The sequence below is a fragment of the Podarcis pityusensis genome, assembly GCF_964106645.2.
Source record: "Podarcis pityusensis genome assembly, chromosome: 1".
Taxonomy (NCBI): Eukaryota; Metazoa; Chordata; class Lepidosauria; order Squamata; family Lacertidae; genus Podarcis; species Podarcis pityusensis.
Genome location: NC_138028.1, coordinates 57,527,227 through 57,588,174, shown reverse-complemented (window position 1 = coordinate 57,588,174; position 60,948 = coordinate 57,527,227). Strand labels below are relative to the sequence as shown.

The 60,948-nt window shown below is 40.7% G+C and overlaps 1 protein-coding gene across 1 annotated transcript; it reads left to right on the top strand.

Annotated features, from left to right (window-relative positions):
- Positions 1–387: 387 nt before the first annotated feature.
- EHF (ETS homologous factor) lies at positions 388–51,580 on the top strand. The gene is made up of 9 exons (XM_080984103.1): positions 388–543; positions 26,188–26,287; positions 31,550–31,795; positions 33,511–33,570; positions 36,044–36,112; positions 36,213–36,281; positions 44,417–44,479; positions 45,715–45,910; positions 46,705–51,580. Exons 2-9 carry the CDS (start codon positions 26,191–26,193, stop codon positions 46,802–46,804), a joined length of 900 nt encoding a protein of 299 aa, XP_080840229.1. The 5' UTR covers positions 388–543; positions 26,188–26,190; the 3' UTR covers positions 46,805–51,580.
- The last annotated feature ends 9,368 nt before the right edge of the window (positions 51,581–60,948 follow it).

The following is a 60,948-nucleotide window of genomic DNA, read 5'->3' as shown; positions in this document are numbered from 1 at the left end:
GAAATGATGGCCACATTTCTGGAGTTTGCTTTTCTTTCTTCAGGTTATATTAACTGCCTGAAATAACTTGTCCTTAGCAAAAATAAAATAAAATAAATGGGATCGTCTTAAAACACACACACACACACACACACACACACACACACACACGAAACCAATGCCTCATCCATTAACAGGGCTCTTTCTCTTTTGTTCTTGGGACAGAAGTGTAACCTGGTTAGACTTGTTTTGTTTGTGCGGGAAGGTGTGAGTTGGCTGGCTGTATGCAAATGTTTGCAATCCCTGTGGGGTTTTTTAAAGTTTTATTTTAGACGATCCAATCAGAATAACAGGAAGTGACCTAAGGAATTCCACAATTGGCCAGCTAAACATTCTAAAATATGTTTTAAAATTCATATCACAAGCATCTGCCTTCACTGCTGCGAGGTTTTTTGAAGTGATAGCCTGCCACCTATGTGTACCTAACATCTGGCATAACATCTGATCAGTCTTTTTGCTGCTGCAGCTAAAGGATTTCCCCAACAGAACCAGCAGCTAAATGAGGTAAGGGCTTTGAACGGCGTGCTGCTCAGCTCCTTTTAAACAAAAACTCTGCCACTAGGGATAAAATCTAGAGGTGCAAAAGTATGAACTAATCTCTGGCATAACGATGATGTTCCAACCCTTGCCTTGAAAAATGCAACTAAAATGTTTTGATCAAAGGATGTTGAAAAGCTCTCATTAAGAGATTTTGGCTACGCACAGGCAGCACAAATCCCATTAAAATAAATGGGTTTAAAATATCCTAATGATGTGCAGGATTCTTTGGCTCAACCAGCAGGACAGTGGGCATTTTGTTTTTGTTTAAAGTTGTTCTACTAGTGCTGCTGCTGCTACTACTACTAATATCTTTAGTTACAATGATTATTGTGCTATTAGCCCTGATTTAGTAAGGTAAAGTAGGCTAATGTTCAGAGAGATAAAATGTAAACAATTCTATTTGTTTTCAAGTATATACCCGGCGCCCCAATTGTGGGCATGCCAGCTTCTGTATACTGAGTTGCTCCTAATTTCTCAAGTGTCTCAAATTATATTTGTGGATTAGCATTGAAGTATGGGCATTGTAATCAGGTCTGCTGAATATAATATTGTTGCTGATCATCCGCAAATATATTAATTGATGTCTGGTGAAGGAGATGTTGTAAGGTTCTCACAAAACCACTGGTCTGCTTCAACTGGGCTTCTGGGTCTAATTTTCAGATTGTTCCCTATCACCCAATTGCCATTATAACCAGGGCTACTAATAATTTCATATCATGAAATTGTCTCACTCCTGTGCTGTGTTGATCGACAACAAATTTACACAAGGTTTCACAATGATCTTGGTCAGTTATTATTCATTTCTTAAGCCTAATTCCACTTCTTCAGTGGAAGGTCACCATGTTGAATCCATGTTCTTATAGTAATAATAGGTTAACATTCTTTGAGTTTCTGAATATAAGAATAGCGTATAAACAAAGTTATGACCTTCAGAATTTTCATCTGGTTGTATTGGTGTGTTCCTTTCCATTGGCTTTCATTGACATTTAGTTTGAATAACCATGAATCAACGACAGTAGTGCTATTTAAAATATTCTTTTCTACTTGCAATTCTGTAATGGCAAACTGCACAAATTGAGGTACATATTATATATGCTGAATAGGCACTTTAACTTGTTCAACAACTCCTCAGTCATATACGTGCAGGTTTTTTTAATGCTTGATTAATCTAGAATACACTGTTTGGTGTACCAAAGAGAAAACCTGAGTACATAAAATTAAGATATAACTAACTGGCCAATATTTTAACCTAACCCCTTCTTTTTATTAACCACAGTTGTATTCTTATCAATTGTGCTGGTGGTTAAGAAGTGTTTTATGTCAAGTGGTATAATGAAAGGCATGCAGGCTTCTTGATATAGAAAATAAATGCAAAAGAGTAAAATAGCTTCAGCTGTGATATGCATTTTTTTTTTTTTTTTTTTGGAATAGCAAAAAAACACAATGTGTGCAGATACAAAGAGGAAAACAAAGATTAAAACTGAAGCAGTTAGTCACTCTTTTTTATCCGGTAGAAGATGTTCTGTTTCCCATTCTCTTTTTGTTCTTCTTTTGACCAGCAGCAAATGCAAATTTGGCTGTGATTGTGTGAACACTTATCTAGAAGTAAGTCTTATCTAATATAGTGAAGTTAATTACTGAGTTAATTAATAGGATGGTGGAGTAAACATAAATAAGGTTGTAATCCTAAACATGCTTACAAAGGCTTAAGCTTCACTGAACACAGTTTTACTTCCAAATAAACATGCATGGATTTGCACTGTAAGGCACTGTTTACAAGCTAAACCACAGGCTTCTTTCTTTCTTTCTTTCTTTCTTTCTTTCTTTCTTTCTTTCTTTCTTTCTTTTCCTATCCTTCTTCCAATCTCAGGGTAGCGTAACTGGTTCCCCCATTTTATTTTCACTTGGATAAACAGTCATTTAAAAAAAAAGAAGAAAAAAACTGTTTTCACTGAAAATGGTCAATTAGTTTAGAATTTCAACATAACTGCCCCAAACCAATAACCTTCTTTATGATAAAGTTGACACATTTGTTAAGTAGTATTGCACAGACACACGGTTACTCCCCGCAAAGTCTTAAATTGATCACAAAGGAAGACTGATAGAGTACTGTGAAGAAAAAGCAAAGAAAGGGATTACAAGGAAATAGGAGATCACATTGTGTATGAAAAATTGCTGTGACATATGGTCTATTAATCCTGGAAAACACAATTCCCCAATATGCCCAATGATCATGCACAATCAGAGGAAATAAGCATAACATATCCTCCAATGTTCCTCAGAAAATAGGGACATTCTACTACAAAATATAATCATCAGAACACTGTGGACTTTTCTAATAGTATTTGTTTAAAAGTCAGATTTTGAACGACTAGAGACAGGAGTCTAGGGAGACATCTATGAAATCTAACTAGTCTCCAGCAAGGAGAAATACATTTCAATCAGATGGTTGTTATGGTATCCACCCCACTCACTCCCAGCAACCGGAATTGCTGGGAAAAGGGGCTTATGGGGCAGTAAAGGCCCACATGATTTGCCCTGCCTGCATAATTGCAATTTTCGCTCAAGCACTGCGAATTTACACCATGGAAAAGCCATTCCCAAGCCACTGGGGGTGTGTTTGTGTGTGCAGAGGTTGTCAAATGAGGGTATGCAGAGAGGTCTTCTTGGCAACTGCTCCCCAGCTTTGGAATTTACTTTTTCCTCAGGTTCATCAAAACCAGGAACGAAGGCCACAAATTAGCAAGCTTTTAGTCGCCTCTGATATGTTTGGCACTATGTTATTGCAATTCTCCTCCATTTCCCAAGTATTACAGGTAGGGAGGCTAAGTTATGTTGAGATAGAGACACTTGAGACCACTCAGTCATCTTCATAGCTGAGCAAGAACGTCAGTTTGGCTTTTCCATATCTAGATGCAACACTAGGCCTTGCGAACTCAACTTGTCTGTTTTTGAGGAGAGGGTGAATTAAAAGGGCTTTAGGCTGCAACCTATAAAGTAAATCCAAGTGATCTCAGGGGGATTTTTTGGTATGCACTCTTACGATTGCTCTTGCGTACAGCCAGGATTTTAAGACCTTTGGAAACAAATGTGACATAATTGCAGAAAGCTAGGTTCTAATGCAGCATGGGTAGAAGCCATTGAGGACTAAGCTGCCTAAGGCACAAAGCATGGAACATTTTTAAAGGATCAATTTTCATGAGGGAAAGGAGGTGAATTCGAAAGGGCACTATTATGTCTTGCAAAGAGGCACTTTTAGCATACATTTTAAAAACACACACATATTTCAATAATGAAATGTTGTAATGCATGTATTATAATACCCAATGATCAGAACTGGGGTTTTTTCTAGAAAAAGAGGTGCTGGAACTCACCCCTTGTTCTCTTATAATGGCAATGGCATCCACCTGAGAGGTGCCGGAACTGAGTTCCAGTGAGTTTCAGCTGGGAAAAAAGCCCTGCAAATGATGATACTGGAGGAAACTTAGCACTACTCTAAAATGTGTACAATTCTGAAATAATTTTTATCACAAAAAAGAATACTGGCATAAATCTTGAATAGACTTACACACTTGTAAATTAAATATAGCTTATTTTCTGACCTATTTTCTGGGGTCTGTAAATTTATCAGCAGAAATGGCTCCCACTCTTTCTGGGGGCCATATATCTGCTTGCTTCTGCTTGTTTTCTCTCCTGCATTCAGCTGACTACTCTGTTGACCTCTGCAAACATGTGTGTGTGTGTGTGTGTGTGTGTGTGCGCGCGCACCAGCGGACAGGAGACAGAATTTGTAAAGTAGTCATAGCAATGAATTTGAAACATAACTATTTTAAGACTTCACCCGTGGTGCCTGATTACCTATAAGCCGAAACACGTATATAAGCTGTCCCATTACTATTTTTGGAGATGTGGTGCAGATTACTTGTACAGGATATAGAGGATATAGAAAAAAATCAAGGTTGTTGGAGGCAAATTTTGGGCTACATTACTGGATATGAAATACTGATAGAACCAATAAATATTATTTTGAATTGTTTTGAAGGATATGTGGATGTTGTGTGAATGGCCACCAACCCCCTGACTGTGGAGGGGTGGTGAAACTATCTGCTCCTCAACATTATAAAGTTTTGTTGGATGCAGCAATAACACAGTATGTCTGAGCAAAAGATAATGTGATTGAGAACAAATGGGTTGAGAAATGAGCATTTTTCATCTCTTTTTGGTGGTGATGTTAAACCATATTCTTTGCTTCCCTTGGTTTGAAGGTGAATTGTATTAATTAACTGGAAAATGATTTATTGTAATGGTTAAAAAAAAAACCTTTTTCTTTTTTAAAAAGAAAATGTCATGAACTAAGGAACTCTGAGATGTGTTGTGCTTAAGATATCATATCGGGAAGGAACACTACTTTTTGTCTTTCAAGCAATAATGCCTAGAGTTTCAATAAAGAAATATTGCCATTTGATAGAAAGTCCCTGAAGTACTAAAGAGCAGCTGTGTCAGGGAAAACTCTTGGAAAGCTGGATTTCATTTCTTTTCATTTTTTAAAAAAGGCTTTTAACTTATATTCTCAGAAAGCATATATAACTCCAAGTAGTTGTGTTATTTGGTCAGCTTTTAAAGGCACAAAGTAAACATCATTAAGCAAATTAGATACATAGAAGTTGACATCATACAGTAAATGTCAACAGTGATAATAACAGCTTCATTGCTGAAGATAATACTTTTAAAACTATAGTTCATTCCCTGCATATATGGATATAACCTAATTTAGATCTCTGTTGTACGGACTTCAATCATGTCTGGATATATTTGCTTGATTGTATCAAGATTTCAAAAAATGTCAGTTGTACCCTCATTTTAGTTTGTGAAATCCCAAATACCCCATTCCAAATTAAGGGCCACACATTTCATTCCCTATGCAAATCTGTCTCATTTGACTGCAGCTATGAAATGGGCTCAGTCCGCATCCTCAAAGCATTAGTACAAATACTTATTTGTGTCTGGGTGGGGTTAGAATTTTTCCTCTTTGATATCCTGCAGGCAAGAGGGTGGCATCTGAAGGACCACAATAACGTTCTCAAGTGGAAGAGTACCATCTGTTAATGTTTCAGCCATGGGAAACATATAATTGCAAGGTGCCTTCAAAGATGGGCAAAGGAAAAATAATGTGACGGCCTCTTCTAGACTGGATAGTTGTGAGCTGATGTGTCTTCTAGGGCATGTTGTGTGAGTAGAAGAAATGCAATTAAAGCTGCAATCCTATGCAAAGTTGGTAACCTATTGATTTCAGTGAACTCAAGTACAAACAGACTAGGGCCCACCCAAGGCATTTTGGCACCTCAAGTGGACTCCAAAATGGCCGGTGAAGAAGGGGTCAAGGAATATCTACAACAGGAACAAGTAGGGAAGAAAGATTGACAACTGGATCTGCTGCCCTAGTGGACCCTGCTGCCTGAGGCGGTTGCCTTGCTTTTGCCTCATGGGTGGGCTGCTCCTGAATAAAGATCTACATCAGAATCTGCTCATCTGTGGACTCTGTCTCCTGAAGCATTTGCTTCAACTTCAGTATCAAGACGCTGGATATTTTATATATAGTGGGTAATGTTGCTCTGAAATGAAACTCAGGCGCTCTAATTTAAAAGCCAAGGTATACAACTATCTGAACCGGAGTAAGAAAACAATTTACCCAGAGCTCCTAATAAATTAATTTATATAGGGGATGGGTCACAACTCAGTACAGTGGTAGAGCTCATGCAAAAAGTCTTAGATTCTGTCTAGGAGAGCTGGAAAAGACTCCTGTCTGAATCTCCAAGAGATTCTGCTGGTTGGTGTAGACAATATTGAGCTAGATTGACCAACTTAGTCTGACTTGGACTATGTTCATGAAAGACAATCTTACTCGGCTATGAGTGATCGCCAAAGAAGAAAGAAGGACCTTCCTAGCTTCTTTATCTTTACCTTCTTTATCTAACTTTATCATGTCACTACAGTCCTATGCAGATAGCTACCTATTTTCCAGAACTTCTGATTGCCCAAATGTTTTGGAATGAGACACAAATGATTTGGATGTAGTCCTGCAAAGACATAGTTAAATAAAAATGAACAGCTATAAACAGAATCTAGGTAAAGGTGATGTAACTTGGACAAATGTAATTCAGACTTCTTTAGTATTATAATATATTACTACTGTATTGTTGTGACATTCTTTCATAATTAAACCCCAAACTATATGTAGAATGCAGCATGCTTAGGTTACAGGTGTATTAAACAGGAAGTGTAGTTGAAAACATGGCTTGTCAACTAATGGAGTAATTAACTATCCTGTTTTATATAAAAAGAGCCATTTTCTATTGGACGCAACTACTGGATTCCTAATTTAAAATAAATATGCATTTATTTCCTCATTTGGAACAGATGATGAGTGATAATTATCTACTTTAATGTGATGGCAGGAGTGCAATTCTAAATTCAAAGATCAAGAAGCTTTCAAAGTCTATCAACTATACGTTTATAAAACTATCAGATATAGTCTCAAAAGGGACTATAAGGGATAAGGAGAAAATGCTGTGTGGTTTCTTCCAAGCTTCTTGGAGGAAAAGGAATTAAGGAGTAAAATGAGTGATACCAACTTCACATATACACAGTTATGGTGATGGCTGCTGCTGAAACACCTCCGATCTCCTCTTTTGGGGGTAGGATCTAGCAAAGCTTCTCTTTTCTTCTGGAGTGTTGGAAGACTATCTGCAGCTGACCGTGAAGGCATGCAGGGGGGATAAGGGTAACCAGGAATCCCTTTGCACATATTGATTTCCATTGTGTAAGCAGGTGGACATCATTGGATTTCATCCATATAGTCTCCATCCAAAGCGCTACATGGAGCTGTCTAGGGCTTCACTTGAATCTTTGTCTTGACTTTTCTGCATACTGCTGAGGCCATTGCTCAAAACAAATGCCTCATTCTGAAATCCTGAGCAAAGTGGTGGTGTGGTGATGCTCCATATAGCATTATTATTATTATTATTATTATTATTAGTCACCCATCTGACTAGGTTGCCCTAGCCACTATGGGTGGCTTTCAACAAATTAAAATAGAAAGAAGTTATTAAGAATTAAGGAAATCCTAATGAAAATATTCAACTTTTGTTACTTGAGCAAGGTTCTAGCTAGTACTTTATCTGTACTGTAGTAATAAATAAGATTAGAGCAAAGGAGTTTTATTAGCAAAAATCAATGTTAACATCATGATCCCTGAATCATGAAGCCAGAAGGCACCTCCAGATTCTACTACAGCTGCAGCACATGGAAATTCAAAAGAACACAGGACAGGAAAGATGATGCACTCTCCAGAGGCTTTCTTCCTACAGACCAGCGTGAACACTAGCAACTAACATTTTGGTCCTGTTCTGAATAGGAAAAGATTGAATAAAATGCATACCTTTCATTTCCTGAGATGTGGGGCAGTAGAAGCTATCTGAGTCACAATGACTTGGGGAAATAAAGGAGAAAGGCCACAATACTTGCTGGTAACTGAATTAACCTGGTTTCTCAGCAGGTAGAGGAAAAGATGGGGGTGGGGAATGAAAATCTGGTAGTCTCTGCTTGGGAAAATTTCTTCTCCAGAAGAGAACAAATCTTTTCACAACAGTCCTACATGCTCAGGTTCCTAGTTTTGTGTCCTTTGCTTTCTTATGTTCTTAGCCAAAGATCCAGCCAGGAAATATTAATATGATGATTCTTAAAGTGATTCAGCTATATGTAAAACCTTTTTGTTGTAAGATGCAACCCTGAATTTGCATGAGTCCTAAATCAGCTTTGATATAAAACTGAATTTGGGCGAGTGACTAATTTATAATACAGTATAATTGCTCTCTCTTGTCATCTAAAGACCGTGTAAAAATCAGCCAAGATGTTGTGGTTAGAAAATCCTATGTACCCAACATAATTGTCTCTTTTTTTATAATGTAATGGGTTTGACCAAAACATACAATTATTACACAACTGTATATAAATGATTCAGCATTCTGTTGGTTCATCTTTGTTGTGTAACTTCAGAAAACTTTGTGAAATACAAGCATCTGACTGTATGGAGACAGGAAACATTAGGACAATCTCCCTGGCATTTGAATGCAAAGTTCAGATATTTGAACCTTTCTTCACAGGAATGAACCTTTGTAATATTTATAATATTTAGTGTTATTTGGCATAGCTATAGTGAAAACATCCCTCAAAGTATTTATGAAGGGGCAGGGTCTTTCTAAGTGTGGCAATAGTGTTCTGAAGCTCTCTCCCCCAATAATCTAGGCTGACAGTTTTTCAATTAATTTGAAACACATCCTTTTGGTGAATTGTAAATATATTTTCATTTTGCTACAAGCATATACTCTACTGACACATACACACTCTCAATTATTTTATATGTATCTATGTATCTTTTATTACTTGTAAGTCAGCTTGAGGGCCAGTTTGACCCAAATCAAATTGATGAGGCATAATTTCTGAGATAAACCAATAAATAATTTGAGTATTTAAAAGTAAGCATAGTAGTTGGAGAGTGCAATTGCACTGTGGATTTTAGAGTTGTCTGATGTTCTTTGATGATATCCTCAGCATCTATTAGCAATCCCTAGTTTTCAGAACTAGGTTTCCTAAAATTCTGTACACCAGGTAAAATAGATACACCAGCTTATTAGATTGTGTAGTGGGGAATGCAGGGGGCTTTCAGTCCAGTGGCCTCATCTTGATGCAATGGTGCAAGATGGAATTTGTTTTATGCAAAACCACTTCTGTTCACCAGTAACCTGAAACAGCATAGTAACACGGAAAACTCTGTTCAGCTATGAAGTCCTCTGGGTGGCCTCAGATAAATCACTAAGGCTACAATCCAGTACATATTCAGTGGGGCTTAAGCAATCCAACACTGAAAGAGGACGACCACTGTCTTTCTACTTAATTTATCTTACAGGGTTACTGTTAAATACTGCTCTGAACTCTATTTGGGAAGCACAAAATATAAATATAACAAATATATATATCCCAGTAGTTGGGAGACATTGTTCCATTAACCACTCACTGGAATGCAAAAATTCACCACCAGTCTTAAGTAGTTTCCTGCCAACAGTATAACCATCTTTTAATTATTTTTGGCTGGATTTTGTTATAATTTACTATCCCGCTTGGCCAAGAGAATCTTGCCAATACAGTGTTACCTCTGGTTATGTACTTAATTCGTTCCGGAGGTCTGTTCTTAACCTGAAACTGTTCTTAACCTGAAGCACCACTTTAGCTAATGGGGCCTCCCGCTGCTGCCACACAATTTCTGTTCTCATCCTGAAGCAAAGTTCTTAACCCGAGGTACTATTTCTGGGTTAGCGGAGTCTGTAACCTGAAGTGTCTGTAACATGAAGTGTCTGTAACTCGAGGTACCACTGTAGTGCAAAGATGTGGCTCATGCCTTTGGGGCATTTAACACATGCAGTATGAATGCACATCAGAGGTGGGTTTATGGCAGGCGGCTCAAACCCTACGTCTACAGAAGCATATGCTAGAGACAGAGCTTGCCACCCTAGAAGAATTTGTTCTATGTACTGAAAAGCTCCAGTCTCATGTGCATAGAGTACATTTTGACAATCAGGCACCTGCTGAAGCCCAGACAGGAGCCCAGACAGAAGCGCTGCTTTCTTCACTTCCACTTTGTACATGCGGTCGGTTATCTCCGACATAAACACACTTACAGTAAGAATCTGGGATATGATGTCTAGATCAGCTGCTGGCGTTTCCTGGCCTGTTTTTTTCTTTCTTTTTTGCTGCTTTGCCAGCTTGGGATTTGAATGTACGTAGAGTTGCCAGTAGCACTAGTACCTTAGTATTTGGAAAGACAGGTGTTGGTGCTCAAAGGGAGGAGGAAAGAATGACTGACTCCATGCTTGCCATCTGGCGGTGGCAGTTTCCTCCTGGCTTGCCCCACCCTTTGGCCCTAGGAGCGTTCCTGAGAGAGCTGGTGTTTTTCTCTGGCCTGTTGTGTCTAGGTATAAATATTCTTTTTTTTGCTGGAGTTGGCGGGGCTTGCTTTGGATCTACTTAGGACATGAAGCTCACTGTTGTCACTTGTCCTGTTGGTAAGCTTTAGGCTCACTTTTGTTGCATTTTAAATGAACTGCTAATTACTGAGTTGTTTTGTGTTATGCTGCAGTGATAATACAACTTCTGCCGTGCGTTATGATCATGTGCAATTATTGTAGACTGCTTATTTCCAGTAAATCGTTTCCCCCAGTAAATCACTTTGAGCACAAATGTATTTGTGGAAAATGCAGGTATGTAGCTATGAATAATTGGCTACAGACTTTGCCCTGGAAGCCAATTGTCCCGGCTGTGGTTACGTAATGTCAAGAGAAAACACGGGGTGGAATTTAACATAGAACCAAGGAGATCATTCTATCAGTGCAAGCATTTCTGCTTGCTCTATGGAACAAACTCTCCTCTAACCCTCCAAGGCACTTTTCTAGGGGGGTCCTCCCAACCCTCCAAAATGGGTTTGGAGGGGCACACAGGGGCAGAAGACAGGAAGAATCACCACTGCATTAGCAAGAGTTCTTGTGCTGGCTTCTGCTAAAAGCTGAATCCTGTCCTCTCTCCATTTTCTTCTTTATTCATATGTTCTAGGGAGCCTTCTCAGCCCAGCAGACCAAATCCAGAGCTCCCTAGCAGGCGATTTTTACAGGTGGATGGCGCTTCCCACCTGTCAATTACCTGACAGCAGATGGTGGGTGGGCATGGCTTGGGGGAAATGGCCCCCTACTGCTGTTCTAGGTGTGTGTGGAAAATGGAGCTTGAGGGGGCTCTTTGACAATCTGTTGCCTCATCACCTGGAGCTTGTTCTGATTCTAGCTTCCTGACCACATGATTACAAACACAGATGAGTAAATGTAGGATTTACCTTCCGATTTGGGGATGCATTTGGTTGTGGAGAATATAAAGTTTGTGTGTGTGTGTGTGTGCGCGCGTGCGCAGTTTTTGAGTATATTTAATTTAGCATTTTTTCAATGCAGTCTGCTCCTCTAAATGGTTTATTCTAACTTCAGACTTGTTCATCAGACTTGGCCCCTTTCCACCAACAACTCTCTGTTGAATGACTGGGAATATTGACTGAAATATCAACAGCAAGGAATGCTTATATACAGAATAAACAAACTGAAGCCATGTCACCCTGGCATCTGTGTCAATGGGTGGAAAAGACCTGCAGATGGGCAGCTAGCAGCCAATCTGTGCTTCAACTCATGTTCCTGTGACTTTTTAAAATCTGTGGTATGTAATTGCAAATCTATGCTCTTTGGGGTTTCATTTGGCAATTTAGTTACATATCCTTTACCACGCTACAATGGGTCTCACCTTTCTCCTCTTCTCTGATGGATTAATTCAGCCTTACCTACCTCACAGGGTTATTGTGAAGATAAAATGGGGTGGAGAGGAAATGTGTGCACGACCTTGAACTCCTTGAAGGGAAGGTGGGGTATAAATGCAAAAATAATACTAATAAATGCAAAGATAACTAGAGCAATCGTATCTTTGCATTTATTATTAGTATTATTTTTGCATTACCCACAATTTTGGGTAAGGCATAAGTGATAGTTCCAACCATTGACCTCAACATGAAACAATTTTAGTTCCATGTTTTACATTGCTTTGTTTTTCAGTACCTGCTGTTAGCTACATAGAGATCCATAGAAAAACCTTTTGATGGCTGGCTAGTTGGACTGTTTTCTTTTCCTTAGCCATGATTTGCATATACCTATTGTACCATGATCCTGAATTACAGAGAGCTTGAGAAGTCATTTGTTCCACAATGACTTCCCCTTTCATCACTTCCCTTTAATGCATTTGCTCATGGTATTGTCATTTAAGTCTAGTAGAGCAAAGGATATGGAGCGAATGAGGGGAAAGCTTGCTCACACTTCCTTCACAATTTGCACACTTGCTTATAGCTGGGCATTTGCTGTGTGCTGCTTGGGTTCTGGTTAATGGAAAAGAAGAATGTCACATCTCATCTTGGGAGACTGCTCCTCCTCCAATTGTACTCTGCATCTTGGAAACCATGGGATATTCACACCTGAAAGTAGAAAGCCATATACTTAGGAAAACTCTGTGGAAAAGTGCTCTCATCAAACCAGCTCAGGTTGCTGAGGCCTTTTTTTGCTTTTGTTTTTCAAATAGCCCAGCAAATCAAAGCGTGGTGTGAGCTGTTATCAGGGCTAGGCAGCAGGTGCAAAAAATAATATAGTATAATAAATAACCATGCTGCCAAAAGGTAGGGTTAATACCCTTTGGAAGGCACTGAGAAGATAACAGAGAGCCATGCCAACAACTGAATTAACGTCTCTGTTTACGGTGAATTTTACCTTGACAACCCGTTTCCAGTCTTTTGACATATAAATGCTCCATTGTATTGAATCTAGTCTAATTTAAAGCAAGAACTGTGAGAGCTATTTTCTGCAGCAGCGTTGGAGGAGAAGCATTGGGAGGGGGTGGGGAGAGGCTTCTTCCTTGAGCTGATGAGCATAAATACCTTTTCCTTTCGCTGTTGTTGTGAGCACCACTGGTTTGACACATGTGCGGTTGGAGCCTGAGGAACTTTATTTGTGTGCCTGCTCCATGAGAGGTCAGGAGGGTGGCAACACGAGAATGGACCTTTTCTGCGGTGGCTCCCCGTTTGTGAAATGCTCTCCCCAGGGAGATTTCCCTCAAGCCAGGCAAAAACATTTCCTTTTAACCAGGTCTTTGGCTTCAGCTGATTAACTTTCTATGCCCTTTAAATGTGTTTTTGGGACACATTATTGGTTTTGGGACACAGGTGGCACTGTGGTCTAAACCACTGAGCCTCTTGGGCTTGCCGATCAGAAGGTTGGCGGTTCAAATCCCCACGATGGGGTGAGCTCCCATTGCTCTGTCCCAGCTCCTGCCAACCTAGCAGTTCGAAAGCACACCAAAAAGTGTGAGTAGATAAATAGGTACTGCTCTGGTGGGAAGGTAAACGGTGTTTCCGTGAGCTGCTCTAGTTTCAGTGTCCTGTTGTGCCAGAAGCGGCTTAGTCATGCTGGCCACATGACCCGGAAAAACTGCGGACAAATGCCGGCTCCCTCGGCCTGTAAAGCGAGATGAGCGCCACAACCCCAGAGTCGTCTGCAACTGGATTTAACTGTCAGGGGTCCTTTACCTTTATTACTGGTTTTGTTTTGTTTTTATTATGTATTTTGTATTCTCACTTTGTGTTTTTATGTTGTTGTGAAGCACGCTGTAATCTTTGGATGAAGGACAGTATACAAATTTAATAAATAACAAAAAAACTTTATTCACACTTTAATCCCATTGAAATCAGTGGGACAAGCTGGCCGTAACTAACTTAAGTCCCATTGTTTTCAATAGAACTCAATGTCTTTTGGGTCACCCAATCTATCATTTTAAGGTTTTGTTTCTTCAGGGTGGCATTCTGCTCACCACTCGGACAAGTGCATGTGCAAAGGGGCTAACTGCAGTCATTTTTAACAGCACATTTCTTGAAGCTGCTGGTTTGATTTCTACTTACCGTATATGGGATCTGGAGATGTATTAAGAAAGATAGCGATGGCTGACGCCTTTATGCATGCACTGACTTGACACTGCCCAAAACTGCACATGTCAAGCTGCCCTCAATTTCTTTTTATATGTTGTGTTGGAACCGCAGCAGCAAAATCTTATATTGCTTTCTTGATCTTAAATAACATTTATAGAAAATGAGCAAACATCTAGCCAGCGCACTCTTTAAGTCAACACCCCCTAGAATAAGGCATTGTATTGAAGTCTGCTTCTGGAATGCCAGACTATTTGCTTAATAAAAGGAGCATGCTGCATTTGCAAGCACAAGAACATAACAAAAGCCCTGCTGCATCAAACGGGACTTCTGTGCCCAAATGTAGGGAACGAGTGCACCAGCACTCTCCCACAATCGCTTCCCTGCCTCTGATCCTGCAGGTGACATATAGCCATCACAATTAGTACACTTCGGGTCGTATCTGGTGTAGAGGTGGGGGAGAAACTGGATTCAGTTCCCATCTAAATGCGAACTTGCCAAATTTGCACTTTGGGAAACCACATGCAAACTGAAACACAATCCTTCAAACTTTGCCATTGTCCCCATTTTTCACTGCAATTCAAGAAATGCATATGCTAGTTTAAAGTGTGCATATAAATGTATACAGCAGTGAAAATAAAATTCGAAAATTGCATTTAAAATTGTGTATGGGAGAAATTTGCACTAAAATGCTGATTTTCCAAAAAATATTGCAAACCGATGTGTTGAATACCGAACTTAAGACTGGGAAACAGAAAGAAACCAAAACGGACATCTTCACCCATCCCATATCTCGTGGTGAATTTGTGCTTGTGGAAATGCTTAAGGCAAGGCACCCTATATTTGCCAAATGCACTGTTCTGTGCCATATTCCTTGCTGTTCCAGTGGGTTCTCCAACTCACAGGAGAAGCTCTTGGGGGCAGGACACACAGAAGCTGCCATTAGGTAGGGGAGATCAATCAAAACCTTTCTTTGCTCAGGAAAACCACCACTGAATACAATCTATCATAAGGTTGTATGGTTTTATCTAATCTCCTTTTAAAGTTAACCAAGCTGGTGGCCATTACTACAATTTGTGGCAGCAAATTTCATAATTCAACTAGGCATTGCATGAAGTAATTCCTTTTGTCGGTCCTTAAGTTTTTCTCATTAAGTTTTGTTGGTTAATGCTGGGTGCTAATAATATGAAAGAAGAAGCGTGCATAATGTTATGCACCTTTATCATGTCCCGTCTTGCCCCCCGCCCCATGAGCCGAAAAGCCTCAAATGTTGTAACCTTTCCTCCAGTCCTTGATCATTTGGGTTGCCCTTTTAAGCTATTAAGCTAGACAGTGCTCTCCTTCATCATGAGAATGCTTTCCAGAATATATAAAACTAGCATGAACATTCGTAACAAAGACAAAGAAGATAGTCATTCTACCCAAATGCCAATATGTATAAATATTTACATGACTAGCAGCCGCTATTTGAACTGGAATGAAACCTTCCACTCCCACTACTGGGATTTCCCCCCCAATGTGAGAGGGAAATCTGGATTTGGACCAAAACTGTGACAAAGGATGGAAGCCCCCCACTAATGGTTTTTCAGCACACATGCACCTTTTTTACTTTTAAAAATCATTCATGCAATTGCACAGTGTCTAATTTGGCCCCAAGATTTTTCTGAGTATTGTTATCTGATCTTACCATGCTCATTTGAGTAAGTGACTTGCACAAGCAGGAATCTGTGTTTTTGAGCTGGCACTTATAACAGCTAAGTGCTAAGCACATCTAAACTGAAGATAGCTATGGACAGCTTAAGACTTCCCCTCAGACTTACCCTACCACGGAATGAGCCCATTGGATTAATGGGAAACCACATGGGGAAACAATAGATACTTTTGACGTTTTCCTACGCCACAAGAATTTTAATCAAAATGAACAACTATGTACAATCCAGAACATGTACAATCCAGTGTACTGAATATGATGTCATCCAGATGTTGTTGGATGACAGCTCCCATCACCCCTGACCATTGGTCAGGTTGGAACACTTACAGGAAATAGTAAAAGGTAAAGGTAAAGGTACCCCTGCCCGTTCGGGCCAGTCTTGACAGACTCTAGGGTTGTGTGCTCATCTCACTCTAGAGGCCGGGAGCCAGCGCTGTCCGCAGACACTTCCGGGTCACGTGGCCAGCGTGACAAGCTGCATCTGGCGAGCCAGCGCAGCACATGGAACGCCATTTACCTTCCCGCTAGTAAGCGGTCCCTATTTATCTACTTGCACCCGAGGGTGCTTTCGAACTGCTAGGTTGGCAGGCGCTGGGACCGAGCAACGGGAGCGCACCCCGCCGCGGGGATTCGAACCCCGACCATGTGATCGGCAAGTCCTAGGCGCTGAGGTTTTACCCACAGTGCCACCCGCGTCCCTACAGGAAATAGTAGCATTCTATATATATTTTAGGCTAACCAACCAGTCTAGAGGAATGTTTGCTCACCTGCGTTATGAGGTAGCGACAGCTTTGGGGTAGATTCATATAAATGTAAGACTGATAGGAAGAGAAGCTTGCTTATTCAGGAAATAGCTACCTACAGCATCATTATCAATGAAGGTATTTACTTAGCAGGCCAAACTTAACACAATTCATGATCAGTCTCGCATCAATACATGCGTCATCCTTTTCAAAGGTAATCTAAGCTACTGGCCACCAGCTACTAGCCATTGGACTGAATGCCAGCCTCATCTGTGCTTTACCTGAAGGAATGCTTCTGATTGTTTGTCTTTTTCCTTATATAGTGGTACCTCGGGTTAAGTACTTAATTTGTTCTGGAGGTCCATTCTTAACCTGAAACTGTTCTTAACCTGAAGCACCACTTTAGCTAATGGGGCCTCCTGCTGCCGCCGCGCCGCTGGAGCACGATTTCTGTTCTCATCCTGAAGCAAAGTTCTTAACCCATGGTACTATTTCTGGGTTAGCGGAGTCTGTAACCTGAAGTGTATGTAACCTGAAGCATATGTAACCCGAGGTACCACTGTAATTATAAACTAAGGTGGCAGTGCATTAGTAGGTTAGGGTTACCCTGATTTTTTGCTGATTCCCTCTTTCCTCTACAGCCCACTACACCATATCCCAGGCCATTATGGAGGGTACAGTAGCTACCAGGAATGGCTTTTGGGAAGGCATGGGTGACTAGAGTGGGGAGAGAGAGGCGGGAAGTCCGCTGACTGAAATCAGGATCCAAGTCATTGGATTTTATATCCATTCCATTTAACTTTAAGGGCTTTTAAAAGGTTCTCGCAATAATAACAGCAGGTTAGTTACTGCTGCCGTCAAAGATGCTAATCTTTTCATATGGAACAAAGTGTTATATTTTAGAACAGTAATGTGGATTGATAGGGACCTGCTCATATTCTGTACCCCTTCTCTGGATTGCTACTGAAACTCATTCTCGGAGCACTCTGTCCTTCAAGCTCCCTCTTTTGTCCTACTGTTCTACAGTCAGCGTTCATTTATTTCTCCACGCATTCCTTCTCTGACCATCGCTAACCCTATTTGCTTTTTATTAATTCATAACCTTCCAATCTTTTGCCAACTACAATCCATCTTCACCATGGGCCATAGAGCTGGGTGCCAATGACTTGCGCCCTCCTTGCAGTGAGTTTTTGTTTTTTGTAGTTGTGTCTTGTGCCATCACCCCAATGCCTCACAGGATGGGAGAAGAGAGGCTGCATGGGAAGGCAAAGCACACACAGAGCTCCTACCTGCCACAATGGTCTCATGCATCATTGCTTGCTCAAATGTGCCAAGAGTTGGTGGGTGGGGTTGCAGGACTCTGTGGTGCCCTATGACTAAGCCACGTGCAGGTGCTGTGCCTCAGGGGAAGGATCAAGACCTTTGTGTTTTATATCTTGGTCCCATGTGAGTCCGGGAGCGATCTAGTTACATTCTGTTCTGGAATCCATTGTTGATGAATAAATATTCTAATATGATTATATTTATTAGGGTTGGATTACATATGAAGTTTGGAGTGTATTTACTTTCTTTATTGTAATCCCAACAGCATGTGGCTGAATAGGTTGGAAAGTGGCCTCTTTGAACCCTCTAGTTTGATGGGAAAAGTCGCTTGATTTATTTCTCTGGAAAAGTGGGAAATTAGAGTTGAGTAAGCCGAGTTGAGTGGCATCCAGCGAACCCCAGTAATTGTAGTTGTAAGCCTAACGCAATCGTCGTATTGCAGAACATATACAGCACTTTCTCCAAGCACAATTTATCATTTTATTTACTTGCTCAAATGTTTAAGGCATTAAGGCACCACCACTCCAATAGCATAAGAAAACATCTTCCTCAAGATCTTGCTCCTGGTAGCCAGTTCAAATCTCACAGGCATATATGTGAAATTAAGAGTTTTTGCTCCAACATGCATCACTTTACACTTGTTTGCATTATTAACAATAGAAAAAAGTGCAAGTCCAAATACTCATCCTTGGGGGACTTCACTTTCTACATCTCCCCATCAGGAGAACTTTCCGTTACTGATCCACAAGAGGATCTCTTTTCCTAGTCCATGATTGTTAAATTTACTCAGGAGTATCTGGTGAGGTACCTTATTAGAAGCTTTTTGAAAGTCCAAGTGCACTATTTAAACTGATCACCTCTATCTATATGCTTGTTGGCACTCTCAGAGAACTCAAATAGGCAGAAGACATGTTCGCTCTGCTTCAGCAAAGCTTATCCTTCTATGTGCTTCGTTATTTTATCGTTAGCAATAATTGCCAAATGTTCTAGGGCAGTCATTCAGAGAATCTAGAAATTTTACCTCATTGTCATGACCAGTCGATGTGAGGATAATTGAGGTTACCCAACATTGCAACATTCCCTCTTTTGGATACTTCATTCTTCAGTCTAATACAAAACAGTCTTGTAATTGCCTCAAACTCCTGTCAGATAGAATGCATACAATACAACCTGTAATCTCCTCCAAAAGGATTGCCAACCCTTCCTCAGCTCTCAGCAAAATATTAAAATTTAGGATCTGAATTCAGTGAGCTTCCTCATTAGCAATTGTTCATTTATGATGAAAAACATACATAAATAATTAAAATTACAGATCACCTTATGATGCATATATGTTGATCAGTCAACATAATGCCACATATATGCATATCTTAATTAAGAAATACATATTCAATCCTACAAAAACAAATTAGAGTTCACAAGCCATTCCAGATTTTCAGGCTGTGACATAAAATAAAATACTACAAGGGTGTCAAAAATATATTTACATAATTTAAACATACAGTTTATTAAAAGAAAACATTGCAGACCACTTATTCCTTAGCATTTTCTAAAACTAAAAGACTCAGGGCTGGGTTCAATTAAGAAGAACTGAGCTCTGGGGCCAGGGCAGCCTGTCATGAATGCTCTGGGAGTGAACCTGAGGGAAGGCCAGTTCCCAAGGGAAGCCCTGCATACAAGTCTGCCTGCCATTGGCCAGTCTGAAGGCAGGCTTGGGTCCAATTCTTGGCCAGCGAGGTGAATATTCAGCTGGCTGGGCAGCTCCAGCGACCAAAGGCCAGGCCAGACCATGGTGGGGGTTGCCAGGCCTGCAATGCTGCCAAACCGTGTAAGGCTAAGACATTTTCGTTCACCCAGGCCCTTATTAATTCAACTAAGCCAACGTGCTTGTGGAAGCCAGTGCAAGGACTCCCACTAGTGCAACAGGGCTTCTGGGAGAACCCCAGAACAGCATGGAGGAAGGAGAGGGGAGATTGCTCTGTCTGGCAAGCAGAAATGCTTGTGGTGATGGAACATTGAATTTCTCCCTCTTTTGTATCTTCATCTGCTGGGGTTATTTTGGTAGAGTGATCTGTTGTTCAACATTGGGTAGGAGGGAGATTAAAAATTACTGCTGGGCGTGCCCAAGTCCCTAAAAGATATTCTGACCACAGTTTTCAAAGTTTGGCGTGTAAACCAGCAAATGGCTAAAATTCCTGCACAAGGGTGATATAATCCACTTGGCCCACACCTTTCAAAGTTGGAACATAAAGTAGAGTATTGGTAGCCCACAAGCTTCTCTATTCTAAAACCAGGAATTGGTGGTGCAAGCACCCAAATCAGAACAGTTTGGTCATCACAGCTAAACTACTGTTGTTGAACGAGTCAACCTTGTACACTCCCCACACTGTGATAGTATTGTTCCCTACATAACATTCCCAGTGTTTTGGTATTACACATGTCCTGATATAGCAAGACGATCCGAATTGCCGCTAATCAAAACAAGAGTAATTGATTTCAAATGTACCATCCGTCATCATCATTGTCATCATTTGTTAACAGGGTAAATTAAACATATATAAACAATGAAACAGAAAATGGAAAACAATCTATAATGCAAAGGGTGGAACTCAACATGGTTGTAATTGGACTGTTCAGTCAGTGCCAAACAGAATGAATTCCCCTCTCTTCCCCTGCATGCTGTTCTGGTGGTTGTCCTGTGGGAGTAATAGATAGCACACAGGGTGGAAGGAGAGGAGGAAAACCCCGTTGCACTAGTAGGAAGTCTTTGCACTGATTTGCACTAGTGCACCGGGTTAGTTGAATCCAGCCCAGACTATCTAAAATGCTCCTCCAATAACATAATAATCACAGGTCTTACCCACTCTAATAAAAGATGAGAACCACCATCTTCATTACCTGAGGAAAGAAAAGGTCTTAGCCTTTTGCCTAGAATGATGGTGGTAGTGCCAGGTGTGTTTCCGTGAGGAGAACATTTAGCAGATCAGCATTTCTGGGTAAATGTAAATAGTCTTAAGCCTATGAATTCTGAAATTTCTGTTCGACTGATGTGTGTGTGTATTGCCTGAGAAATATATTTGTGTTTCTTACGGATTACTTATTTATTTCAATGCATTTCTAAACTGCTTCATAATCTTAAAATCTCTAAGTGTGTACACTATGTACAATACAAAAACAATGTCCATGAAAAATAAAGATACTGCCTACAGTCAATAAATCAGTATAAAAACATAAATGCAAATAAGGCAGATTAAGGGGATTAATAGACAAAAATCAGGGTCCAATCTTATGGGTCAGGGAAAGCCAGGACGAAAAGATAAGTCTTTGCAAGACATCTAAGGCAACTGATTTTTGCTGCTTTGAGTATGCCAGAGGGAAGGCTATTCCACAAAACAAGGGCAACAGCAGGAAATGCCTGTTTTCAGGTCCCCATCCTATAATATTCTGTAGGGTGCGCTACCACAAATAGATTTTCACCAGATGATCTAAGTGATCTTACAGGTCTGTACAGAGGAAAGTGGTATTTTGGGTAACCTGGTTCTGAGTTGTTGATGTCTTCATATGTTAACAACAAGGTATCGAATGTTGCCTGGTAATTGATTATTCATAGGAATATAGGTTAGCACAATGCTAAGGGGCATTGCTGTAGTCTAAGACGCTGAATGAAATATTGTGGCTACTGGAAATGCTTCTTAAAAAGTAGAAAATTTTATGACAGGTCTTCATGGGATATGGGCATCCATCTATCTCGGGACACAGTGAGGGAGTGTGCCTTGGGGGGGGGGTGAGGTTAATCTGTTAGAGAGTTAAAGTGCCTGCTGTGGTTGTAGAGACCAATTCAGGAGAGACATGTTTGGTTGCAGCTGGGTCAGATGAAGGTGTCCAGTTGTCCCGCTGCAGATACACCATGGCGTTTCTTCCTCTGAGCTCCACCCAGCAGCCATTCCTCCTCTGGTCACTGCTATGGACGCACAACCTGTATGTCTCCAGGCACTGTGGTCGTCTGCAAGGGATTCCCACACAGAGTGCCTGGTGCCCAAAGCCAGCTCCTCATAGAGCACACATCCTTGGGGATCCTGCCATTTTCCATTCGGTGGACATGACCAAGCCAGCTAGAAGTTGCCAAGACAGGAGTGCGAACGTGTTGGGAATGTGTCCTTGGGGGAGCACATCTTTGTTTGAGACTCTGTTCTGCCATGCAATGCCCGGAATCTTCCTGATCCATGTGAAGATATTAATAATCAACAATTCTTATGCAACTTCTTGCTGGGCTTTGCCTTCTCTTCTGTGGATATAGCTATTTCCAAGAACTTTCAAATGCAATGCAGCTAGCTGCCCCGCCTGGCAGGATCAGGAGGGCTGCTAAGCCAGGGTTTGGACTGAAGTGCTACTCACCATATACTGTAGTCCCATTGCTCTTCATGACTATCATTGGTTGGATTGGGGCCATTAGGTGTGAAACAAGTTAGTTGGTTATATTTCTAATCCCGTTTTCAGGCAACTATTATTTCCCAGGAGTTCACATTAATCAAAAATAATGAGAGACAGGCCCTGGCTTCAGGCTTATGAGCTAAAAGACAAGAAAGTAGGGAGGGAAAGATATAAAGAAGGAAGGTCAGTATGACAATGTCAAAACAATGTTGTTGGGTTCAAACCGGAATTTTGCTTTCAGTTTGGCCCTGGTCTGGTTTTGGAAGTAGTAAAACACAGCCTAGGGAGGGGGCTTTACAGAGAGTTGGGACTACCATCACATCTGCATCCCTGCCATGCATGGTGGCCAGGGCAGAAGGCGGGGAAAACACACATTGCTACACCAACCTGGAACTGGTGTAGTGTTTGGGACTGGATCAGGACCAGTATTGTCATGTGACAACAGCCTGCCTGGTTCAGGATCCAATGGACCCTGAGTTGGTTCTGGCCCACCATTTCCCTGCCCCTCAAAAGCACTGTTTGGGGGCTTTATACAGCGTATCAACAGTGGCACACCCACCCACCGGTTTGGGCAGAAGGAGAAGCTCTATGCCAGGTTGGTGGCTGGTAGGTCATGAGTGGAAGCTACCAGGGCTCCAAATTACCCTTCCCCTGTCCAACGCAAAGGATGTTTGTTAGTACAGTGGTGCCCCGCAAGACGAATGCCTCGCAAGACAAAAAACTCGCTAGACGAAAGGGTTTTCCGTTTTTTGAGCTGCTTCGCAAGACGAATTTCCCTATGGGCTTGCTTCGCAAGACGAAAAACGAAAACGTCTTGAAAGTTTGTTTCCTTTTTCTTAACACCGTTAATACAGTTGCGACTTGACTTCGAGGAGCAACTCATAGAACGCAGTGTACATAGTAGCCTTTTTTGAGGTTTTTAAAGACTTTGGTGATTTTTGAAGCTTTTCCAAAACTTCTTTTGCAGCCATTTGGTAAGTTAAGCTTTTAAAACTTTTTTGGGGGGTTTTGGATTTTGGGTTGGGGTGTTTGGAATTCAAGGACTTGGTGTTGGAGAGGGGTTTGCAAGAATCTGGAAGCTTGTGTGTTTTTTTTCTGCATTTTTATGATTTTCTGTGACCATTGGGGCACTCTGCTGTTTTTTTTAAAAAATTCTGGATTTGAATTTATGTGTGCTGGGTGGCTGGGGGAACAGTTGGGGAGGGGTTTGCAAGAATCTGGAAGCTTGTGTGTTTTTTTCTGCATTTTTATGATTTTCTGTGACCATTGGGCCACTCTGCTGTTTTTTTAAAAAAATTCTGGATTTGAATTTCTGTGTGCTGGGTGGCTGGGGGAACAGTTGGGGAGGGGTTTGCAAGAATCTGGAAGCTTGTGTGTTTTTTCCTGCATTTTTATGATTTTCTGTGACCATTGGGCAACTCTGCTGTTTTTTTAAAAAAATTCTGGGTTTGAATTTTGAAATGCTCTTTATAGTATGTGTGACTTTAAAGAGCACTTAATAAACTCTTGTTGTACCAAATTTGGCTTTGTTTGGACTTTTTTTGACCATAGGAACACATTAATTGATTTTCAATGCATTCCTATGGGATTTCGTGCTTCGCAAGACGAAAAATTCGCTAGACGAAAAAATTCGCGGAACGAATTAATTTCGTCTTGCGAGGCACCACTGTAAAACTCCACAATACTTTTGACCAGTCGTTTTTATTATTATTAAAGATTTTCTTGATTTACAAAAGTGTTTGCAATGTGTCTCGTATTTTTTTCCATGTAACATTTTTACAAATCAGTTTCATTTGTTGAGACATTAGGTTGAAAAGGGGGAAAGAGGTGGAGGAGGGGCAAGATGGGTGGGGGTGGGGTGGGGTGGCAATGTTTCTATTTTACTTACTATATGTAGGGTTTGGTGTCAGCGTTGCTTGTGCAGGTTCTTTGCTGTTCGATTGTGTTCCTTTGGTGGTGAGAGATGTTGGGGTTGGCCTAGGGTGTGGTTATTCATTTGTGGTTGGCTGTGGTGGTCTTTGTTTTCATGTGTGAGTGGGGGGGGGTGGGTGTTTTGGATCAGGTTAGCCATATTGATTTGTATGCTGTTGGTGGATTATTGTCATTGTCCTGTTGGGCTGTGTATGTGATAAAGGGGAGCCATACCGGGGTGAAGGCGTCTTCTTCTATTTGTCCTCATGTCAGTTTCAGTTTATTGGTTAATTTTTCTAGTAGGGCTGTTTCCCATACTATTTGATACCATTGGTCCATGCTGACTCCTGACAGGTCTCTCCAGTGTCTGGCTATGATGCTTCTGGCTGCTGAAAGTAGGTGGGTTATGAGTTCTTTGTGGTGTAAGTGAGCATTATTGTCTTGGAAGACGTTTAGTAAGGTCAGTTCTGGGGTAGTTTCTAATACTTGCTTGGTTATTTTACTTATTTCTTGTATGTACAAATTTTAAGAAAGAGACCAGTAATTCTATAAAGCATTGAAAGCTTATTTAGAACCATCTCTAGATTCCCTGACGGAAACTTGGGAAACAGATGCTGGTTTAACAGTTCATATGAATCAATGGTGAAAGCCTTAAGATCTATTTCAATGTCATTTTGAAATACTGTATTGTTAGACTGATCCAGTGAATGATTGCATTTAGTATTCCCATGAGACTCTGGCAGAAGAATTTGGCAGTGGGTAGTACATGTTGGTTGGTGCTGTGTGGCTCCCAGTGCTTTTCTAATTCATATGTTATGGAGCTGTTGTTAAGCCTGGAGGTTTTTCATAGATTATAGTATAATTCACAGAGCTGTATCCATGGAAAGCATGCCTTTTATGCAAAAAATCTTTGAAGTATTTCCTAGAGCCTGGGATTGAGAAGATGCACACACATTATTGTTAAATCAGGCTTTTCCGTTTTTAAAAAGTCTCGTAATACTTGACATCAAATGTCTCTCTAAATATACAACATTACATTTCTGTTTTGTGTGTGTTAGCAGTCTGAGAGCAAATAGTGTTTATTAAGCATAGCAAGGTAAAACATTTTGATAACATTTAGAACACTTTCTTACATTGCCTTTCTGCTTATCTTTGGTCCAACTTTCTGTCTAGTTGTCTATTTGTTAATCAAGGTTAATCTTTAGCCTGCATTTTATGTTGACATAATATAAATGTTGTTTATTCCAGATGTCTGCATATATGACTGAAAATAAGTTTTAAAACACTTTTTTAAAAGAGTGCACAGCTGTTCAGAACTTAATGTTTTTTTGGCCCTTTATTCCAATGTTTTAATGTTTAATGTGATCAAGAAATTATTGCACAAATTGAGGGAGCAATCCAAATTTAGGGAGCATGTGCTTTATTTGAGGAAAAATATGGTTTTAGTATATAAAGCTTTTAAACTCAGGTTTTGGAGCGTCAAATAGCACTAAGTACATTTTACTACTCAAAGAAAGATCGGGGGAGGAAATTCAGCTTTCTTTCTTTCTTTCTTCCCCTTAATGTCTTTCAAATGGCAGTACCGTAAGTAAAGGTAGGTTGCTGTCTTTTTTGTGTGTTTTTTTGTTTTGTTTAATTCTGCTTCCTTCCTTATTACAGCTTACTCTTTTATGGATGGGTGGCTGTAGTAACTTGATTCATGCATATGAAAATCAGGCACAGCAATGTTTTGCCAGTAGGAAGTTTTATTTCAGCCAGAAAGGGGTTGTGGCAACTTGTTCCTAACCTGGGCTGTGGCATTTACCATTGTTTGCTTTTGATGGGATATTCTTGGTATTTGTGGAGCAAGAGGTTTGAGCTAAGTCAGCTGTTTGGTTCATTTGCAGATCATGATTTTAGAAGGAACTGGCAGAATGAGTCTTAATTCAGTCACAAGTCTTCTCCACGAGCAGCCATCCTGGACAGATGGATACCCCACATGTCATGGTAGGAAGAATTCACCCGTGGTGATCTGTGAATCGACTTGGGAGTTGTAAACCTTTATCTTGCCCTTATTCCATTTGGGGGAAAACTATCCAGTCTACTTTACTGCAGTATTAATGTTTGCATTACAGTTTTACTGTATTCCTTTAAAAAAAAAAAACTTAAAAATTCCACGCTACCAAAATGGAATGCAGTGTAACCAATGCAATTTATATTCCATGGTAATTTATTATACCCTATTTATTCCTGCTATTTATTTGGAAGATGATGATTATACTCTATATATCACAACATTTTTTTGGGGGGGGGACGGTAAGTAAATGATAAAAGTAAAAGTAAACAGTAAGTAAATGATAAAAATCCATCAATTAAAAACAACAGAGTAAATGAACAGAATAACTATAATATAATATAATATAATACAATACAATACAATACAATACAATACAACACAATACAATACAATACAATACAATACAATACAATACAATACAATACAATACAATACAATATAATATAATATAATAATATAAATTTCCTGCAAAGGAGTGTACTGTCAACAGCAGCCATGATGCATACTGCTCCCCAATAAACACCGCATTCTAATCTAGCCATGACATCAGGAGAGATCATTTGTACAACTTGAAATTCTCCATTCCAATTCTGACTGTTTTAGTTAACACTGAGTGGTGGTTGTCGGCACTGAAACTCAGGATGCCACCTATGGCCAGAAGTTATTTGGGGTGAGATAAACCTCTTCATTTGGCACAGGACTGAAATCTACACTAGACTTGCTCTCAAATAGGTCACGTATGTAGGACAGACTCATTAAAGCCTTTCTGTCATTAAATGCTAAGCAATTAGACTAAAAGCCCCTAATTTCTGTATGTAGAATATATTCAGGTGTTTATTGGAGACAGCAGTTTCCATTGAGTCTGCTGTTGACGGTATACACTTTTTCATGAAGTTGATTTGAGATATCTATCTATCATCTATCTATCTATCTATCTATCTATCTATCTATCTAATCTATCTATCATCTATCTATCTATCTATCTATCTATCATCTATCTATCTATCTATCTATCTATCTATCTATCTATCTATCTATCTCTATCATCTATCTATCTATCTATCTATCTATCTATCTATCTATCTATCATCTATCTATCTATCTATCCCCCTAATTTCTGTATATAGAAATATATTCAGGCTGTGAATCCATGTAGATCTAACTTTTAAAACGTTTTCCTTAACTCTAAATAATCCATTTATTTATTGCATTTATGTCCCACCTTTTTCTCCAAGGAACTCAAGGTAACATACATGGTTCTCCCTCTTTTTATTTAATCCCCACAACAACCCTGTCAAGTAGGTTAGGATAAGAGGCAGTGACTGGCCCAAGCTCATACCCAGTGAGTTTCATGGCAAAGTGGGCATTTGAACCATGGCCAACAGGACCTAGTCTGACACTCTAACCACTAGCTCACAACACTACCCTTAAACCTGGTCACATAACGTAACTATTAGTCAGTTTTCTTCTGACAATTCACCATACAATTATATTTCTCCAATTATTTTTTTAAAAACTATCTCTAAAAGAATTTCTGGTTATTTTATTTTAAAATCCTCATAACAAACTCTTATTGCCAACTTTCCTTTTATCAGCCATGTTTCCTCTTGAAATTGATGCTTCACAGTTGATCCAGTTTTTGAGTTGTCTGACAAAAACAGAATTTCTCAGTAAGGATATCAGATTCTGAAACTTCTTAAGATTCACTTGTAGTTTTGAATACAAACACACCTAGGTTCCCAAGTCAGATCTTCCTCCAAAAATCACATGAAGTGTAGAAAAAAAGAGTAATTTGCTTGTCCATTTTTTTTACCAATTTGGTTATGCACATGGGTGTTGCCAGATGGGGCAAATGGGACACGTTTTGCCTACCTAGAAATATACTTTGCCCCTCTTCTGTCCTCCCACCCTGATCCCACCTCCCCTGGTTCTGCCACTACATATGCATTATTTAGATTTAGAGAAGCTAGACTACTCCTTATATAAAATGAGGTATAGGATAAAGCCCTTGCAAATGTGATCCTCCAGACACAATGTAAGTAAGTCAAGAGAGAATACATATATTCTGAGTGTATACATCTCCGTGCTCCTGTGTTGAGTTCCTTTCAATTTTTCCAACAACTGGGAACATATTGACTATCTTATTTTATTGCATAATAAAGAACTGAGGCCACCATCACAGTTTTTAAATAATTCAATCCTCTGGTAATCTGTCCACTTTAAGTTGCAGGCTTTAAGTGATGACTTGCTGGGAGAGAGACTGCTTGCCTACATTTCAGAAACACAGACTAACTCCAAATTGACAGTGGGATGTTTAATATTTATTCTTTCAAGCCCTGTGTGCTTGCATGCCCAGATACATGTGCATACACAGATATGCTGTTGCACAGTATTGTTTACTTTTCAGGTGGCTGTTTTTTTAATATAAAAAACCCCCAATATTTCAGATATTGTTTTATTCAGTATTAGTATACTTATTAATATTTGGATATTTAAGAAGCAGCATAGAGTTGGGCCTTGAAGTCCAGGGGAGGGAAAACATTTCTGCAAATGTCAAACCAGATCTAAAATATGCATAATACTGACTGGCTAGCCCAAACGATCTTGCCAAGAAATGCCCCTTTGGAGCAGTCTTGCACTTCAGAAAAGTTCCTCTTTTTATTAATAAAAGCTGACAAATGAATGGATAAATTACACACACACATATATCCCTGTGTAAAGCTCCTTGAGATAGATGTAAAAACCGATTCAATCTATCAATAACAATAGCTATCAAAAGGTGAACAATACGCCAGAATTATGCAGACGGAGGGACAAGGCACATGCTGGCTGTGTGTCTGCCATTTCTGCTGCGAAGTCAAGAGGAAGCCAGTCAGTATGTCTTGTTCGCTAATATGCTATCTGAGATCTCTGGCTTCACCGATAGAATGCTTGTATTTAGAACAAGAGCAACAGGAACAACAAAAGTGTTTCCAAATTTCCAAAGCCTTTTATGAACCCTAGAGCAGATATCTAGACTAGCTTTTCTGTCCCTGCACTGGAACTGAAAACAGAGGAGAAAATTGAGTTAGAGAGACTTGGAGAGTAGAGACTCTGTAATATTGAGCCATATATGAATTTCGAATCCCCGCGGCGGGGTGCGCTCCCGTCGTTCGGTCCCAGCGCCTGCTAACCTAGCAGTTCGAAAGCACCTCTGGGTGCAAGTAGATAAATAGGGACCGCTTACCAGCGGGAAGGTAAACGGCGTTCCGTGTGCTGCGCTGGCTCGCCAGATGCAGCTTGTCACGCTGGCCACGTGACCCGGAAGTGTCTGCGGACAGCGCTGGCTCCCGGCCTATAGAGTGAGATGAGCGCACAACCCTAGAGTCTGGCAAGACTGGCCCATGTGGGCAGGGGGACCCTATGAATTTAGGATTCTATATTGCTGGGGTATTGCCTTCTCAGGGTTGGGGTGGAGGGTATATTGCTTCTTTCCTGTCATCCCTCGAGGATAGATCACAAATAATGATGGAGGAGATGGTTTCTCCATCTCATGGCCTTTAGCTTGCAGGGTGGTTCAAGGGTCTATCTTGGTGCCCATTAATATCTACATGAAACCACTGGGTGGAGTTGCCTGGAGATACAGGGTGTGGTGTCATCAGTACACTGACAACACCCTACTCTTATCTCTCCTTCCCATCTAATCCTAGGAAGGCAGTAAAAGTTGTGAATGGGTGTCTGAGGTCTATGATGAAGTGGATGACAGTAGAAAAACAAACAAACCCTAATCCAGAGAAGATGGATGCGCTGTTGACTGGAAATATGGCTGGGCCTGGAATAGGTGCACAGTCTATTGTGAATGGGGTTCGACCCACCCTGAAACTCAGATTTGCAATAGGATGTCCTCTTGGATTTAGTGCTGCTCTGAGAGGGTGACAGCAGCCAAGAATGCTTTTTACCAGTGATAATGCCAACTGCATACTTTCCTGGATACAAACAGCCTCGTCACAGTAATTCTTGCCTAATTGCTATAGTGACATCCAGATTACTTTACTGGAATGTGGTCTACATGAGACTGCCTTTGAGGAGTCTTAGAGGCTAAAACTGCTTTGGAACACCAAGATCTTGCCTGGGGCAGTCCTTGGTAGACATGGAGTACCAATTGTGATACAACAATGGCTTCCAGTTGGTTTCTGGGCCCAATTCAATGTTAGCTTTGACCTTGAAAGGCCTAAATGGTTTCGGTCCATAATATCTGAAGACTAGGGGCTTTTTTTGCAAGTGTATTCTGCAAAATATGTCATTGATTCAATAGCATGCCTTAGTGGCGGACTTAGACTGTAGTAACCACACATAACCCCACTTTATTAGTTGTTCTGCATTGCTTCCCCAGCTTTACTATACTATTGCCATCTGGAGGGGCACTCTGGCACTCTGGCACACACACACACACACACACACACACACATACACACAGGATAAAAATTAAACCATAACAGCTGTAGTATCAAAAAGATAAAGGATTTCAGCAGGATGTTACGGGACATGTACTGATTGGAAACAAAGCAGTGTGTCCGCCCCTCAAACCTGTGTAGGTGCAAACAGTATTGAAAGTGAGATTGCAATTTTTTTTTAAAAGACATCTGGTGGGGCCTGAAGGTTATCAACACCTGAAGTTCTCTCTCTCTCAGACACCTTGTTCTCTCACCTTCTGTCATACAATGGGCAGTTACCTAGGACAGGGCCTTTTCATCAGTGGCACTAAGATTATGGAGCTGCCTTCCTAGGACTCACTTCACAGTGGATTTATAGTAACTAGATAGAAGCTGTTCAGAGGGCCTTTGGGGACTTCTGCTTTTATTGTATTTTTACCACCTAAAAATACTTTTTTTGCTACTTAACCAGTTATAGTATTCTTTCTTCTGCTATTTAATTATTTGCTGATTAATGTTTGAGTTGCATCCAAACAAATTTTACTCAGAGCAGACCCATTGAGATGAATGGAGCTAAGTAAGGCATGGCTTTTAATTTCAATGGGAGAAATGCATCTCAGCTTGCCAGATAAAATAGTGTCCCTTCTCCTCCCCTTGTGTGCTGTTCCGGGGGGGGGGGGAGGCAAGAAATCTGTATATAAAATAATACTAATGCCATTTTACCTACATTATTTGCTGACGATCAGTGATCAGGCAAATGACTGGAGTTTTTTCTTGCAGCATCAGGCAGTTTCTTTGGAACTCAGTGGCATGAGATACACCCTCAATACTGGACAAAGTATCAGGTCTGGGAATGGCTTCAGCACCTTTTGGACACCAACCAGCTGGATGCCACCTGCATTCCTTTCCAGGAGTTTGATATTGGTGGGGAACATCTGTGCAACATGAGTTTGCAAGATTTCACCCGAGCAGCTGGCACAGCTGGGCAGCTTCTTTACAGCAGCCTTCATCACCTGAAGTGGAATGGTAAATAAAGCACACTAAAGTATCAGGGATTCAAGACCGGATGTATACAATTCTGTAAATTACTTGTTCCTGCATTGCACATCATTGTTCCACGCAGAATTTGCTTCCAGGTCTGATGAAGTAGCAGCTGTGTCTCTTGTGGCTGGATTATGACGGTGCAGTCAGGGCTGTGGGTGTGAAAGATCGTACTGCACAAAACCTTTGCTTAGTGAGAAATGATGGGTTCAGTCATGTCCTGTTCTCCCATCTCTCAAATTTTACTAGCACCCCCTTCAATTTTTTAAGGAGAAGCTTTCTTCACACCAGGTGTGGGGAACCTCTCTCCGTCAGAAGACTATGTGCCTGGGTGGTGAGCAGGGCTAGAGGTAAAAGTGGTCAGAACAATGGTGGTGACTTTTACCTTTGTACAGTAGGCTACCATGCAGATGTCAGGGTTTTTCACACACAGCACGCCTCTCCACATTCCCTCCGTTCAGACAAGAGGCATAAGCAGAGTTCAAGAGCACAGTCCAGCCAGGCAAAAGCACTCAAAGAGGACGAGGAACAGAGACAGTGAGGGGTGTGTGGCCTGGAAAGAGTTCCGGGGACCAGATAGAGAGGACTGGAGGGCCACATTTGAATTTCGGGCCTGAAGCCATAGCAGAGACACTAGCTTCTCCAGAGGATCAGGCCCCCCAATGTGATGCTGTGCAACATTATCTAAATATTGAGGGGGGCAAACTCCCTAAATTAGGGGAGCCAAAAGTGCCTCGGTCCCTAGGAGTCAGCACCTTTAAGCCCTACCATTTCCATTGCTTTCTAACTTTACGTGCTTCATTGACATCCCTCCTTAAAACTTGTATGTGAACTTTAAATTCAGTGTTACCGGGATAACATTAGCTTACCACTCAGTTTCTGTATTGATATCTAGTATGCTAATGATCTGCAGGTTAAAACATGCCCTTCATGTTCCTTGAAACACCTTGGCATGATATCTGCATAAGTGCAGCATTCATTGAGCCAGGCAAATTCATCCTATTCCAGGTTTTACGAACCTCCAGCATCTCTTTTATATGGTAATCAGGGCAATCTCAGGTCTTTAAAATAGCTGAATATCAAGACAAAGTTTGTAGCAAGGCCTTCACATAGCAAACTGAATAGTGCTGAGCATGAAATCTATGCCTCAGAGACCATGCTGGCAGTCTCAGAATGGCCCCTTTAGCTGTACCAAGTAAATAGGGAGGTGCAAGCCAGGACGTGTGCAAAACCAAAGAGGATGGGCAGGGAAAACACTGAATGTTTCAGGTAAATATAAACCTATAACTTTGCAAAGGTTTTATATAGACTCCCAGCCCTTGTGAATCTGAGACTTGAAAATGTATTTTCATGAATTCAAAGTGCTGCATTAGGATATGGTTGCTGAATGGCTGAGGGCTGTTTGCTGCACAAAAACCTCACACCCACAGGTGCGTTTGATACATGTGTTTGCTTGCGATTTTGATATGTGCATGCCAAGGAGCTGGGGGGGGGGGGGAGAATCCTGTGGGAAGACACTCTCATGCAGAAGTTATAAAGCAAGTGACTGCTTTTCTTTCTCGTTCTGCTATAAACCAGTGACTAGTAGAGCTGTCTGATAGCATTGGTTCTTCTTGTCGAAACAGACCAATTGGTTTGGTTGTGTGTGTTTAAAATCCTGCCCATATGTATATTGAGCTGCCCTTTGCATTCTCTTGCAGGCCAGTGTGGAAGTGAAATGTACCCTTCACACAATGTCATTGTTAAGACAGAGCAAACAGGTGGGTGATGCCAGCAATATTGATGTCCCAATCAACTGCAAACAACTCCAAACAGATATGAATTAAGATGATGAGAAGAAATAAAGACAGGCACATTTATCTGGAAAAGGACAGGGAAGCACATTTCGATGTTACCAAAATAAAATAATAATAATAATAATAATAATAATAATAATAATAATATGCACTAAATATAAGGGAAATGATGTGAGTCAACATTAAGCATTTTAAAAGTTTCATTGATCACAATAGATGAGAGTCAAGCATGTTCTTGTATTTCTTGTTGAAGTCAATGGGACCTCTTGTGGAGCGACCACATAAAGAAGGGCCTCAAATTATGATTCCGTGTCGGTTCATATGGGGAGAAGCGTTTCTTGAGGTATTGCGGTCTTGAGCCATTGAAGGTTTTATAGGTCAAACCCAGCACTTTGAATTGGGCCTTGAAACTGATTGGCAGCCAGTACAGTCAGGCTATGGTACAATGCTACTGACATAGTATATGTTCTTATCAAGCTTAGCTTTTTTTCAGATATCCCTTTCTTTAGTAGAGATGCCATGGCAGTGCTGGAAGTGGAAGGGAACATTTTGAGCTTCACCTTTAGAACTGAAGGAATTTGATACTAGTATTGGCAATCTAGACAGGGCAAGTTCACCCAAGTCAAAATCCAAGGTGAGTGGGGATACCACCCTCCACCAGACCTGAGGGCAATGGGCTAGGTTAGGGAATGCTGGAGATGTTGAATGGCTGACACAGCTCTGTCCTTCGGTGCACGTTGTGGCTTTCCCCTTACCAACAGATTTGTCATTGACTTCAGTTAGACTGCTTGCCATATTTGGCATTCCTTGAGTTCAGCTGTATGTGATTACCAATGGTGGCTGATGCCAATTGGGACTGGGTCCCTCCCCCCAAAAAAACCCAATTTAAATTAAACTAAATTGAAGAAATAAAAAGGAAACAAAAAGTGCACACAAAGTACAAACCCCCCTGTAATTCCGTACGTAATTGTCGAGCACAAAGGCATATGAGATGAAATTATCATTCTAATATATATACATTTATTTATAACTGACTACATTAATACATTCCATTCCCAATGTCATTTTATTTGTTCATACACAATCTATGGCTATGAGCAATCTGCTCGCATGTTGCAAGAGTTGCCATATTTTCTATCCATTGATTAAAGGGGACTGGTTGAGTGGAATGCAAGCAGACCAATAGTTGGTGGAGACAAAATGAATGACTGGCAGAGCCAAGTCATTGAAGTCTTGTCCCCATCCTTCCTAGTCTTGTCCCCTGACAGGCAGTGCCATCCCTTGGACTAGCTCCATTCGCTCTATTGGACAAACCTCCACTGATGATGACTCTTTTTAACTTTCTGTAAAGGAAACAAACCGAAGCAGAATGCTACTGGAGATATTCTGATACCGTGCAGAACTGCAAAAATAAAAATTCTTCCAAGCCCCTCTTGGGTGAGGCTTGTTTTTAGAGCAAACAATGGGTAGATCAGGTGTCTAAACAACAAGAGGGTGTGTGCTATTTGAAGGACATAGGTTTGGGATGCCCAAACACGTAGCTGGTAAGCAGAAGATCGGCTAAATTCCTGTGTCATAATTCTTAACCTAGCCAAGAACAATGACTTAGTAAGTGATTCATTTTCAGCTGTAATCACATTCATGGCTTTAAAAGACAAACCGATCCCCAAAATCACCTTGTATTTTGAAATACAAACAAAAACAAACTTAACAGCTCCAAATAAGTAACATGTGTTTGTACAGATTGATGATACTTTTGTAACAATACCACGCTAGTATCATGCTTGTTATCTGTGTGCTACGGCTCAAAAGGAAATTTTGGAAGGTTTTCGAAACCTTTGTGTTTTTCTCTGTTGCAACAATACATTTTGCTTCTTGCAGTTCATTGTGAGGGTGCCAGGTCAAGACTTTAGAAGTTCAGGGCAACTTCAGGCTCAGTTTCAAATGTAGAACATGTGCAGAATTCTTCAGTTACAATCTCTCTTTCATCGTCAAATCACTATGAAACCATTGGGCCATATAAAATGCACTGGGAATGAATTTAAGTGAGAAAGGTTTGAGCAGGGCCATACCTATCCTCTTGCCAAAGTAGTTGTTGTCACACTGGTGGGGGGGGAGCATCCTCACGGGACCAGATCTGGCTGAAGGAACAGCGACCTGGACCTGGGTGTAGGAGTTATGATGATTGGCCAAGGAGAGCTAAAGTTCCTTATCTGCAAAGGGTACCCAACAAGAAAGATCATGACACATGGAGGGCAGAATACCTCACTCTAAACATCTAGACCACTCAGTTTGCCCCACTACTTTTTTAAAAAACAAGTGAGACATTCAAATGCTTAAGTTTGTCTGGATTTGTGCTGTGTATTCTGAATATGGAGCATTTAAAAAGTTGCCTTACCAACATTGACTCTTGTTTCTTTTTGTTTGCTTGTTTAAGATCCATCTTTAATGGCGTCATGGAAAGAAGAGAACTATTTCTATGATAGTGGATATGGTGGCACAGTAGGTAACTAACCCAACAACCTATAAAGCATTTTCAAATGGTTCTGGGATCCTCTTTTAACAAGACATTACATCATTGTTACTCTTTCTTTTTGAATCCTTAGAATTAGTGGACAGCAAAGCGTATTGTCGAGCACAGATTGCAATCAACGCTACTAGTCACCAGCCTACTGGTAAGCATATTTAACATCTTATGATTTACAGTGGTACCTCAGGTTACATACGCTTCAGGTTACATATGCTTCAGGTTACATATGCTTCAGGTTACATACTCTGCTATCCCAGAAATAGTACCATGGGTTAAGAACTTTGCTTCAGGATGAGAACAGAAATCGTGCTCCTGCGGTACGGCAGCAGCAGGAGGCCCCATTAGCTAAAGTGGTGCTTCAGGTTAAGAACAGTTTCAGGTTAAGAATGGACCTCTGGAATGAATTAAGTACTTAACCTGAGGTACCACTGTAGTTCAGATGCTTCAAAACCTGGACAGAGTCAGACAGCCACCTCATGATATCTGATTTCTCCAAAACTGGAATGAATATAAACATTGTTTTGCATGTGCATGGTTCGTTGCCAGTTTTGCGCATGGTTCAGTATGTATATAGACTTCAGAAAAACACGGACTGGTCTGTGATCTGAGAATTAGAATGAGAGTGGCTGTCTCTGCCTTGATTCTTCCTTACTACATTACACTTTGAGTTGGTCAGAAATAGAAGACTATGAGCCGAATCACACCTGCACATTCATCACAAGTGATTTATTTATTTACTGTTCCATCCCCCTCCTTCTTCCTGCAAGGGGTTCAAGGTGGCATACATGGTTTTACCCTTTTCTATGTTATCCTCAACCAACCTTGTGAGGTAGGTTAGGCAGAGATACGGTGACTGGCCAAGGTCAACTAGTGGATGACTTAGGATTTGAACTTGTCTTGCCCTTGTCAAAGCCCAGCACTTAACCACTACGGCACAGTGTGCCCATGCTGTGGAATTTGCAGTGCTTAATGGCTTCCTTTCTTGCAGCTGTTAAGGCACAGGAGCTCTGCCGGCAGAAAAAGATGGCCGTCCTATTTTCAAATAGGCTATTAACAATGGCAGAAAAAATGCATTTGAGTGTTTAATGTCATTTTGATCTACAGCAGCTGTGCAACCTGATTTATCTCGGTGCACACACTTCAAACAAGTGAGCTCAGCAATTGATCACTCTTTCCCTTTTGCTGTCCACCCATTCTCATTAAAAATGGCTGCTAGCGCTTCAAATCTTTCCTGACAGTGATGAGATTCAGTCAAGCTCCCTGTTGTGGTGTGTTTATCCACTTCCTTGTTGGGCCTAGAGAGGTAGGATGGCATGCCAAGGGCACAGCGCTGTAAAAACCAAAGTTGCATATTCTGAAAAAAACACCGATGTGGCTTTTTTCCTGAATCATATGCAATTACTGTGAGCACAGTTCAAAGTGTTGGTGCTGACCTTTAAAGCCTTAAATAGCCTTGGCCCAGTATACCCGTAGGAGCGTCTCCTCCCCTATTGTTCAGCCTAGACACTGAGGTCCTCCTCTGAAGGTCTTCTGGTTCCCTCACTGCAAGAAGCGAGGTTACAGGGAACCAGGCAGAGGGCCTTCTTGGTAGTAGTGCCCTCCCCGTGGAACACCCTCCCTTCAGATGTCAAGGAAATAAACAACTATCTGACTTTCAGAAGACACCTGAAGGCATAAGCAGAAAATAAAATTATAAGATAAATAAAAGAGAGGGACACCAACAATATGTCTAGAAATAGGGTCAGTGCCAAGTAATCAGGGTATATGCTAGCAATCCTGCCCACAAGCTGGTCATACACAAGGCAGCCAATGACCTCTCAGTGATGGAGACACACCCCAGCACACAATTCACACCCTCACCCACACCAAGCAAGATGAAGCCACAACAACACCAGTCCACAAGGCCCAGATGTACAACCAGTCCTCAGGCAGGGATTATAATATCTTTATCCAGCCACTCTTTTAGGAGCATAACACATGCTCAAGAGATGGAAGATGTGATATGCAGCAAAGTGCCCAATTGTGTACTGGGAAACTTACACACCCCTCCCTGGGACAAGAGTTTCAGACCCACCCAGAGAGGAAAAGAGCCTTTTGCCAATTGGCCAAGGGGAAGGACCGGGAGATGCAATAAGGAGAGTCACAAACATACGCTGACATCAGTACCTTCTAGTGTCTCACTGTATAGGTTGGGAAGCAGGTGAGGAGAGTTTGAGGCCCATTGGAGGATGGGGAAATATGCCCCAATAACTGTTTGCATGCCTGGGAAAACAAAGCAGTTGCGTTAGGAGTGAAGGATGGAGGGAACATCTGATACTTCAACCCACACTGCAGACACCACTAAGCAGCAATAGGCAGCAATAAGACAAATCACAGAGCATTTGTCTTCCCTGCACCTGATTTCAACAGTCGGTCCTCAGCGCCAGGAGCACAGAGGTTGCAAGAAGACTCTTAGGTGGGAAGAACACCTACTGTTTTCCATTCTTGAGTTCTTTGGCTCAAACCCAGAGTGCACTCTCGTAAAAGGAAAAGGAGAGGCCCTCCCACATTGAGGCACATTGAGCCAACAAATTGAGGAGCAAATAGCCTGGTTCCTCCATGTTCCAAGCAACCCCTTTTGCCTACCACTCCTTCTGGTAGGTAAATACAGCCCCATGCCACACACTCCCCATGGCAGTGTGCTATAATTAGGTACTGAGTCCTCTGTTCAGGCCATTGATGTGGGCACAGCTATTTTTGAATCTCTGCCCTTTTTGACTGAAGTCAATGGGGAGGGGGCAATTTCCTGCCCCAGGTCTGGATCTAGTATAAATTTGTGCTGCCAACGGATGTATGGGCATTGATTGAAGAGGTATAGGATCTGGAGCAAGGGTGCTTTCTCCCTTGTGCTGTGCACAAACTTCATGCAACTCTACCCTTGTTTTAGCTGCATTACAGGCATCTCTTCAACCACAGAGCAGCTCTGCCAACCAGGATATTCTGCAGGAAGGAATCACAGGCATTCCACTGGTTCAGAGGTTTTCAACCTTTTGGGGTCTACAGCTCCCTTGACCAACTACATTCTTGGGGCTCAGGAGCCCTGTTATATCACCCCTTGCCTACAGAGCCAACAGCCCCTCAACACTTTTTGAACACCCTCCCATGTGGAGTGTTCCCTCAGCCTCCTCTCCCCACTCCTTGGGAGTCCTCCAGGCAGCTACTGGTCTCTGAGCTGCCCACCCTGCCCCAAAGAGAGGTGCCTCCTCACACTGCCCCACAGGGGCCTGGGAAGCACCCCCTGGCTAGCCCCAGAGGCACCATTCACCCGGGGAGCTTGGGCACCATTCACCTGGTGAGCTTGTAGGCAGGGCTGCTGTAAGAAACAGCCATGCAAGTCTTTGGGAGGCAGAGATGTGAGAGACCATCAGAGGAGGGAAGGAAGGAAGGAAGGAAGGAAGGAAGGAAGGAAGGAAGGAAGGAAGGAAGGACAGAGGCCAGTGTTGCCCATGGCACCCTGACCATCATTCAAGGCACCCCAGGGTGCCATGGCACACTGGTTGAAAACCACTGCACTGGTGTATCTGTCATGATGGCAACATAGCTGCCATTCTGCTGGCACAGCAGGGCTTCTACCGGATGCAAAAGCCTATTTAGCGAGCAGAACTCCAGTATAGGATTGTGCCCTAATTTCAATAGAATAAAATAACTAGATAATTCAAGAGTAGTGAGGATTTCTTTTCCCTAGGAGAGTAAATTTAAATCCCTCAGAGTCTCATTCTCAGGGCAAAATTCCCAATGGAATTCGGTTTTAAGGCTGGTGTGCTTCCATAAAGGCAGGACTGTCAAGCTTTAATTAGATTTTGGGACTTTCCCACAAGCTCAGCAAATCGTACAAGAGGATGGTGTTCTCTGAACTTGACAATGCAGAAGGAAGCACAAATGTAATTAGCTGGTTTTCAGCTGTGGCTACAGATTTCCAGCAGAACCTAATGGAAGGCCATTTTCCTGGAGTGCTTATCAGTGTTGCAACAAAAAAACGTTCGGACAAGTTTGTGCAGAAAGCCTGGCAGTTACTGTAAGTCATCTGCACATGCAAATAGCTAATTTCCATTGGTGACTGTTTATACATGTGTGTAGGTGGAAGAACACATGTGGGCTTTAAGCTTCTCTGACACTGATCTCCTGCAAGGCAGACACAACACAGGTTCCTGGCACTCGGTGATGTGCCACTGATAAATGGAAACAGATTGCCACTAGTAGATTAGGCAGGCAAGCCTTCGGCTTCTTTGGCTTGTTTTTAAAGTAGTGAGTGTTCAGCATACTAAGTGTGCTAAGTGAACAGAGAGAATTTCTACCTTTCATTACTCTGGAACTTCTAGTGCTCAGAAATCCGATTTCCCTCCCTCCTCCCTCTGGCATACTGTTGCATCAGTAAGGGGAAGGCGGACTTGTCCATGTCCGACTGACAACAATTCCTAACAACATTGTCTCTTATGCCCCTGAGACTTGTTGATTGTCCCACTTCCTGAAAAATAGGGATGGCTGAATCTGTCAATTTTGCTTTCTCCATTTTCAAGTTGGTTCTCCACATTCCACATCAAATTCTTTTAACTGATTTTTTTTTTACTGTGGATTTCTCTTATTAAAAACATTTTTGTATTAGGTTTTGACTAATATACCGTTTTGCAAAGTGATTGCCTCTCTTTGTATGTTCTTTTCAGTAGTATAGGCACCTCCATGCATGCTTTGCTCTGGTGTATTCATTTTTGTACACCTTAGTTGGCTGGGAAACTGCATTGCAAAATTCGAGGACAATGCAAATTTCAAAGGGTGGTTGTGTTTCAGTCCGTGTATTGTTTCCGAAATTGCAAATGAGGCAGGTCTGCCTGTAACTAGTGAACTAAACCCAATTTCTCCCCCATCCATACTCAGAAACACACCATTATGTGCTCAGGTTGGTTAAACTCAGTGCTTTTCTTCTAGGGGGGAAAAAGTGCCAGTACTGTGTACTCTTCAGTACCCCTAGGAAGAAAGCACTGGTGAGCTAAAGGGGAAAGGTGCCTTGTCCTGTGGCTCACAGCTGAGGCTGAGTAGCTGGGAGGCAAGTATGAAATGGTGGAGTTTGAGATAGAGGGTATCGAGCCAGGCAGTGTTAGGAACAGCCTAAGGGAGACCATATATGTGAAAGGTTGGTGTCTGGAGTTGACTGCCTTTGGTAGATGGCAGAAGGAGGACAGCACATCGGGGTGGTATTTTGGAGTGTCAGAGTCTTGGAGACTTTGTTCTGCTGGGGCGGCAAGAGAGACAGCAGCTAGAACATATTATTGTTCTTGATACTATATTGAATACATAATTTCCGTATTTTACATTGTATATTTGTTGTTTTGTTGTGTGAGTTGCTTTGAGTCTTATTTTAACTATAATAAATCTAATCTAATCTAGGCTGCATTCACACAGCACTTTCTTCTATTTCCCCAGGGTTTTCCTAACTGTGAATTTCTGCATTGTATTTGAGTTAACAAATGAAGTAAAAGCCACTTTCATAAATCTAGTGGAATGTAGTGGGAGATTAGCACTCATTTTTGTGTTAATTCCTTCTGAGTAAAAAATCTATTTGCAGCTCCATTAACCCAGAAAACTACAGGGGTAAAATGCTGAAATTTGGGGTGCTGTACTCGCATACAGTTCCTGCTGTCTTTATGGGGGAAAGATGGGGAAACAGAAACACACATGTTTGGAAAAGATGAGGGAGTAGCAATGCTGTCCAATGTCCACTAGTATGAATGAAATTTAGTTTAGCATGCCAGTCTATCAGTCAAGAAGCCACAGTTCCATAATTCAACAGGTACCACAGTGTGAAAGGCATATTAGAAAAACAGGACAGAAGAGCTGACATTATAATCAGGAAAACTAATACAATATTTTCCATCCACCCCTGCTATTTCGCCACTACGCACACTTTGCATTAGATCAGTTACCAGAAAATAACGAAGGAGGAAGTCTTTAATATAATTTCTGGAAAATAATGGGCTTACAGAGGATACGACAAAGGGTGTGGCAGGCCTAGCATTAGTGTGTCATTTAATTTCAGTTTGGTCTGAGATAAGTTTTCCTCCCTCCCTCGCAATATTAGAACTTGGAGTTATTCCTCAATCAAGTTGACTGGCAGTGGGTTCAAGTTTGAGAAACGGAAGTATTGCTTCACCCAGTGTGTCCTCCACTTCTGGAGTTCACTAATGCGGTGATAACCATAAACTTAGAAAGGCATATGCATATATATATCTGAGGCTTGTTTGTTTAGTATGAAGGTCTGGAGAGGTTTACAGGATTCCTTGGGGTCAGGAACCAAGAACGCTAGGCCTGGGAGTGGAAGATTTTGCATGAGCATGCCTGGCACCAGCAGTCAGTCAAGCATTAGCCAAGGGCCCCAGTGATCAAAAGGGCCCTTCAGTGGCCTGACGTGGCTGTTATTGCCCTCATTGCTTGCCCCCGGGGTATCTGTTTTTACCTTGGGCAGGTAGCACTATTGCTTTTGAACAGGAGCCAGCCTTGGTTCTTATCTGTGGTAGTTGCCTGCCATTTTAATTTACCTCAGATGCAATGACTCAACCTTTAGATCCAGGGCCAATGTGTTTTGGATCAATTAAAATGGTAGGCTGCTACTATGGATAGGAGCCAAATGAACCTACCCTATTCTTTTGATTGTATTAGTTTTAAACTGATTTTAATATTGTATTTATAAAATGTATGTAACCTGCTCTGGGGCCTTGTGGTGAACGGTAGGTAAGAAATCAAATTAACCTGCACCATTATGCTAAAATGCTGTCTGGATACCCAGCAAGGAAAGCAGTAATTGCTGCTGCACAAAAAGGCAAGTTGCATAGTGTGTGTGTGTTGCCAAGCAGGGGAGGGGGCATCCATGGTGAGGACCTTCCAAAATTTGCTGCTGTCCTAGAGTCCCCCTACCCACTTTAGCCCTTGTGTATCCAGGCTGAACACCTGAGGAGGTGAATATCCAACAAAGGAAGCCTAACATTGTCTATATGTTTTTCCCTTGCTGTCTTGGTGCTAATCATTATCATTTCTGCACCCTTCCACCTCTGCTAATTCAACTTTCAAAAGGCAAAGGGTTCAAAGAAAGGGACTGGGAAGAAGGACAGGAAGATTGTGCCTCTTTAATGAATTACTAGTTATTTTATGCTCCTTTCTGGTGTTCAAGCAAAGCACCTGGTTCCTGTTCTGAATGCTCCAGCTACTTCTTCACTTGACTACTATAATACACTATCCATTGAACTGTTATAAAATGCAGTTTGGAAACCTCAAAATGCAGCAGTTCTGCTTTTAGCTGGAACCAAATCGCAAGCTCACATAGATCTTGTGTGACCTTTACTAGCTGCCAGTTTGTTCCTGGGCTCAATCCAAGTTGTTGGTTTTGACCTTTAAAGCCCAAAATGGTCTGAGCCTGGGTTAATCTGGGAGTTTCTCTCTCCATATATTAGTTAGAGAATTATATGTTAGATGGGGAACTGTGGTACTTTACATATTATTGAATTCCAGCTCTCGCCAGCCACTGTTAGCTGAGCCCGTGGCCAAGGATGATGAGAGCTGTAGTCCAGCAATATCTTCTGGAAGGCCACAGCTTCTTCATCCCTGACTTGGATCATCTGGATAATATTGCCCCTTGTTGCGGCACTAATATGCATTTTAATTTGCCCCCCTCCTCCCAGTGCTTAAAAAATAGCCAGTGACAAGGGCCACAGACTGAGGATTGTAACTGAAAGAAATGTAATAGTTTATTGATACACTATTGTGTTTATTGATAGGTAAAGGAATATTAAATAAATAATATTATGAACTTAAATAATTGCATAACAAACAAAAAGGGAAAATCAATCAATGTAATAGACAACACAAGGCAATGTAAATAAACAATAAAAAAGACAGATGATGGCTTGGGTTGTGAAAATTCCTCTGGGTGAAATTCATTGGACCTATTTAGTGGATGCATTTAAGCACTTTGGGAAAACATTTTTGTTCTTTGAGCCTTTTGTGATTTTGGAAAGTGACAACTTTATTAGGTTTCTGCTGCTTTGTTTTCAAACAGATTTGAAGGTTTGGCACTGAATGAAAATGTACTTTTATGCTATGTTTCTTCATCTTGCAAGCTACTTTGACAACAGAATAGAAACAATACATTTTTGTGTAGATAAGGCTTATCATGTGATTGTTTCTAGAACAGGGGCATGAGTGTGTGTGCCAGAACAGGTAGAAGAACTGACCTACCCCCATTTTCTGTTACAGAAGATGCTTCAGGGCTGAAAAAAACACAAGACCACCTTCCAAAATCTCACAGCAAGAAACACAGTAAGTTAGCTACTACAGAACTATTGCCCTGTAAGGTGGGGCTGATCAAATATTTACTGACATAACAGATAGCGAAGAGAACCAGATCCAACAGAAAAGGAATTGCACACAAAATGCCCACTGTAAACTTCATTAGAATTTAAATGTCTGAGAAAAAAACCTGAAGGTCCTACTGTATTACACTCTTTTAAGCATTATTTCCTAGGGATAAATGGCAACATGATAGCCTTGGCTATGAACATCCCCTTCACCTTCACTGTCCAGTCAAAGTAAGGAATGCACTTTAAGACATTTGTTTGAATGTTGTAGCTTGCCAGCTATGCAACTTTAACCTTCTCCCACTGTATCTGGAGATGAGTTAGGTGGTTAGACAACTACAATGCTCAAAAAAAACACACAACTGCCCTTTTTATCTGTTCCTATATTCCCATGAGGGTGACCATTCAGAGTCTGATACTAATTTGGGAGTTTTTCTCAGAATGTCCCATTTGAACTGGGCTCAGTTGCATATTTTTCCTTCATTCAAAGCAGACAAGAGTACAGGAAATAAAATCGAACGTAACCGATTTGTAGAAAAGACTCTACGATCTGAAATTAGAGACAAAAACAAAAATGAGTTAGGTATTTGTCCTTAGTGAGAACCTCAATGCTACAAATAAACTTGTAGGAGATGGCTTGTTAGCCAAGATGTCATTCTTTCATAGAAATGTAAACTTTGTAGTGGTAGGCATGGATTGAATCTTTCATTGATTAAACATTTGCCATTGGTGGGGATGGAGGAGATAAACTGTATGTTGTTCTGCTTTTCAAACTGTCCTCAACTAAACAGTTAGTGGGGGGTGTTTTAGGGAAATGTGGCTTGGTTGAGAAGGATCGAGCACTCTCTTTCCCCTTGTCAATTATCCACTGCAAATTGCTTCCCTCTAAGTATGCTTTCAAAGGCAGACGGAAGAGCCTTTGGGCTTCTTTATACACAGCTGCAGTGTAGCATGTCTTTTGTCTGACACCAAATGATGCTTCCTGTGGTCTGAAAATTTTCTAACTCTCCTAGATCGATATGCTTGTCTAAGGACAATATACCATCTAATTTTTCACCTGTTCAGAGAACTATTGGTTATTTTGTATACATAGCATAAGGATGACCTCCTATTAGGAACTGGGGGGGGGGGGAGGATTATCCCATGTAGTAGTTGTTGCTGTGGATAACTTTTCATTGTAACACCATTTTATTTTAGCTCCTCGAGGGACTCACTTGTGGGAATTTATCCGAGACATTCTCCTGCATCCAGAGAAGAATCCAGGCTTGATAAAATGGGAGGACCGGTCTGAAGGCATCTTCAGATTCTTAAAATCTGAGGCAGTAGCTCAGCTGTGGGGAAAGAAGAAAAACAATAGCAGCATGACTTATGAGAAACTCAGCCGTGCCATGAGGTAGGTTAACAAGAAGGGAGAAAGTTTGGGCACAGAGTAACTGTGCTTAGTTTCGAATCCTACGGTGTGATCAATGTATTTGATATAGAGCAGGAGAGTTGAGCACGTGGCCCTCCTATATTTTGTCCAAGGCCCATTGGCCCAGCAAGACCAATGGTCCTGGATTTTGGTAGTTATAAGCCAACATTTGGAGGTCACTGCTTCCTCATCCTTGATATGGGAGTTCCAATGAAATATAAGTAACCACACCGACTGATATTTGTAAAACTGTGATGCATGATATTGCAAAATTTTGCATGTAGCCTTTTATTGGCCTAGTGGCCATCACAGAGAATTGTCACAATTCCAACCAAGTTAGGAATACTTAAATCTCCGTGAGTTAATTGGTTTCATTGATTTAAAGTATGCCTAATTTTATATTGATTTCATATTGAGCTATGTTACTTTGAGCCTTTGTGTTCAGTAAACTAATGAGTCAATATTTGTTGGGGCAGTGGGATTACACTTGCCTGTTCCTGCTCTGACCTTCACCAGAAAGTGGGTGGTGGGTCTGCCACAGTAGCTTGTGGGTGGAGTTTGGGGTTTCTAGACCGTGTTGCACTCCTGATCACATCATGAAGTGGGTTCTGAATCCCCTCTGAATCAGCCTTCAAATAAGCTCACCTATTTTCTGTTTGGGGAAGAGGAATAACTTAATTTGCCAAATCCAATTTTAATTTGAGTTCAGGGGGAAATTAACCCACCATTCATTAGACAGTTCTGATATATCCAACTTCATTGCTCCTTTTTAACAGATACTATTACAAAAGAGAAATTCTCGAACGTGTAGATGGTCGGAGACTAGTATATAAATTTGGAAAGAATGCCCGTGGCTGGAGAGAAAATGAGAACTAAGGATCCACTTTAAAAACAACTGTACAAATTTTCACCAACAGGAACTTGTCATGGATGTAAATATTTCAGAGACTATTTTCTTCTATTTATGTACAAAAAATTGAGGGAGGACGGGCAGAAATCTACTTCTAATGGGAAGAAGGAACACTATGGTTTATTGATGTTGAAGTTATTTTATTTGACATATGTCCTTCTATGGGGAAAGATGTACACAGTTTTCTGTGACCTATGATATAATGCTGTATGGTTGTGTTTGGGGATGTGTTTTCCTTTCTTGTGAAGACTTTAAAAAATGTATTCCAAGAGAAATGTGATTTATAACAATACTGTGAGAGAAGAATGTACTAAGATGAACTCACAGGGCATTACTTTTTACTTCAGAGCCTGAAAATAAGGACTATTGCTTTCTGCATGTAAGAGAAATTAGGATGCATCTATATATTGCCCTTCCCCAACCTGGAGCCTTCCAGATATTGTGGCAAATGGTCAGTAACAAGGGGAGTTGTAGTCTAAAACATCTGGAAGGCGTGAGGTTATGAAAGGTTGATCTATAATCCTTTATCACAGTATAAGGGTTGTATGAGAAGATCTGGCCACTCAAATCTTGTGTCTGTTTTAGTCAGGTAGCTGAGTAAAACTGTGGAATATGATGACTGTGGGATATTATTTCTGTAGTCAATGTGCCCTTGACCTGTCTTGGTCTCCGTTCTTGACCCTCAATTTAAGAGATGGGTTCATGTTCCTGGATAAAGACTATTTGTTCAAATAACTGTCCTGGAACATGAGAATCCATGATCTCAGTAAAAGGGTATTCTTTTGTTCTGTGAACCACCCTGAGGCCTCCGGGTATAGGGTGGTATATAAATTCAATTTTTATTAATAATAATAATTTTTTATTTTCTTTAGTGGAATTTGATTACCGGTTTTGTGAATGCTTAGCTAGCTTATGAAAAGAAAAAGAAAAACAACTCATGGTGACAGCCTTCCCCAATCTGGTACAAGTTGTTGAACTGCAACTCCCATCACAATTGACTATGCTGGCAGGGGCTGATGGGAGTTGGAGTCCAACAAATACCTGGACAGCACCACATTGAAGAAGTGGTTGGCTGTTAACTTGAGACACGTTTGAGTATCTTAGGCAATCACTGTGCCAAAATCTCTGTGAAAAAGTCAACTTTTTGGTCAGATATAATCTTCATACAGAGAAGGGCTTTAGTTCTGTGGGAGAGCACATTCTTTGCATGTAAACAATCTTAGGTTCAATTTCCAGAATCTTGCAGTAGGGCTGAGAGGCTCCTGCCTGAAGCCTTGTTGGTGCCAGTCATTGTAGACAATACTGAGCCAAATCTGACTCTGTATATAGTACCTTCTTATGTTTCGACTTAATATGGGTTTGAATCCTGCTCAGATAGAGTAAGAGCAGGATAGAAATGTAACCATATACAAATATATATATATCAAAATATAACAATGGTCTGATACAGGGGTGGGAGTTTTGGGGCCTGCCAAATGTTTTTGAACTCTGACAGTCACAGCCAGCATGGCTAATTGCCAGAGATTGTGGAACTTGTGGTATGGCAAAATCTGGAAGGGGCAAGATTATCTACTCCTTGCCTAATACAAACTGTCCATCAAGCACTCAAAAATTCTGTTTCTGGCTGCTATATATACATGTTGGCCTAGTTCTCACTCAGGTGAGATCTTGACTGCACCACATTCCATAGTTGAATTCTCCTCCATACAAAGGCCACTCCTTCCATCTGACATCTCAAGGAGAAAACTGACGTCTCAAGGAGAAGCCTAGGGTAGAACCTTACATCTAATTTCTTTTTGTAACTATTTCTTTGTTTTTCTTTTTTTATGGAAGACCATTCCGTCACATGAGCACTTACAGGCACTGTGAAATGATATGGTCTAGACACAGATTTACCCTATCAGGGGAAATTAGGCAATTGTTGCAAGTGCTAAACTTAAAAATGGTCACTTTGGGCTCATGTATATTTGCCCACATGATTTAAATCCAAACTGGAGTCTTAATTTCAAAGTTTCCTTTTAAAGTTCTTAGATGGCAGGTGATAGCTCGTTTTCTAGGTATATAATGGAAGAATAAAGCAACAGAGCACAGCACAAAACTGTCAAGGCTACTGGGGGACTTGGGCAGGTTTTTACAGACGCAACCAAGTCTTCTACAGCCTTAAAGGTCAATGAGTTGATTATGGCATAAGCTTTTGTGCCTCCCTCTTTGGTCTTTGCAGAAAAACACACATAGGCATGTCAGGGAGACAACACCTTTTCCTGCTCAGTTATTGCCAAAGCTGTCACCATCAGTTATAGTTATGTGACATTTTTTTACTTTACATAAGGTGGGTGGAGGCAGGTTCATCTTATTTACAAATGAAATCATAGGACTCCAGCCGTCAAAGCAAGCCTTTTCTTCTTGTCTCTTTTTCTTGACTTAACATTTGTTCTGTCTCTGAATCAGATTCCACCACCCCAGCTTGCTTCCTATTGCCATTGTTAACTTCATGGGTCCCCGCATCTAACCAATTATCTGATCCTGCATAAATGTTAGGCAATGGGTTGGATTTGTCACTGTTGGGAATTACCAGTATGGAGTGTTTCTGAGCCAAAAGGTTATACACATTGATAGCCAATCTATAGTTCTAATGAATGAAACAAACTGAATGGATAATTTTGTACTTCTAATTTATCAGTGCTTGGGAATAAAAGAATAGCGCTTCACGATGGCCCAGATCACACACAGAGCTAAGCAAACTATGGCAAAGCGTTGCCCTGCTTCCCGGAGCTAAGCCATGGTTTAATTTCGCATTACATCTGAATCTGAGCTCACAGTTTGTTCTCCCCAACAAATCATGAATGTGGGGTCAAGAACAAACCCTGGCAATATTCGTGTCTTGTTTGGAGCTTGACAAACCATGAGCCTGGGATCAGACATAATGCCAAACCCAAGCCATGCCTTAGCTTTGAGATAGCATAGCAGCAGGAGGACTTGAGGAGGAGAAAAGTATCTGTACTTTCAGTCATTTATAACTAGCCTTGGCTTGGATAGCGTTACATGCAAACTGTATGCGCCTTCTTCTGTAATATGTAATATGAGAAGCTAATTAAAAGAACTTCTGTGCTACATACAAAATGGCTGACAGTTGTGTTAGTATTTAATTATTGTGTTGGCTCAAATTCAAGCCCTCAGCTGGTTAAATTAGCTGTAGTCCTTTCTGGTTTCTTATTTTGTCCAACACCTTTCTTGCTTTGGAATTCTTGGAAGTAATCCACATTGACTAATGCTGCTATTTCACTGTCACATAGATCTTGTGGTAACTACTTATAATTATGCCATCATGTAAAAATACTTCTTTGATGACAATTTTACGGGAGCTAGACTGTTCCCAGCAGCTCCTCAGTTTGCAGAGATATTGTAATTAGGTGTGAACCTTTAGGACATAAGACTACATATTTACATCGGTAAAATAGTTATTCTCTCGTCCCAGCAATCCCTAGGAACAAAAATTCTATAAGAGGGCCTAGTGATTTATCTCAGCACCCCCTTCCCATACTATGCAACAGGGGTGGAGAATCTGTGGCCTTCCAGATGTCGTTGGACTACAACTCCTATCATCCCTGATTATGTCCATGCTGCGTGGGGGCTGAGGGAAAGTGAAGTCCAACTGCACCTGGAAAGCATAGGCTCCCTATCCCGGCTATACAGGAGTCTTTGGTAGAAACTAGCATAAAACCAACGTAACTTTGTAGTGTAGAGACGATGAGGAACAGTTGTTCCTCTTATAATGAGCAGGAACTGCAGGAATAGTCTCTTTCTGAGTTCATAAACAACCTTCATTAGATTATTTCTCAATCCTATAATATCAATCCACGATACTGAATAATAGCATCAGATATTTCCTGCTATTATTCAGGACTTCATTTGATTTCAGGACTCTATAGATTTGGAAACAGAAGTAATGTAAGATTTATTCTGCTATAAACAGAGACAATAGATTTATTACCTGCCACAGATCTTGCCAAGCACATGCGGTCGCAGCCAAAAATGAACTTTTTACCATCTTTAACCAACAGGATGTTTATATGAATGTTTATATCATAAAGGCATTTCTGAGATTGCTCTTCTAATACGGTATGTTGGCAAGCAAGGGAGTGGTGATTTTTTTAAAAAACAAAACAAAAACAAAAGGTTTATATATATATAATATTACTCTGGTAAGATTTGTATATATATTTTTTATTTTAGCATATTTTTCATATGCATAAAGTTCTATATAGGATAAAGGTGTTTCTATATTTATATTGGTTGCAAGCAAATCACATGGTCAAAGAATTTGTTGTGCAATCTGTCTGTGTTGTTTGCTACCTAAACAATCTTTTTAGCACATTTTTTTGTGTACAGTGCAGTCTGATTCTGTGCATGTTTATTCACAAATAAGTTTCACCTTGTTCAGTGCTCCTCAGTACATGCGCATAGGATTGTAGCCACAGTGAGCTTTTTAAAAGATACTTATTGGGAGCTGCTGAATGTCAAGTTAAATGTTGGGACATTTATATGCTTAGCATTCCAGCTTTCATGTTGCTGAATAATCTCAGTTTGTTGCTCAATCTTTGCTGTCTAAATGTTTTCCAACAGGACAATACTTTGGGTATTTTTGCTTCAAATGTCAGATTAAATACTGTCACAGAAGTGCCATAAAATGCTTAACACTGATTTCTGTTTATGAATGCTAATTAAAACAATGCTTTTCTTTGCTTCCTGTGGTTTTTTTTAAATAAATAATTTGAATTCCCCTCATGGCAGTTGCTTGAGAAAGAAATAATATAGTCTTGATAAGGCAAGATGTGAAGTAGGAAGTTAGAGTCATGGCAGTTTGAGGCATCTCTGTCTTTAGAGAGCTTAGAGGGCTTCAGTTGGAATATAACAGAGCAGAATGAATAAAGATGGGCATTTATTCACAAGTGGGCAACGTTAGCATTTTGGAAGAGGAAATAAATTATCTTTTATTTTATCTGTCACAAATTCCTGACAGAAATGATTCCCATGTTTCAGTTAAGAAGTCTCTTTTAAATTATGACTCATACTGATTTCTGTTCACAATCTCTCTGGGCACAGTTCAGAAAACAACATAAGCCTTCACTGGTAAACATTGGTCCAGCAAAATTAATAACCATATTTCTATTGACATCAGTAGAGACAATGACATTCTCCCAGCTCTCAGTTCATCATATCTATTTCACATCATGTTCTCATCAGCATAACTAAATCTCATCTGTTAATTAGCAACGCCTCTTTAATATCAGAGTCCTCTAGCATAACATATGCAATTCTTGAGACTGGTAAGATCTCATCAGACCATCCAGCACTAGATGATTCACCTGTTATACTTGCCAGATTACTTTAATAGCTTTGCAATGGATATGTAAAATATTATGAAGCTTCCATGTTGAAATTACCTTCAGGCTAGAAAGCATCTGGGACTTATTTGTCTCATGCCCAGATAGACCTCTCAACAACAAGGCAAATTCTGCAAGACAAATGTATTGATGATAGATAAATGATAGATGATAGATGATAGATAGATAGAAAGATGATAGATGATAGATGATAGATAGATAGATAGATATACCCATAGAACCTTCTCTATAATTTGTAAATATGAGCTAAGGAGAAATTGATTACTCTAACTACCTCCAGCTTCTTGATTTGAATAGGGAACAGCCATTCAGAAAAAAATAGGCAAACATTTCTGAGGATTTTGGTCAAACCTGTTTGAGCTGCTGTGAACTACCCTAGCATTCTAATGATCCAGCTGACATCCAAAGCTTGCATAGTTCTTCAGAGCAACATGTGCAGAGCTAATTGTTGAGATGGGAGGGCAAACAAGGAAGAACCAGGAGAGACCCTTCTGCAATTCCCACCCCATCCGAACTGCTTGCATTGGGTCAACTTTGACTACAGTCCTATGTAAGACATGAGAGAGCACAGGACTTCATTCTCAGCAAATATGCATTGCATCCCATGCTGTCTTAGAATCCCCAACACTGCTGATGCAGCCACCACTGCTTCTTCCATATGGCTGTGCTGGCTAGGGCTTATGAAAGTTGTAGTCCAGAGCACCTTGGGGCAACAGGTTGGAGGAGGCTGGCCGAATGCTACAAATGTATTTCAAGTAAGAAACATCACTGCAAACTAGTTCTTCAGAAAGATACGGCAACACCACAGAAAACACTGCAAGGCAACAGGTTAGCCATGGCATAATCTAAATCTCCCCCATTCAAGCTGAGGTTCAGAAAAAATGGCAGGTATGGAAGTAACTGTGCTTCTGATCATACAGTTTAGCTCAATGTACAGGAATAGTGGCAAAAAGAATACTACCATATTTCCTGTCTTTCACAGCAAGAGCAGGGAAAGATTCCTGCAGTGCAAGGAGAAGAATGCATATTGTTGGTGAAGCAGCAGCAATTGGTACAATTCCTTGCCCCAATGGATGTTGTCCCATCAGTCATGTGAGATCACTCTCTTATGAGCTGTAATAGAGCAGATCTTGGATTGGCCTGTAATAGGTATTTAGTAATAAGACTTACAAGATCTGTTGGTTTCATAATTATAAGATATAAGGTCCATTATGTGGTATCTAAAACCACTCAAGGTGCAACTTCCAGAGTCAAAGAGCAATTACAGCTATGCTGAGTTTTCAGATAGACCTGATAGAGCCAAGTGTATTTTAACTAATATGGGTAGATGTGTTGTAATAGATATTCACCTGTTGACTTCATCCTCTCTTGTTGCTGTTTTTAAATGGCATTGTGCTCATCCTGAATGGCACATCACCACATCAATCACTCAAAGAGCTTGGATGCCAATGAAAAGAAACCACAAGGAAAATGGATAATTGCAACACTTGCAACATCTTGGCTATAGTAGTTCAAAACAATGACTCTGCTGGCATTCATCCTGTAGCTTAGGGATGAACTAAAGTAGATGAAAAACACTGAATTTCTGTAATAGCTCTTAAGTGCTTTGGCAATTAAAGTTGGAAGGATTTTCTCATAGCAGAAGCAATAAGTGACTTCAAGCTACATGCTAAATTCATTCAAGCTATGCTAAATTCATGAAAGCAGTAAGCATGAAAAAGGACTGCTTTTTCCGCTCTGTTGGTGTTGCCAAATCCACAGCCAATAGAGATGAAATGGGGCATCATAGCATCTAGAAACTGTATCTTCATGAAGAGTCAGGCAGCAGATCCCAGCCTTACTGTAGTGAAGTTCTGCTGTGGTTTTCTCTAGTCATTCTCCAAAATTAATGTGAAAAGAAATTGTATTTGAAAATGATGGTGATGAAAAAACATGATGCAGTAACAGACAATAAACCCTTACCACACACACACACACACACACACACACACACACACACAGTTGAAAAGGCCTGGGAGAAGAGGGATGTTTTTGCCTCACACCTAAAGATATGTAATGACGGCACCAGGCGAGCCTCTCTGGGGAGAGCATTCCACAAGTGAGGAGCCACTACAGAAAAGTGGGTTAAAGCACATTTTTGAAGAGTAAATGAAGCAGTATTTAGATGGTTTCACTTTAATATGACTTCTGAAAACAACTGCACAGGCAGTTTTGACTCCGGACACATTTTGAGGTATCAATTTAACAAATAGAATTTATTCCAACAATTCTTCCGAAGAAAACTACCTGGGACAAGAGATGTGGAAGAAAATCAATTCACTTTGCATTTATGGGTGAACTGCTGTAATCTGGGCTTTCCAAAACAGCCCAAGAACCAAAATACAGCCATCCTTCAAAATTCACACATTTCTGAATTTTGCAAGGCAGTTTGCCAGTCAAGGAACTCAAGGTGATCCACGTGGTTCTCTCTTCATATCATTTAAGCTCCACAACAATCCTGTGTGGTAGGTTAAACTGAGAGGCAGTGACTGGACCAAAGACAGCCAGTGAGTTTCATGGCCAAGCGGGGATTTTAATCCTGGTCTCCCAGGTCCTAATCTAACACTAACCACCACACCACACCGGCCATTGTCAGATACTCTCTTTGTGATTCCAGTTTTCTCAGCTTCCCCATATGATGTCCTCCTCCTTTCTTTCCTGATGTGTGTCTACGAATTAATACCTTGGAAAGATAACTAGCTCTATTAAAACAAAACAGAATGACACCCAGGAGATTTCAGTATAACCAATTCTCAGATGCCAATTTAAATGCTAAATGCAGAGTGTCTCAAGAAGATAGCCTTTTCTGCTGAAGAAGCATTTGTTTTTGAATTTTCAATTATGCTGTGGGAAGAGGGAAAGTAGTGTACTTCAGCACTGCTCACAAGCACCAGAGCAAGGTGTTATGAAAGCTATTTTAATACCACCAAAAGCCTCACCTTGTGTGTTTTCCCCTGCCCAAACGGCTTCATGGGATGCTGCTTGTAAGGGAGGAAGAAACCACTGCATGGTGGCATCATGGCACACTGTACATTTTAGAGTAACATTTGTAGGACATGCTCTTATACCATAAAATTTATTTTGCCAGCTTGATGCCTTCCAGATGTTTTTGAGTACAACTCTCATCTGCCCCAGCCAGTTTGGAGGCACATCTGGAAGGCACAAGGTTGGCAAAGGCTATCATAGAACATGGAATAAGCTGCCTCAAAACATGCCAGACTATGGTTCATTTAGCCCAGTACTTGCACTGGCAGAGGATCTCCAGCAACTCAGGCAGAGCAGTCTTTCCCACTTGCTGTTTCATGGCCCTTTTAACAGGAGACATGATGGATTGGACTTGGGACCTTCTGCCTAGAAAGCATGAGCTCTACCGCTGAACTATAGTCCGGGGAAAAGGATAGAGGGTGATCGGTGGCTCCCATAACACCTACTTTTGTCCTCAAATGTTTCTAGACATATATGATTCAACAATCATTTCCCAAATGTCTCTCATTTTATAGAATCTTGCTTCCTTCAAAGTCAATCCCTGTTCAATGGCAGTAAGCAAAGTACTGGGGTGTGGGTGTGTATGCATTCTGTGATAAACTTCCCAACTCTTGGAAGTATCAGAATTCAATGTGTTGTTTGCAAAGTAAAGGAAGGACTGGACCCTGATTAAGAACAAGACACGAGGCTTTGACCAGCAAGGCTCTCGGAGAAAAGTGCGTACACCACACCCCTCACCAGGCCATTTTATTAGCAAAAGAATCTTTTACACAGTGCTCGTAAGAACCAATCATATTTCCTCTGAGCATTTCATCAAACCCACGTGGGGAGAAGTTAAACTACTAATATTTCTGGGGTAAATAAGTTGAGAACTACAAAGGGGAGAATCTGGCAACCCCGAGGTAATAAACAAGCAATACATATGATAAGGAGGATGGCCAGGAGGACAACAATCACTATCACCTTCATGTGAGATCTGTTTCCTGGCCCTAAGATTAACATCCTAAGATTACCTATTAGAAACTACAAAGACGAAACTGCCCAGTCTTTGAGGACACAGGACGCCTGCCTAAGTGTGTACGTGATTTGTGAAGAGCAAGGAGAAATGGGCAGCAGAGGCAAAAGGGCATCAAAAGAGCATGAATGTAGAATCTTATGGGATTTAATCAGAAATTATCGTCAATATATCAAACCCAGTCAACACAATGCTTTCATCGTGGACACGATGGCTTGATGTATATTCTATAATTCCTCATGGTAATCCCATCTGACCCCTACAAATGTGTTTGTCAGGGTCATCGCAGAAGGGGTTTTTCCACACCCACCCACCCACCCACCCACCCTAAAGTCATGTTGATGAGAGCAGCAGGCAGTACAAAGCAGCTAAAACACACAGTTTTATAAATCTGCCAATTGAAATAACCTAGAGGCCACTCAATCAGAATTATATGAGTTAGTCCCTCAAATCATGAGACTCATTTGAAGTGGTGAGCAGAATTAAATTGAATTAATGTCACAGATTCAATAAACAAACATCTGCATTGTATATGTAATATTTATAATTTATTCTGTTGTTGTTTTTTTACTTGCTTTATGGTAAAGTACGTACTGGTTCTTTTGTTTATCTCATAATATTATTTATATTTGATTTCTGCTCAGGTAAGGGTGATGCTGAACTTCACTGAAAGCAGAAACCATAAACAAAAGATTAGATGGTTCAAGGTTAATGAGCTCAGAAGCCATTTACCTCTAGGTCATTTGTTTTAGTCTGGAACAGCTTGATAATGAAATTTTTTGTGTTGCAACTTATATGGCCTGAACTCTTAGTTGTTCATTGCAGTGAAGGGGTGGGGAGCATCAATCTTACTCATAGAAAACAAGTAGCATATTGAGTTCTATCAAAGTTCTACCTAGATTTACTGCTGATTTGAAGGATCCTGATTAAATAAAAAGGCAAGTTCATAGTATTCTGCTAGGAATAGTAAACATTTTCAGAGGTCTCTCACAAACAGGTCAACTTCTAAACTGAATCCTTTTTCAGTTTCTGTTTCCAATTATTGTTTTAATTTTTTGTTAATTGCAGTGAATACTAAAGCACTAATACATTTAGGCCGCATGCTCACAGGAACTTTATCTGGGAATAAGCCCCTTTGAATTCTCACTGTACCATATATGGTGGCAATGTAGCAAAATAAAGAAATTTTGGGAGGAAATTTACTTTGATCTAGAAGGAATGTTAAGAATCTCATTTACAGTCATACCTCATGTTACGTTTGCTTCATGTTACGTTTTTTCAAGTTGTGTCCCGCGATGACCCGGAAGTACCGGAAAGGGTTACTTCCGCGTTTTGTTGCTCGCGCATGTGCACAAGCACGAAATCATGCTTCGTGAATGTGCACAAGTGCCAAATCACATCGTGCACCTGCGTAGATACGGCGTTTCAGGTTGCAGGCTTTTCATGTTGCGAACAGGCCTCCGGAATGGATCCTGTTCACAACCAAAGGTACCACTGTACTAGGAAACCAGAGGCATATCTGTTGAGCATCACTGATTCAGATATTCCCAAAAAATGCAAAGATTTTTATTTGTATGCAACAGTGGCAGCGACAAGGTGGAAGAGTGACATAATTCCTTCTAGACAAGAGTGGATTCAAGAATTGACTGAATATGCTGAATTAGACAATCTTTCACGAAAAATAAACAAATAAACTGAGAACTGAATTTGTTTCAAAATGGGAGGCCTCCAGAACATATCTTAAACAAAATTATACCATGTTAAGATCTGTAGCAGCTTTTGAGTGATCCCAGCAGTTTTTAACAATTGCTTATATAAACATAAATATTTATAAATTGTGAAAATATTAACAAAAAATAGTATTTTGGTATGGCAGTAAAGATATGCAAAAAGAATTAAGGGATAAATAGGAGGTCGGGTATAAAACATAATGAGATTTCCATTTTTATTGTAACATGAAATTGCAATCACAAATTTATGTCATACTTTTTATCTTAATAACAGATTGTATAAGTTTTATTTTTTTCCCCTTCCCATCTTAAGTTGTACCCTTTTTCAGTATTGTTTTTTGTATTATTTTTCTTGGTTATGTAACAAGCAAGGAAACAAAAAAATAATAATTAAAAAAAGAATTCAGCCAGACTTACTTCTACATGATTAGAAATGCACTGTAAGCTAAAGAGATAAATAAATCACCTTATTTCACTTCCCAAATGCCATGCGGTTCTATTCCCTTCTTAGTTCATCATTCCTTGATTTATAGTTTCTGCATGCTAAAATGTCAACTGGGTATGCCATGCTGATATATATTTAATTTCTTAAAACTGAACTGAATAATCCTTCTGACAGTAAATTAGCAGTGCAATCCTTTGCGTGTCTTCTCAAGTGCTTTTAGAATTGCTGCTGAAACATCAAGAAAACTGTTGGGATAGAGTTCAAAGGTCTAGTCCACCGAGCAGATAATGATGGGATTATAGCCTTTTATCTGATGAGTTTCATTCTGCATTTGAAATGGTTGTATGTGAATCTACAAGCCACTTTATACACCAACTCCCACCAATCTCAGCCAGCATGGTCAATGGCTAGGGATGATGGGAGTTGTAGTCCAACAGCTCCTCCAGAGCCACTGGTTCCCCACCCCTTTTATACAGGCTAAACTCAAGGTGTTTAATTCATAATTTTCCCCCTCCCCCAAAAGAACACCCAACTGACACACAGTAAATTTCTCGGGATATAACCTATGCAGAATAAACTTTGCTGTTGTTGTTTGTAAAAAATCAAAAGTCTTTAGAACAACCTTGTTGAAAGAATGAGTAAGGGGGAGGAGCAGGGAAACCCTTTCTTGAAACAGAGCTGAAGTTGCAGTTTATGTGCTAATAGGATTAGTTTTTGCTCTGCCAGAGATTTCAACTGAACTGTCAATTGGTGCAAAAATTCACTGGGAAAAAAGAAATTGGAACCACTCCTGCCCTACCCCCGCCTCAAGTTCTCTTTTTCATCTCACAGGAGTATTGTGCTGAAATTGACAATGAAAGGCTCTCAATTATTCTTAGGTTTTATCGTAAGCTTTTCAATGAACTACGAGGGTGGAGTTAATCACCTCAGCCATTGCAAAGCATTTCAAACTCTAGAGGGGGGAAAAAGAAGTTATGGGAAACAAAGGAGAACCCGGGGAGGGGAATAAACATCTCCTTTGATCATTATGGGATGGTTTACTTTGACATTTTGTTTTACAGTGTTAAATTACAGGTGTACTTACATTATGGAAGTATTGAAAGTACCAGAACCAAGAGTATGTTTTCCCCTAATTTTTTCCCCCTTTTTGTGGCACAGACTCTTTAAACCACAGGTCCCTGATCCCTGACATAATGCAAAATTAACTTTCCCCCTTAATGGTGATCAGCATTTCTGACTAGTGGACCAAGAATTTAGCTGAGAGGAAAAGTACAATTGCTAGGTGTATTTATTGGGAAAGGAAGACATATTGTACCCTATATTTCTGTTCTGTATTGTCTTTATCAGGTTGAAATCTGAAGGGTCTGATATATTTGCAAGAGCCCTGTGTGCATTGTTATGCTGCTTGGTTTTGATAAAATGTAGTATTGTAGTTGGTGCTCTTTAGCTACGTCAAACCTTGCTTCACAGCTAATACATGGCATTGGTCCATACCACAAGTTGTGCAACTTTCTCCAGCAAAAATATTGCTGCTTTTTGAGGATTAAGATCATTATTTCAATATGAACTTTGTGAAAAAGAGAAGGGCAGAGGTAAAGGGAGTTTTTCTCTCTCACACTGGAGATTCAGAGTCAGTCACCATGAGCACAATAATATAGAAGAAAAAATCCTCCATACACCCAAAACTTTTTCTTTCTCTTGCTTCTTTGTTTAACCTTTTCTCCTTCAGTCTTTCCTTCCCTTCTATACTGGATGCAAAAACGTAAAGTAAAGAGAAGCAAGATTATTATCCAATGCAGCTACTTTCAGTCTACTTTAAAACAACGTCATTTCAACGTCATTTGAGGTTTTGGCAGTTCAGATGAACTTAAACTTCTACAATTAGAAATAGTAAATGACTGAAAGCATAGGAATATTTTCCAGCTCTTGATAAAAAAATAATAATCAAGTTTCTTGGCATCCCTGTATAGAGTCAGTTTCACCAGATTTCTTGCCCTGGCAACAAGAATGTGTGAATCTGGCATACTGCACGTCCCTAAACTGATTTGGTCATATCCAGCCTATTAGTAACTGCTGGGGCAGGCATAGTCCTAGAAACAACATGCCATCTGTATTGCAGAATCTGTATTAGGATGTTGAGCCTGTGTGAAAGTCCTGCCAAGTAAAATAATAACAATCCATTTAGAACCTGTGTGGATGGAGCAGCATGAGAGATGAATGGGTCCACCAGCCAATGGCTTAGCATAGGGTTCCCACAACAACTGAACAAAGTAGAGTGGTACCTCAGGTTAACTACTTAATTCGTTCCGGAGGGCCGTACTTAACCTGAAACTCTTCTTAACCTGAAGCACCACTTTAGCTAATGGGGCCTCCTGCTGCTGCCGCGCCACCAGAGCCCGATTTCTGTTCTTATCCTGAAGCAAAGTTCTTAACCTGTAGAGCACTATTTCTGGGTTAGGTGTAACCTGAAGCGTATGTAACTTGAAGCGTA

Bases quoted from the DNA above. Each gene is read 5' to 3' on its own strand.
- EHF (XM_080984103.1), top strand. From the start codon at position 26,191: ATGATTTTAGAAGGAACTGGCAGAATGAGTCTTAATTCAGTCACAAGT. The intron at 31,796-33,510 runs GTAAATAAAGCA...ATTCTCTTGCAG, and splicing joins TCATCACCTGAAGTGGAATG to GCCAGTGTGGAAGTGAAATG. The intron at 44,480-45,714 runs GTAAGTTAGCTA...ATTTTATTTTAG, and splicing joins ATCTCACAGCAAGAAACACA to CTCCTCGAGGGACTCACTTG.